Consider the following 72,089-nt stretch of genomic DNA (forward strand, 5'->3'; position numbering starts at 1 on the left):
AAACGTTACAATGTGATAACAGTTAAATGTATAGTTAAATAACTCTATTTTATATAGCAGTTTAAAATATACATGTTTTTTTTATCAGGGTTATTCAATAAAGTGAGAATTCAAAGTCAATTATATGTGAAATTCAAATTCAAGAATATTGAAATAGAAGCACAGCTGACTTCGCGAATGTGTTCAGTTGGGCTATTTTGACTTTAAGTTTAAAATTTTGAATTTACTTTCAATTGTCCCCTTGTTCAATAACACTGTAAGAGACGAAATTTGGAAAGTTGCAATTTCTCTTTAAGATTCTGAACGTTGCCTGGCACAGATCACATTTTATTGTTAACTGCTTAACATCCAGAACTTTGTAGCTGGTGACTTAACGTTTATTCACACGTTGAATCTGTCTGTTTGATTCTTGGCATTCCATTGTCTTCTACGGAGTCATGCAGATAAAACGCAGAACCTTTCTTGCTTTAATTCCCTTTTATTTTCATCCACAACTGACAGATTACACAGATTTATGGAAACGAGCGAGGAAATTGCCTTTTCTGCAGAGTCGAGTATTTGAAGTGAAAATTAAAAAGTTTCTAAGAAATCCTTTAACCGCTCTTTAAAAGAGGGATTTGTTTGAGAAAGGTATGGCCACCGCGTAGAAGTGATTCTCCTCTGCTCCAGCTGTGAAAGTGTTAACCCAGTGTGTTTCTTCACTCACAGACTAGTAATTGCTGGCGTGCCCCTGCATTATGAAGCCTGGCAGGCAGCAGGTGTATATAACAAGAGTCGTTTGCAAAGCTGAGGCCTCTTTATCATCTCCAACTCCTTGAGAAGGCGCCGACGGGTCTCTGAAACATGACTGCAGAGCCGGCGAAGTGATTTGTCCTCATTGGAGGCCTGAGCGAGAGGCACAGAGCTGCTTGCAAGAAGGGCCTCCATTCTTCACCGAAACACATTAGAGATGAGGCCGTGCACAGCTACTCATTTGTTCTATTAAGGCTGCTCGCCTCTGCGAGGAGAAGACACATAGGGTGACCTCGGAGATTAGAGGTGCCTTCATTGCTGCAGATTTAGGTTAAAATAATCATTCTTATAGAGAATTTCCATTTTCCAGTGGGTTATAAAACCAAACAAATCGCTTGTTTTCAAAACAAGATAATAGTATAGATATACATTAACTATCATTATTACAGAAAATCTCACATTGTGACATCTCGTATCTCTTCATACCTATTCATCGCCCAAGACTGTGAAACAAGATATGTTTATTGAGAGACAGTGATAGACAACTCTGAATAACTTTCCCCGGGGAGCTCAACCACAGATCCAATGTTGCATCCCAGAAGTGAAAATAAACTGTAATTTTGCATTTTAGCAAATCAGATACTGTAGCTTTAAGGGAGTGAAGGTTGCACTCATTCTTCTGTCCCAGAGACTGAGTTGTATAACAAACAGTGAATGTCAGAGACTGGGCCCCACTAAACAAAACCACCAATTTCTAGGAAACGCAACTGTCCTGAACCGTGAATTCTCAGAAGCTTAGTCAATATTGGCCCCGTCTGGTGGTCATCTTGAGAAAGTCTGCTGAGTACGGGCGAAACGCGTGGATGAGAGAGAAGCCTTCTCACTTACCGGTTCAGACAGATTTTCTTAGCGGTGTTGTGTTCCAGCATCCCTCCGTCCTGACTTTCAATATTGTCGGCTTAATACATGGAACGCCTTTGGACCAACGGAGTGGTAATATCTGCTTTGCACACTGCTGATCTGTCGTGTCCTGGACTTTGGTTGCTATTCGGATACCATAACCACTTTTCTTTACGTGTAAGAGTTTGTATTACGGGTTGGGGTTTCATTTTATGTTAATAAAGCTGTGTTACACTATATCTGTTTCTTTGTATCCTTTTAACCCCTTAAGGACCAAACTTCTGGAATAAAAGGGAATCATGACATGTCACACATGTCATGTGTCCTTAAGGGGTTAAGGTACATGAACATCCACCGCTGTGGAGGTGGAAACTGAACTCTGAAACTACATTATCAAGTATTCCCCCTTTGAACAATCTCTCGGGGATCATTATACAGCCCTGACACTTTTTCTACATTGAACAGTTTAAAGGGACACTATAGTCACCTGAACAACTTCAGCTTAATCAGGTGAGAACTATAGCTCCCTGCAGCCTCTCTCATGTAAACACTGTATTTTCTCAGAAAATACAGTGTTTACATTGAAAGCTAGGAACACCTCCAGTTGCAGTCACTCAGAGTTAATCCACTCATATCTGCTGTCAGCAGAGCACAGGGCAGCACTGTGCACAGCATCCTGTGATTCAGTGTCTCCTCCCTCTGCATGCAGACACTGAACTTTCCTCATAGAGATTCATTGATTCATTTCATCTCTGAGGAGATGCTGATTGGCCAGGGCTGTGTTTGAATCATGCTGGGTCTGCCCCTGATCTGCCTCTTTGTTAGTCTCCACTTCTAATGATGTCAGCAGACTGCTTGTTTTTTTAGTCTAACAGCATGCAGATTTACAGCTTCAGGCTTGAATACAGTAAGATTTTGCTATATTTATGGAGGCATGAGGGGCCCAGGGGGGCTAGATGGTGGTGTTAACACTATAGGGTCAGGAATACATGTTTGTGTTCCTGACCCTATAGTGATCCTTTAAGGCCTCAGTTTAATATTTTTGGATACATTTTTCAAATTATCACCGTCTGTTAGAAAAACTTTGTAACGATTTATCTACAAAAACCCTGTAGATTTTATTGGTAACTTCTGTAGATAAATAAATTGAAATGTGATCATTTAAAAAGCTTATCCACAAATGTATAAATTGAAACCCAAGTTGGAGAGATTTTCAAATCTGGCTACTTTGGTCATCACAACACACTATTTCAGTGGTGGGCACTCCAGATCTTGTGTCACTACATCTCCCATAATGCCATATTGCTCAACCATGATGATGACAATGCATCAGGGGAGATGTAGTCCAGTTTGACATGCTGAAGGTTGCCTACCCCTGCATTATTTAGTGTGTAGAAGAGCTGCGTTGGTGTTAGTTCTCAAACATGTTTATTCACCAACGTGAGAATTCAAAGGGAATTTCGAATTATAGGTCAAAATAGCTGAACTGGAAAAATTCTCTGAGTCAGCTACTCTGACCTTAAAGGGATATTCCACTGACCAAATAAAAAAAATAACCACTGTTTAGTAGATATGCCCCCAATTAAACCATGCATGCATGTATTTATGCATTTTGTTTCATTGATGGTATAAAAACATTTCTTTTCTGCCGCCTTTGCAAACCCTCCCCTTCTAACTCCTCCCAGATTCCCTGTGACTGTCCAATCACATACTTCCCAATGCAGCTCAAAGAGAAGTATTTGCAAGGCAGGTGATCTAGGCAATTGCTGCCTTTTGAGTTTAGTTCCACTGAGCTAACCAAACCAGGAAGTAACAGGACCAGTTGTCTGATTGACGGCAGGAGGTATAAAAAGGTTATTAAAATTTTTAAAACATTTTTTTTAAAAGACACACTTTTCACAGCAAATTAAAGTTCTTAGGGATCTGTAGTGTCCCTTTAATAATGGTAATACACTACCATGGTCAGTGTGTAAATGGTAATTTTCCAAGTATTCGTAAACACATTGCTCCTCTTCAGCGGGCTATTACAGAGGTAGGCTACCAAAACAAAGAGGATTTACATATTAGACATCTCTAGAGGTAAGAATGGCGATCTCTCTTGTTTTTGCATCATGTTATCCTTTTATATTCTTATCTTAAAGTATCTCACAAACAGAATCTTGTATTATTTATACAAGAGAATACGACCATCCCCAGTGTAATGGCAATACATTTATTTTCTAAATTAATTTAATTCAGCATCTGTTTCGAGTATGTGCTTGTCTGTCTGCGTGACGTTCAATTTGTTTTATATCTTCACAGATGCCACATCATTGAACAAAAGATGATAATGTACCTCCGGGGAGTCTCATTGGCCTTTCAAAGACAGACTATATTTAAATTATTGTCATTATTATAAGAGTAAAAGTTATTTAGATGCCATTGTTCCAAAATGTATTTCAACAAATTTCTCCCATAACATAGCTGCCCATTGAGCGATGACTCGTGTTCACAGTCTGGAAGTCGTGTAGGGGAATGCTGGGTTTGCAGATGATTGTATATATATCATTATATAAGAACTGAGACGATCGCCTCCATCTTTAACCCCTTAAGGACACATGACGGAAATATTCCGTCATGATTCCATTTTATTCCAGAAGGGGTTAAAGAGGTAATAAAGTCATTATACTTGATTTGGGGGCAGGGGTGGTGGGCTTAGAATTGTGTGAATGTAATATGGACTGACAGTGAGAAATAAATATACCCAATGGGATGAAATAACAGTAGGGCTGCGTCACATACAAGGGAGCGACTTATTAAATGAAACCGAAAAGATATAACTGGTATGTGAGCGCTCCAATTAATTATGCAGATTTACATAAAAATCAAGATGACAATATCAATAAACTTGAAAATGACCAATCTCGCCGAGATCACCACAATGACCACCATAAACCACAATTGAATGTACTGGGTGAGTCTTATCTGAATCAGAATACTCTACACATATATATAAGAATTATACTCTTATATATATGTGTAGAGTATTCTGATTCAGATAAGACTCACCCAGTACATTCAATTGTGGTTTATGGTGGTCATTGTGGTGATCTCGGCGAGATTGGTCATTTTCAAGTTTATTGATATTGTCATCTTGATTTTTATGTAAATCTGCATAATTAATTGGAGCGCTCACATACCAGTTATATCTTAGAATTGTGTGCCTGCATGATCCTGACATGTAGATCCAGCTCTGACTGCTTAGTGCCAAATTTTATTTTTGGAGGTAAGATAACGATCAGGCCTGCTTTTACGGTTTCTGCTGGGACCCAGAACTACAGTGGAATAGTATAAAAGGCAATGATATACCCAGTGATTCCGAGCTTCAGCATCACAACTCCTCCAGGCAAGGTCCACACAATAGCAATTTGCCAAGGTCAGCCTAGAAATACAAGCCCAATATCAGAGCCAGAGCTCACCAATACTCCTGTGGAGGAATGGAAGCGAATCCCTACAGCATGTTCCAGCATCTTACTGGACAGTCTGGAGGCTGAGAACAAGCTTCCTATTAATGACCATGATTTTGGATTCAGATGTTTAAGAAACAGTTGCTCACATTACTTTGGAGGCATATTGTCCCTTTAAAACGTTCAGTGTCATAACAAAGCTTTGCAACTGGTTGCCCTCATGTCCTGAAATAGTTAAAGATATTGTTTTTTAAATCTCTGGCAGTGAAAGGGTTGACATTCCCCTTTAAATGGCCAGGTTTAATGGCTCCCTAAATAAGATTGTAGTGATCTCTCCTGTCTAAAAGTGTTACCGGGACTGGTATTGTTACAGCCCTGTGCGTAATTAATATAATTAATATAAAAAACAGTTACTTTAAAGCCTGATTTGCATAGGCCCCAGGACGCAATGCAGCAGTTCTTGACGGGATGTGTTTTATAGGTGATAAAGATGTCGTTTTGGGTTTGATTCACTTTTTGCCTTGTCCTGATGATAAATTAGGACTAAGGAAAAATCTGAGAATAAGAACACAACTGAAAGAGAACTTTCCTCTATAAAACTAGTAATCCCCAAAACGTATAAACACAGCTCGGTCTTTTAACCCTGTAAGTGCCATCTAAACGTGCAATCATGCCTTTAACACAAACGCACAGACGTGGAGTGATCGCTAAACGGAGAATCGTGAAAGTTAACAATTGGCGTACCGTATTCACACGATTACTTACCTTAACCTTTAAAGAGACAGACATGCAAAAAGTCAAATTCCTGGAGTGCTATTTTTTAAAACACAACCGTGTAATTAAAATAATTTAAAGGGCCACTCCACTTCCCAATTAAAAATAATAATAATGATAACAATTACTGGTTAGTAGATATACCCCCACAACCTTTAAAGCCAAATCCTTTAACAACGGAATATTGTTTGTAAACCCCATCTGCCGCAACCCAATCCTTTAACTATTTGTGTGTCACACAAAGCGCTACGGAATCTGTTGGCGAAATAGTAATGGCAATAATAATAATAATTAACCCTTCAAAATCATTTTAACACATGGAATGTTTCTTTAACCATTGAGGTGTCTATTTTTCAACAGACATGCCCGAGAGTATATCATTGATGTTGGCTCCTTTCAAGGACTGCCGGAAGAAGATGGTTGCACCTGCTTCACCTTTATTTCCCCCCCCCGGCCACCGGACCCCCAGCGGGGACGTCACTGTGGTGTTTGTGAATTCTGAAAAGTCCCCACACTGTGATAGTGCCGCTTTAAAAGAGAAAATAAACTAACTACAAAACAGGATAACCTAAACCCAGGGTTATTGCTCCTCTACCGGACATTCAGAGGGTAATACATGTTCTCTGCACGCATGTGAGGTCTGTGCAGGATCTCAATTAAGTTAAATGCCCTTTTTTTTACGAGAGATAAACTTTATGGTAAGTCGTAAGGCATAGTAGGAAATAGTAATTACAATAATTTTATGACAAAGGCTTATCAACTACCTGTGATTAAACTGTAAATCCCCAGACCTCTTAAAATCGCAATCCTTTCAGCTGTATTAACAATAATGCCATGCTAAATTTACCCACACTCCTTTTTTATTCCTTTACCTCTTTTGCATATTCTTCCCATTTTTTTTTTTATCTCTGTCAGCCGAAAACTCATCATTCATCGTTTTTTATTACATTGTTATTGTTTATGTTCACGGTGATAACACACATTTGTGCTATGTTGTTGGGTATTTTAGAATGGTCGAGGTTTGGAAATTGTAGGAAATTGTAGGAAACAAAAAGAAAATGGGTTTGTGGGTTTGGGTATACCCATGCTAAACAAGAGGGGAACCAGTAAATGCCCCTATTTCTCTACCCCCTACACCCCTGGCATAAAAGTAATTTTTTTAAAAAATAAACTAAATCCATAATCACCCACTGCCCAAAATATACGCAGATTTGAGGAGCCATATATTACCTATGTTTGTAGTAAAAAGAGCAGTAAAATGAAACGTTCTGCTGTTCAAGCCCAGTTCAATTCACTCTAAGGTACCCCTTGCTGATGAATGTGGCCCCCTGCAGACAGCCCTATTGGAAGGGCTTTATTACATTACGAATGATTGACATTTTTATGTTAACACATAAGTCACAAGTCACAATAAAAAAACTACGAAAAAACGAAACCAATTACGCTATCCATGTTTCACTGGGTTTTCACTATTAACTAGCAGACATGTAGGACAGGCCAATTGAGTTTAGATTACCAAAGGTTATTCTTTACCAAAATTGTTGCACACGTTTCATTACTACAGGCCAAAATAGCCGAGAAACAAATATTCCCCAACTTTGAATCTTTCCTACCCGGTAAATAAAGGGTTAATCCCAGCGCCAATGTCCCTCGGCACTGGGTCGAAGCTCCGCCCCCTCCTCTGTCCCGTGAGAAGCAGGGTCTAATGCACATGCGCTTCAAATGCTGAAAAATCTGATGCTGCAGGTCCTCATGCAGAGCCGAAGGATGTCCAGAGTCAGATAACGGACCAAAAGTCTGTTTCGATTCAGGAAGCCCTCTAGTGACTGTCTAGTAGACTTAGTGCTGCAATGTAAACTAGGTGTAAAGGTGTAAACTGTGTCAATTAGCTGAAGTGGTCTGGGTGCCTACAGTTTAATATAGATTATAAAATGAGTTTATGGTAAGACATTTCTGCTTAGGGGTTGATAGAGAATATTCATCAACTGTATTAGTATTAAAGGACAACTGTCATCAACTGTTCACGTCTTTTGTAAAAGTTTATTATATTTAATCATACAATGATATTTGTAAGTGATGACTATTGACTTTTTTGTTGACAGTAGTCTGACCCATAACGGCAGATTTAAAAAAAAAAAAAAAAAAAAAAATCAATATACATATTTTAAAGAATTATAATTAAGTTTTGAGAAATGGAAAAAAAAAATGAGACAATAAACTATCAATAAATTTGTCCTTTAAAGAGACACTCCACTGCCCAAATACAAATTAAATACAGACCACTGTCTAGTAGATATACCCAAATGTAATTATGCATTATTTTCATTGGGGTAAATCTAGAAACAGCTTGTAAAAGCCGCAGATTTCTTGCCTGCAGCCTTTGCAAGCCCTCCCCTTCTAACCCCTCCCAGGCTTTCTGTAGCTGTCCAATCAGGTGCACTGAGCAATTGCTGCCTCCTGAGTTTAGCATAACTGAGATAAAAAAACCAGGAAGTAACAAGACCTGTTGTCCGATTGACAGTTGGGGGGGGGGGGGGGGTGGAGAGATGTTACAAAGTAAAAAAAAGGACACACTCTTCACACATAAAGCTTTCAAGCAATATGAACGGACTTAGTGGTCTGGAGTGTCACTTTAAGTGTACCTTACAATCAACAGGACCAGATAAACAATATGCAATATATTAAGCAGTGTACACTACACAGGATAAATACAATACAGTTTAAAGGGTTCCCAGCCTGTTAAAAAGTAAAGTATAGTAAGTACATACCAGCTCAGCCATAGTCACAGCTTGGCTTGTTTTATTTTGGTGATAAATCCTCTAATGTAAATGCCTTAAAATATTTCTGTTATGGTGGGTGACTGTTTCAGGAGAGGGACGTTCATTACGTTCACTGCAGACAGAGTAGAACAGACAGAATGACATAAGCCTGAGTCTGGCACGCTGTAACGCCATACGAGTACATTGAGGCAAGTGTGGCCCCCCGAGTGAGTTATTGAGGGTTTCCTGTACATGTACTGAACAAAGAGGATTGTAATGTGTGGAACTGTACACTGGGCAATAGTTTTGCCTCATTAGAAATCTCTGATCATTATGTTACTAAACAGTTTCACAGAAAATTGAGAGGGGAGGGCGGTGGGGGGCTCCCTTCCAATCAGAGAAAGAAGATTAAGAATTTTTCTAAAAGCTTTTAAAACCACATATGACTCTTCATGCTGGCTTCTACAGAGTGTGTGGTTTTCAAAAGCTACAGTATAACAACGTCTATAAATAACTTTTATGTTTGTTCAATAAAAGACATCATAACCTTCAAAGAATCCAGTTTTATCCGGAGCTAATCCTGGTACTGGGCCGCTTTCTCGCCAGTTAACGCTGTGTTTGCCATGTTTTCATTAAAGCGAGCAAACAAACGACAAGTGGATTAAAATTCAGCAAACAAAGGGAAATGCACGATTTGGCCATTTCCATCATTATCTGCTTACGACTATAAATTTATTCCATCCAGCGGAGTCTGTTTGTGACTTGTCTTCTTCGAGGCTGAATAGGCAGTACCTCACTCCAGCTGCTGTGAATAACAAAGTCCATGATTCTTGTCATCTCACAATGCTTATCATACAGCCCCATAATAAAGATTACGGGAAGCCACACCAAGAACCAATTACCTGGGAAGGTTGTTCACAAGAACTGGAGCGTCACTGGTTCGATATCTCTGGTTCCAAGGTTAGTAGAAAGAGAGTTCTCTAACTGTCTAACCACAACTAATGTATCTAATAGAAGGATAATGAAAGCTAGAGAGCTAGCGATGAACTACACAAACCATGACTTGTGGAACCTTCAACTCTAGTACTAACTATAAATGTACCATTTCATTCAGCCAATGGCCAAGCAACGAAGGACAATGTTCGCTCACTGTTACTCTTGCAGGTTTTGCAATGTAGGTGCTTTGGTGAAGAAAAAATATTGGAGGTAAACAATGTATAAAACAATGCTTTCCAAACTGTACATCCATCCATTGGTCCATCCATCCATCCAACCACCCATTAGCCCATTAATACAGGGCATAAACAGGGAAGCCCTGTCTCTATAGCTTGGAACCTGTAAGGAATGAGAATCGTTACACAAACAGTGGGAGAAAGAGTGGTTAAATGAGGAAGGAGATGTAAGAGGATAGTGGGGGTAGGGGTTAGCAGTGATTGGGGAAAAGCTCATTTGGTTTCTTCATAAATGATGGAAGTGTTAGGGAGTTTTCTGGGAGTAATGTGGAGTCCAGATGTGCCTCCTTGCTCACTATGTATAGAGCTATATCCGACAAACCTCACTTACAAGGCCCATGTGTCTCCAAAACGTATATCTGTGTTTGGTAATTCTCCTGTTCAGGGAAACCCAACTTCTGGATCATCATTGAGTTATACGAGCAATCATGGAACATGGATCTCTGTAATGATACAGATAGACCAAAAGATGTTTGATTCTCTCGTGAGTGGGTAGAAGTTAAAGAGGTATAAAAAATTACGAGCAAGAAAACCGCAGTTGATAAAATGTATTTATCTTAACAATTTTTATAGATATAGATAGAAGACACGCATGTATAATAGAGACAGGCAGCAGTGGTTATATTGATGGTGTCTGTTGGTGTCCGTCAGTGCTACTCGACACCTTTTTGTTCCCATCTGTATTTTTAATTTGTCCTCAAGCAGGATCTGATAATGAGGGGGAAAAGAAGCCCTGCCCACTACAACGCAAAACTGCCAAAACTGAAAAAAAAAACTAAACCAACAAACAAATCATAATGTATCACGTTTGAGAATTTTAGTACAATTGTCAATATAAAAATACACAGAAAAATAAACAGTAAATGAAGAATTATGAATATGACTGCAGAATTTTAAAAGCAAATGAGTTAATCAAGTAACTTGTCGTTAATACAAGCCAATATGAAACTCATTTGTTTTAATGAGTACAATGCCATAGGACAAGCTATTATGTTTTATCCAATTTTCAGTGAAGTATCTTGTATTATTAAATAGGCCATTTGCTTTCTGCTTCTTGTAAAAATAGAAGAACCCGCATATCCGTTACAATAGCCATACTATTTCTCAATATATCCCTTAATAATAAAATGACTTTTAAAAAAATTATAGGGGAAAAAGGGAGATATCTCCCCCGCGCCATGTTATGGTGATTCTGCAGGCTGGAAAGTGTTCAGGCGGGCATGTACAAGTGCAATAATTTATATGGCGCCAACATATTCCACAGCGTTGTACAATAAATAAACCAAGACAACAAATGAATTCTATCAAAACTGTGGCAAACCTAGCCACTGTGGAACTATAATATGGGAAGGTTGTCTGGAGGCTGTATTATGTGCCATGTATATTTGCTGTGTATGTGTTATGTTATGGTGATTCGCATGCTGGCAGCCGTAAGCTACCAGCATACAAGTACTTCGTTCGACGAACAGCGGTGACTTAAGCCGTTCGCCGAACGAATAAGGGCTCCCCTGATAGACCACACACTTAGGGTCGTGTGGCAATTGTTAACCGATTGCAACAATGTTGCAATCGGTAATTATAGACTATTCTGGGTGGCCGTCGTTCGACTACCGACCATGCGGCGGTCGGCCATCTTGGATTCGTCTATTTGGCAGCGGTGCTTGGTCGTCGAGTGCCTGGAACCAAAAACGGCTACTCGATGATGCGAACACCGCTGCACTTCCAAGCCATTCGGGAGCCCGGTCTTTCGGTAGAATCGTTCCCCTGGATATGTTCGACAGATTGAGGGGAACTTCTACGTAAAGTTATATTTGTGCGGCGTTCGGTCAATTCCGCCGGGATCTGAGCGGTATTCTCACGAAAGGTGCGCTCAGACCCCAGCTACCTGCCGAACGTTCGGTCATTTAAATCTACCGAATAAAATGTGAAAACCGTATTTTAATATAGATTGTCAGTTCTGCTGCACGAGGGGATAATCCACTTAATCGTCCATTTTAGTGGGAGTATCCTTCTCGTGCAGCACAGCCTGTTGGGAAAGTTACAATGTATGATGGGAGAAATCCCCTGGATTTACTGTCTGGAAACCCCTTGCATGGGGAACTGTATAAATATGCCAGCTGTGAATAAAACGAGTTAGTTGACTCCCAAACTGTGTTTCGTCCGGTTATTGGGAGGATTTGGGGATTTGTCTTACTTTTCAGCGCTGACTGTGGATGTACTCGTGGAACCAGCGGAGATTGTGGTCTTTAATACCTGCCCTCCGCTACAATTGGTGGCAAGCGACGGGATCCGACCTTACAGCCGAAAGAGCGCAATTCGTGCAAATCGTAAACTGCCGAAGGAGGAAAAGGGAATGGCAAGCAGAACCCAACGAAAGAACCGACTACCGAAGTGAATGGAGACGGATTATTCTAAATTAAAGAAACAGACACTAAAAGATCTACTGGAAGCCAGGGGTAAAGTAGCCAGCAGCAAACCTAAGGCTGTACTAATTGCCGAGCTAATGGAGGGAGACCAAGCCCGCAGCGCTACACCCCCAGTAGTCATGGAAGAAACGCTCTATGAGAGAGAAATGAGGACCAGGCTGGCATTTTTACCACAGCCTATATCAGCGGACATGATGAACCTAGTAATGGCGAATGTGCAGGAGTACGTGATGGCACACAGCCCACAGTATGCAACCCCTCGGACCGGGACCACGACCGAGTCATCACACAGCCAGGTACCACCCAAAGTTCCTTATCAAGCATTTAAAGTATTTTGCGAGGAGAAGGAGGAAATCGATGGGTTTTTACAAGATTTTGAGAGGCTGTGTGATTTACATGACTTGGCACGACCCACATGGGTCCCCCTGCTGGCAAGCAGACTAGCAGGGCGGGCAGCCGATGCATACCGCGCTGTACCCAGCGAGGACAGCAAGGACTATGAGAAAGTAAAACGAGCGATACTAGACCGGTATGCCATCACCCCAGAGGCCTACCGGCGAAAATTTAGAGACCTAAAGAAACCAGAGAAAGACTCACATGCCGAGTGGGCACACAAGTTAGACCAAGCATCCAAAGGGTGGATACAAGCGAGCCAAGCCACGACCATGGAAGGATTGCGGCAGTTACTACTGCTGGAGCAATTTTTTGATGGACTAGCTCCAATGACCCAAGAATGGGTAAGAGACAGGAAACCTCTCACCCTAACCGAGGCGGCACAATTGGCCGACCAGCATTTTGACGCAAGGAGACATCAGGTAACCCTCTCCAAGGGCTACCCGCGACCCACGGGGTCACCCAGCATTCCCATTACCCCAAGTCCCACTACAACCCCTTTTCGCACGGCCCCAGGGAACGTACCACCGGCTTCCCGGTACAACGGCCGTGCCAATATCCAGTGCCACTCTTGCAAACAGTGGGGGCATATAGCCCGGGAATGCACCCAAAACCGGGGCAGACCCACCTGGAACCCAGCCCGACCAAACCCAGCCCCAAGGGCTGCAGCCCACTATTATCAGCGGGAACCAGCGGCCCAAGAACTGTGGAGTGTACAACCGGAGGAACCACTAGGAGTATTACATGAGGTGATGTCGGTCAGAGCCACTGACAACAGACAACATCATCGGCAGCTGGTAACGCTGGAGGGGAAAGAGTTACAGGGGCTTCGCGATTCCGGAGCCACCCTCACTTTGATTGCACCCCACCTAGTTTCCGGGACCGCTCACACTGGGGGATCAGTGGCCGTGAGGGTAGCAGGGGGAGCAGTGTACCGTTTGCCCACTGCTAAAGTACATTTGAATTGGGGTGTGGGGGAGGGAGTTGTAGAAGTAGGTCTCATGCAAAACCTACCTGCGGATGTGGTACTGGGGAATGACCTGGGACAGATGACCTCTGCTTTTGTTCCCCAAGCTCCCTACCAAGAGGCACAACCAGTCACCACCCGGCAACAAGCCCGCACCACGGCTCCACCTACACACTCTGAGGCTCAGGTAAGAGACCAAGACCCCCACCTGATACGTATGTCCTGGGATACCCCAGCTAAGTTTGAAGCCGAGGTAAAAGCAGATCCCACATTACAGGTGTATAGAGACAGGGTACACAATGACCAAGCGGGGACAGAGGGGGAGCGGTATACGTGGGAAAAAGGGCTACTATATCGCATTGCAGAACGAGGAGTGGGGGGGTCCGCCACAGTGTCTACCAAACAGTTAGTGGTTCCCCAAAAGTACCGGCCCGAGCTACTTAAGATTGCGCACGATATTCCCTTATCCGGACATCTAGGGATGACTCGCACCCGATATAGATTGACACATGCATTTTTCTGGCCAGGGATTTCTAAAGATGTGAGACACTACTGCACGTCCTGTGATATATGTCAGCGAGTAGGCAAAAGAGGTGACCGCCACAAAGCGAAATTATGTCCCCTCCCGATCATTTCCGAACCGTTCAGTAGAGTGGCCGTAGACATAGTGGGGCCACTATCCAAACCCAGTCCCTCCGGTAAAAAGTATATCTTGACGGTAGTGGACTATGCCACCCGATACCCCGAGGCCGTAGCTATCTCAAATATCCATGCCGAGACAGTAGCCGAGGCATTGATGAAAATATTCTCCCGGGTAGGGTTTCCCCAAGAAATAATATCTGATAGGGGCACCCAATTCACCGCCGAGGTCACTCAGCAACTATGGAAAATATGTGGCATTAAGCCCATAATAAATTCCGCATACCATCCCCAGTCCAATGGTTTATGCGAAAGATTTAATGGTACGTTAAAGCAAATGCTCCGTACGTTTGGGGAGGCACACCGAGACTGGGAACGTTTTCTACCCCATTTACTTTTCGCCTATAGAGAGGTACCCCAAGAGTCCACCGGATTTTCCCCGTTTGAATTGTTGTTCGGGAGGAGGGTGCGGGGACCATTAGATCTCATTAGAGAGCATTGGGAGGGAGAGAGTAGCCCAGATGGAACCCCTATCGTATCCTACGTGCTGGAATTCAGGGACCGTCTGGAGGCGCTGACTCAGGAGGTACGCACCAACCTTCAGGCGGCCCAGCAACGCCAGCGCCGTTAGTACGATAAGGGAGCCAGGGACCGCAGCTTTCAGGTGGGACAGAAGGTTTTGATTTTAAAACCTGTCCGCACAGACAAGCTGCAGGCCATCTGGCAAGGCCCATACCAGGTGGTGGAACAGAAGTGTGACACCACCTACGTGATTGGCCCCTGCTCAGGGGTAGGGAAGAGACGCATGCTCCATGTGAACATGCTCAAACCCTACCATGAGAGGATAGAGGACGTGGCGGCGATATGCGCCTCAGCCTCGGAGGATCAGGAGAATTTACCCCTACCCGACCTATTGGAACCGGAGGAGCAGACCGAGCCCTCCAAGGGGGTTCAGCTGGGGGAGCGGCTAAGCCCACAGGAGCGTGCCCAGGTACAAGAGTTGATCGTAGCAAAAGGGGCTACCTTCTCCAATTTACCAGGGTACACTCCGCTGGCCACCCACCGAGTTGAAACCCCAGGACAGCTACCCATGCGGCAGACTCCGTACCGCGTTCCTGAAGCCGTCAGGGCTCACATGGAAAAGGAAATAGCGGAAATGTTACAGCTAGGGGTGATCGAGCATTCAGATAGCCCCTGGGCATCGCCGGTAGTGTTGGTACCCAAAAAGGACGGCACGACACGTTTCTGTGTCGACTACCGGAGGCTAAATGACAAAACGGTGTCTGATGCCTACCCGATGCCCCGGATAGACGAGCTGCTGGATAAGATGGCACGGGGTCAGTATCTCACTACCATAGATCTATGCAAAGGATACTGGCAGATTCCACTAGCCGAGGATGCCATCCCTAAGTCGGCGTTTGTCACCCCGTTTGGCTTGTACCAATTTAGGGTCATGCCATTCGGGATGAAAAACGCTCCGGCAACCTTCCAGCGGATGGTAGATCGGCTACTGGATGGATTCCAGGAATACGCCTGTGCCTATTTAGACGATATAGCTATATTCAGTCAGACCTGGGCCGAACATCTACAACACATAGGGGCCATACTCGATCGCATTGGAGAGGCAGGATTGACGCTGAAACCCAGTAAATGCCATATAGGGATGGCAGAGGTGCAGTACTTGGGCCACAGGGTGGGAAGCGGGCGACAGAAACCCGAACCCGCTAAAGTAGAAGCGGTAGCTAAATGGCCAACCCCTAGAACGAAAACCCAGGTGTTAGCATTTCTAGGTACCGCCGGGTACTATAGGAAGTTTGTACCCAATTATAGCGCCCTGGCCAAACCCCTGACTGACTTGACCCGTAAAAATCTTCCTCGACAGGTTATCTGGGCCCCAGAGTGTGACCAGGCCTTCCAACAACTAAAAACGGCACTAATCAATGCTCCAGTACTGAATGCTCCTGATCCAACTAAACGATTTCTTGTCCACACAGACGCTTCAATGTTTGGATTGGGGGCAGTGCTGAGCCAAGTTGGAACTGATGGCGGCGAACACCCCGTAGCATACTTGAGCCGAAAGCTATTACCACGCGAAGTAAGCTACGCCGCCATTGAGAAGGAGTGCCTGGCCGTGGTGTGGGCCCTTAAGAAATTACAGCCCTATTTGTACGGACAACCTTTCTCCCTACTCACAGATCACAACCCGTTGGTGTGGCTTAACCGTGTAGCAGGAGACAACGGCCGGCTGCTGCGCTGGAGTTTGGCGCTGCAGCCCTTTGACTTTACGATACACTATCGCCCAGGGAAGCAAAACGGTAACGCCGACGGGTTATCTAGACAAACTGAACTTGAAAAGTGATCTGTGAGTATTTTCCCGGACCTCCCCAAGTCGATCCGTTGGGATCAGACTGTGTATGCCGGCTTGATTTTGGGGGAGCATTGTGGCAAACCTAGCCACTGTGGAACTATAATATGGGAAGGTTGTCTGGAGGCTGTATTATGTGCCATGTATATTTGCTGTGTATGTGTTATGTTATGGTGATTCGCATGCTGGCAGCCGTAAGCTACCAGCATACAAGTACTTCGTTCGACGAACAGCGGTGACTTAAGCCGTTCGCCGAACGAATAAGGGCTCCCCTGATAGACCACACACTTAGGGTCGTGTGGCAATTGTTAACCGATTGCAACAATGTTGCAATCGGTAATTATAGACTATTCTGGGTGGCCGTCGTTCGACTACCGACCATGCGGCGGTCGGCCATCTTGGATTCGTCTATTTGGCAGCGGTGCTTGGTCGTCGAGTGCCTGGAACCAAAAACGGCTACTCGATGATGCGAACACCGCTGCACTTCCAAGCCATTCGGGAGCCCGGTCTTTCGGTAGAATCGTTCCCCTGGATATGTTCGACAGATTGAGGGGAACTTCTACGTAAAGTTATATTTGTGCGGCGTTCGGTCAATTCCGCCGGGATCTGAGCGGTATTCTCACGAAAGGTGCGCTCAGACCCCAGCTACCTGCCGAACGTTCGGTCATTTAAATCTACCGAATAAAATGTGAAAACCGTATTTTAATATAGATTGTCAGTTCTGCTGCACGAGGGGATAATCCACTTAATCGTCCATTTTAGTGGGAGTATCCTTCTCGTGCAGCACAGCCTGTTGGGAAAGTTACAATGTATGATGGGAGAAATCCCCTGGATTTACTGTCTGGAAACCCCTTGCATGGGGAACTGTATAAATATGCCAGCTGTGAATAAAACGAGTTAGTTGACTCCAAAACTGTGTTTCGTCCGGTTATTGGGAGGATTTGGGGATTTGTCTTACTTTTCAGCGCTGACTGTGGATGTACTCGTGGAACCAGCGGAGATTGTGGTCTTTAATACCTGCCCTCCGCTACAAAAACATTTTTGACATATTAGAACATTAGGTGAAGAGGGCCCTGCCCAAACAAGCTTGCAATCTAAAAGCATACTTAGTGGTTTATACCAATAAAAAAGCGAAATCGAAGACGGATAAAACACTCTAGTGGGAGTACCCACGTCCAGTTAGAGACAGAAGTGCACAGCCAGACACTCAACCACACTCCCTGGAACAGATTGTGGGGGTTGTAAATTATTAAAACCCAGATTCATCACATTAAGAGGATAGATGCGTTGAGATGAGCGTTGAGTGTCACGGGAGCAGGCTGTAAGCTTTAAATAACACGCTATTGTCTAACATCTTAACAAAAGGTGCTCTTCTTCCTCTTAATTTTTCCTTGATTTTTAGTGGCGAGGAGAAACCATGGGTTTTTGTGAAGTTTCCAATCTGAGTTGCAAAGAATGAAGCAAATCTTCTCAAAGACTCAGAACAGAAGAACAATAGTTGAGGATCTGGCTTTTAAAAAGCACAATTTCTTAAAAGCTTTATTACACTAATAGCTGTAACACAATTGTCTCAACGTCGATTGTGATAAAAGAAAACTCAACTGGAACGAGGAATAAGGAGGGGGGGGGGGGAAACATGTCATTATTTTGTTTAACGCCGTTTGCGTCTGTCCCACTAGGGGGAAAAAAATGGAGACATTAACATAGGGGTGAGGAATGGAAGACAGATAATCGAGCTGTTGTATTGTTCAGTTTCGGTGTTGAAGGCAGAGAGCTGATTGTGAAGGGTGTCAGGATTGTGTGGAGGTATTTTACATGAATTGTGTACTATTGATGAGGCCTTTCACTTCCCTAGCTTTGCACCACACAGCACTTTGGAAAATTTGTACTTGTTATGTTACATGTTTGAACAGGTACCTTGCCATCAAAGGGGAACTGAGATTTATCAGTATTTTTAACATTCTGTTTATTTAACGGGTTACTCCACGCACCATAACCACTTTAATGATTTAAATTTTTAAAAATATTTTTTGATGTTTGGGGGGCTGGATCACCAAAGAAAGGGTTCCTACAACAAAAAACTGTGTTTTATGAACACACTATTTGTTTTTTTTTTGGGGGGGGGGGGGGGGGGGTAACCCTATTACCCCTATATTTGACAAATACGTATACTGCGAGGCATGAAAAAGAAAATTAAATGTAGAAACTTCACTGTTACGGTGGCCTCCAAGCTGGCTGGAAGTTGGACCGTAGAAAGGATGCTCCTAGCGCTCACCAAAGGACCATCAGCACTGTAGACACCACAAGCACTGCAAACTCCACGAACCGCCACTGCTGGGCCGGTATCTCGCCGTCTGCTATCCACCCTGGACCTATGACCAGGCTCCAGGTTCCAGTGGGCAAACCTCTTCCTTCTGTAGAGCGAAGCAGGATCAGGAACAAGAGCTCTTACAAGAGCTCAGTAGCTAAGGGAGTATGCAGAGCATAGCAATCCCTGTAGTGATTATAGCTGCCCCCTACAAACATAAGTCGAGGCTGCGAGTTAGAAGGTCAAGTAGTTCTCTTTAATTGGCACCAAAGGGCCTTCTTTTATGCAGGTTTTACAGATACAGTACTGCCCACAGGGTTTTGCAGAACAACCAATAACACACGTAATATACAATAAAACACTCCCATTCATTCCCACAAAATCCTCCCCTCTGCCTGTGATATAATTACTGTACACAATGGGTTAATGTAATTATCACAGGCAGGAAAAATATACTTTTTATACATACACTGTAACTTTAAAACTACACATCCAATCTCCATAAAACCTACATATTATTAATCAGCATACTCACAATACAAACATACCCAAAAATCAGACAAATCCCCCCCATTATTTCAAAAGTTAGTCGGAAGTCCTTTCTGACCAACCGCAAGCACATTTTCATGCCCAAAACAGTTCCATAGATTTGGGCGGTGCGGTCGGTCTATTTCAGGCAGAGTGGAGGAGAAGGTAAGGGTCAGCGGTGTTCGTTGAAATGTGTAGCCGATTTCAGTTTCATGGATTTGGCTACACACACCGCTGACCGCGTTCAGCAGAACAAAGATGGCCGCCGCCACGTGTTCGTTTGCACGAACTGTGGCCACCCAGCGGTCGGCAATTTACATACAGCAGGCTCCCAGCCTGGGAGGTAAATTGCCTGCACACTTCCACTTCTGGGTGGTCCGCCTGTATGGTACTTGGTTCAGTAAGCCCCATTTACTGAACCAAGTGTAAAGAAGCCATGAATAAAGTAAATTAACCAAGTCTGGGGACACTGGGGACACTGGGGACACAGGCTTAAAGGGGCAGTGTCCCAAACAAGTCTGGGGACACCGTCTTAAAGGGGCATTGTCTCAATTTTCCCTATGTCCCAAAAATGTGCTTAAAGGGCCAGCACCAGTCCCATAAAAGTCCATAAGCCCCAATATGCTCACAGACTGTTCTTAAAGGGCCATCCACACCAGGGCCAATAGGCTTAATAGTTGAAATTCACTTTGAGTTCATTCAAATAAACTTCACAGACAGACCGATCGCAGTTGCATTTTTGTATCTACCTACCTACCTCTCTATCTATCTTCCTATCTATCTATCTATCTACCTACCTCTCTATCTATCTTCCTGTCTAGCTATCTATCTATCTACCTACATCTCTGTCTATCTTCCTACCTATCTTCCTACCTATCTATCTATCTATCTATCTATCTGTCTGTCTGTCTGTCTGTCTCTCTCTCTCTCTCTACCTACATACTTGTCTGTCTGTCTGTCTATCTGTGTGTGTCTCTCTCTCTCTCTGTATACAGTATATATATACCTTTTTGAGTGATTAAAGGGTTTTTTAAGGTAATAGGTACGCTTTAATTCAGTATTGGTCAGTCTTACAGGACAGAGCCATTTTATTACACATTTATAAGCACATTACTGTACAATGCTTGCTGGAGGCATGTTGGAAAACATTGTGTCTGCAGAGATCAAAATATATTTCTTGAAGTATTTGATGCAGAGACGATCCAAGGTCACGCAAGAACTATGTAGTTATAACCTACCACTTTAATAGTTCCTGCCGGCCAATCTCAGGGTTGGCACCTTTTTTCAAGGAGCAAAGTACCTCCGTGATCCTGTTTGTCACAAGAAGCAGAAAAGCATTTTCCTCATGGTGATTGCCAGCGACAGGAAAAAAAAAAGTAAGCGTGTATTTCATCCGTAAGCGGTGCGTTGAAAAGTGCAATGTGGAAAATGTAGACATAGAAATCCATTTTAATACTTCTAAGAAATTGCATTGCATTTAAACATCTGCAGAGCTTGTAATTAGAAAGAACGGAGGGCGATTTAAAGCATCTGTTTAATACATGGCACTGGTTGCCAAAGAATGTACTAATGTGGGCTAAGTAAAGGGATCAAAGAAAAAATATTGCAGCATTAGAAATGTGTGTGTGTTTTTTTTTCATTTTAAATCAAATAACCTGGTTTACTTTTTCCTCTCCCTCTCTCTTCTTAATAGTAAATAATCTTTGGAAATCATCTGTCTGGCAGAGGGGTGAAATTTGTCATGCAAAGCGCAGGGCAGACGGGGGACAACGCATCAAAATGGAAATGAGACCAGGTAATATTTCCTAATGCAGAGCAGGTCGGTGACATATGAGCTAGGGGATTCCAAATGACAGTGCTGTTTGCAAAGCAAAATCGTTCAGCATAGAAGGGATAGGCCTGTTAAAGCGCCTGGAGGAGGTGGGGTGGCCAGAGCAGAATGAGAATGGGAATGCAGAATGGGAGATGATCTAGAATTCCGAGGGTTCTTTACAAAAATGGAATTTTGAGCAGAAGCAAATTTCAACCTTGTGCATGTAGACAGTTGAGGTATGTCCCGGCCTCTCTCCAGATGAAGGATTCAGGGTAAATAAGAAGCTTCGAGTTACGGCTTCTAAGGGAGCAATTTCCTGAAGCCATCATTAAGTCAATCACCATTGGTTACACTTTGATGGTACATTTTGCATTAAAAGCCTAAATGGACATTATATTTTTATTGTCCCCATAGGAACCACTCAAAATAAACAGAAAAAGCTGCAAAATGTCATCTTTAAAAGGAATGCACAACACTATTCCCCACGCATGATACTTCGTCTCTCTCCTCCTTGATGCAATGTGCTCTCATTTCTCATATAAATGGCTGTCATCGGCCAGACAAAACTGATGTAAAGCAATACAATGAATATACTCTGAAAGACAAATTAAAATTCACTCTTTTTGCCATAATTTTACTATTATGCTGCCAGTCTGCACGCATGATATATAATACTCTGGGCGATTATAAAAGTGTATGGAGCATATGTTTGTGTGAATGAAATCAGCTTTGATGGAGTCTGATTGCAGAATGTAGACTAAATACAGGACAGCAAGCCAAGCAGAGGATTTGTGAAAAATGTGACGGATTTATTTAGATGAATGGGTGAAACGCTTACAGGGCCACACATCAAGCTTCACATTTCCTAACGCATATGATGGCAAGTCAGAGGCAAAAGTTAGAAGGAAGCATATGTTATGTTCCGAAATTTACCCAACTGCCCCTGAACTGATCCAGAAGAGTCCAGCTGAACCACCTGCATGGTCCTAGAAGGGCTTTGAACTGCTTAAGATTCACTCATGAACTAACAAGCCGGGTCAATTATCAAGCAGAACACTAACCGTTGCTGCCCACCTGTTCCCTCACTAGGAGGACTGTATCTGGTGGGACACCAATTTACGGGGGAAAGGGGGAGGTTCCCCTTCTAACTCAAGGAAAGGCCTGCTCAATGGTCTTCTCTGTACTCTCTCTGTGTGCCAGGAGATGCCCTGTCCACAATATTACAAATTCCCTAATTAATATAACATGCTATGTGATGACCAGTCCCGGGCAAATATATTCACAAGCATTAACCATTATACTGAGATATGCATTGTCACTGAGCATAATAGGCATCAGTCCCTAAAGCACATAGCTCTGGGTGATGCCTAGCCCCCATGGTACTAATGAAATATCCCTGACTTTCCCATGATGCCATATATAAATAACGAGGGGGGTGCTCTGTACTGATTGCCTGCTCCCTTGCGTCCCCTGCAGAGATGATGAGAGCAGGGTTTGTGACATCACCCCAGCCCTGGGGTCACTAAAGATCTGCAGGGAGCTGGACAATCAGTGCAGACTGATCCAGCAGCTCCAATTGGACCCCAGGGATCTGGCACCATTCCAGCACTCCCTGTCCAGGTAATAAAGGGAGGCTGAGCAGACCCCATAATACATAAATATAAATAAAGTGTTTGAATATGAATATGTCTGAATATGTCTGAATGGATTACAAATTTAAAAAGATACATTTTCAACCAGTACGTGGTGGCATTCAGGCGTGCCGTAAGCCATCTCGAAGTGTGCCACCGAGAGACTCAATGCAATCCTTAATAAAGTGTCAGCAATGAAAATTGGCAAATAATTAAATCAAAGTCAATTTAGCTGAAACTATGTATATCTCTACGAAGTCTTCGAGTAAACGTGACAGTTATAAACTACTGATGAAGATAGAAAAAAGAAGTGTGCCTTGGGATTTGTTCTTCTACTGATGTGTGATTGGTCCAAAACAGCTTGGGAGCCGTTGATCTATACGTTAAACAGTTATTACATACACGGTATGAATACAGATAAATAGACAGATATTTTCAGACAATTCAAACTGGTGGAAGATTGGATGATTTCTGGAAAGATATTCTCTGTAGGAGATGGCTGTTTACCTACTTCCCGTTGATGTTTGGACAAGTCATTATAAATTAGGTAAAAAAAGATGGGAATGACTAGGTTACAGGGTCAACTAGTCCAGATATTTTAACCAATAACGACTGATGTGCACAGCAATTAGACTGAAGGATAGCGCAGCGTATAGCACTCCATACCCATAGTATCACGTGAACAATGTCCAACTGTAGGGAATAACCCTGTTATTTGGGACATTTTGGGACTGAGGTCCTGTACGTTCAGAGTGAGCGCTCTGGCCTACATATTCCAGCTGGTGAGATTCCTTCTATTTTATGTGGGGGTGGGTTCCTGCAAATTTTCATTCTGTATCAATTTCCTGGTGCTGACAACCAGGGACCAGACCTACAAGGTGCGAGTCATCCCAGAGGTCACAACTACTGCAAAGTACTGTGATCAGCAGCTGAAAATGGTGAAAACATCTCACAGAACAGACTCAGGGCATCCTTTAGTTAAGGCTAGATATTTACTGTGTACAGATTACATTTTATTGATTCTCATTCACATATTAAGCTGTATAGATATCAGCAATCAAACCACTTGACCGAAAAAAAATTGAAGAGGTCCAGTAGACATCTTGCTCAAACTAGCCTTGACGGGGGTTGAACCCTTGTACCCAACTTTCCAGTAGAGTGCGTAGACTCACTGTGCCACTGTGGAACCTGTCATGGTGTAATGACCCAGCTGTGTTTATTTGCAGTGTGCTAATACTTTCCTTGCCTGGGTTGCCTTCATGTATAGCACCTGTAGGAGTCACACCTGCTGCTTTTCAGATAACCTGTGCTAATCTACTCCTGAGAATTAGAGCCAATAGTGAGCAAGGCCTACCTGTTTAAATGTGGCCTCTGATTCCATGGGGTCTTGGCATTCTACCTTTCTGACTCTATCCAAACATCTGGCTCCTACAATCACTGCACAGTCAAACTTGACTTGATCGCGTTTCTTCCTCGCGATTTCCAATTTGAGCGAACGTCTTGACCATGTCTACACGCTTATGCAATTAGTTGCTTGCACACGATTGGCTGATTCGATATCTGCCTTAATAAACAGGTGTGCATGTGTACATAATAAATGGGCTATTAATTCTACGCTATGCGTCATACTAATTATTCATACTATTGTGTAACATTTCTATTATGTATCGTAAAATCTAGCCTGGGGTGTCCCTGTAATTTGAATTCAAAGAATGTATTCTTCCAGCTGGTTTTTATTTAAGCAAGCCAACAGTTATACATATAACACAGAACACCAAATACACTAATAGACCCAGTTACTGAATTACGAACCCTAGGGAATCCTAACCTCGTCCTGCTCCCTTCCAAATCCTGCTATCCTCACTTACTTCCACTATACCTTAACTAAATGTATCTGTATAATATAAATAACAGGTCACTTTATCAGAGGGCTCTCGGCTGATTTCCCCTGTGTACTCCTTTAAATAATGTCAGCGGTAAAACGTGTTCTGCAGCCAGGCGGCTGAGATGGCAGATTTATTCGCACCCCTCCCAACAGGGGGAGAAGGAATGGATGGAGTGAGAGTACTAAGGCAGAAATCAAGGGAGCCGAAGTAGATACAGGCAGCAGCAGGAGTAAGAAGACATGAGAGGAAAGGAGAGGCATTAAAAGAGGTCACTCAGGGTGAGAAAGTGAGAGAGAGGCAGACAGCGACGACGAGACAGCAAACTTTGGCATTAGAGAAACATTCATCAGCCTAAAGGGGAAATTAGATAATTTAATAAAACCCTGAAATCACCTAGAACGTGTGTTAATGTTTTTATGCAATGCTTAGTTTGTTTATTTTGTTGTTATTATTTTGTTGTTTTTGTTATTATATAAAAGATACAATCCATTATAACACAGCGCAGTTCAAGCCGGGCACAGCCAGGGCAAATGTAGCAATTAAGCAAATAAATAATATTCTATCTCTGCTTTTTTTTCTGTGCTGACTGACAGATACAAAGGGTGGAGCTTATAACAATGATTGACAGGGAGCCAAGATGGAGGTGCCAATTTGCAGGACAGAAAGTTATTTAATTCTGCATTTAATATTATTTTTCGGGGGGCGGAGCTTGCCAGCGAGATGGAGCGGACGCCATCTCTCTCAGCTCCTGACAGCTCATATTAAATCTGCGGATTATCTCCTGATTCAGGAACCATCCATGCAGAGCAGACCCTACTTGCTGCAGAACATGCTCCTGTACTCACCAATGCCCTTCTTTCAGCCATCGAAGGTTGCAAAGGTGGAACGCAGGTCGGGAGCCTACCGAGCACCGGCCTATACTAGCTGGGAGTCGCTAATCGGAGGATCACCTCCTACCAGCAACACAGACACAACAGCACAACTTCAGCCAGCACTCACAGCCACCACATCTAACATGAGGCGCCAATCGAGAGATATCAACTTCATGCTCCAGATGCAGACTCAGCCCAAAATGGAGATTCGGAGAGAACATGGATGCACTAGCCCCTTCGGACCCACCAGATCGTGGTGGGACTGGTTTTCCTCCCAGGAGCAGGGCTTAACAACCACCACATACATACACTCACTGGCTGAAAACCTTGCAACTAAGCAAGACATTCAGGCTTTCCTGCAAGACATTAAAAAGCTGCTTACAACAGACATAGCAGAAATCAAAACGAACGTTCAGCAGGCCACAGATCGAGTGAAGGCCACAGATGAGGAATATGTGATGGTTTCCAATATGAAGAACTCACTCCATAAGCTCCAATCCACTCATCGGGTATTTACCTCACAACTGTCGGCCCTAGAAGACTGTCATAGACGCAATCATATTAAAATCAGAAGCATCCCAGCTGATATCACAACAGAGGAAATACTCCACTACTTAAGATGCCTTATCGCTACCATACTACCACCTTAGGTAGCTAGAAGATTTGTTCTGGATGGGGCATACAGACTCCTTGGTGCAACCAAATCGCCCAACGTTACACCATGGGATGTAATTCTCCGATGTACATCCTCCCAAGATAAAGGGCAGGCACTTGACTTCACTGACAGGCAAAACGCCATTCCCATTCGAGAACTCACACTTATCTTTTTACCAAGACCTGACAAGGGATACCCTGCAATGGCGTAAGTCTCTCAGCACCATCACGCTCCAGCTGCGCTCTGCGTGCCTTGCCTACCGATGGGGGACACCAAGACCTGGATACACATAATGGGAAATTACTGAAGCAGCACCAAGTTTCCTGAAGGTCTGGGGACTTTCCATACCTACACCCTCTTCAACCCACCAGGCGCCACTGGGTGTCTGGGAACCTGCCAACGTGGTGCCCTTTGTACCGCTAACTGGAGAAGAAACCTCATAAGATTATTCTTGACACACTCGCACCTCATGTAATACGACGGAATGATGAATAAACGCACCAGCTAATTAAACCATAGCTACCTATTCAGGACTCCCAACCTGATCGTTCTACCCATGCATATCAAGCTTGTCTACTTTATACGTGTCAGCCTGTGCATGTTTAATCTGATTCCTCTATTTCTTGTTGAATACTTTTCTTTAAAAAAAAAAAGAAAATTGGTGCAACTTATCCTGATGTGTTATGTTACAATCCCTCGTTTCTCCACTCTTATCCCGTCAATACCGTATCTATATATTATATATATTATTTATTCATTTATATATATATTATTTTTCACACCTTACAATCACATATATGTTAAAAAAAGAGGGGAGAGTAAATATAATATAAAAAAATTGTGGGACGTGACAATTGTCTTTTAAGAAAGACTGGGACATAACTGGATACAAAGTGAGGAAGCCAGCAGCCTGAATGATCTGTGTTAAAAATAAATATGAATTTTACTGTTAAAAAGATAAATTCACCTCCAGTGTACCATATTATTACGTTTGCCCAACGTAGGTGAGGAAGCAGTGGAAATTTGGTACAAAATTACTATCCAATAAGAAGCGATAACACCCCCCCACTATACATGATGGTAAAGAGTAACTAACATACAATAATCTTCAGTGTTATATGAGCCATCTATTCAGTCAGCAGAGAGGCAGACAGATGTATATTAAACCCCTGCATCCATCTCTGGTGGCAATCTGTTTTATTTGCCTGGGCCAGGGCACCCAGGAGCATTTAGTGTACAGGAAGGAGCACTATGTAAAATATGTTTATACTGATAGATTTGCTAACCCTGTGACTTGCACATCATAAATGAATATTGACAGCACTACCAAGCGGGAATTACTCATGTGAGCTTTGACAAGGTCATTTAACCTCTTCAATACCAAACTCATTTCATTATAAAAAAAACAAAAAAAACATCACATATATTTGATTTATGATTTGCAGAGCTAGCGTGTACATGTGGGATCCAATGGCAGCGTTGTGTAAGGATTGTTTAGGGATACCTAAAAAAATAATAATAATGTGAATTCAGACAGTTACATTTTTTTTCTCAATTATCTAATCATCTGCAGATATGTTGGGAAGATTAAAAATAAATAGGGAAAGTTTAAGGTGTTTTCAACAGGGTCTGATTTTTTTGCATAGAAGCAGAAACATGTGACATACATCAAGTGACAAAAAAAAAAAAAAGATAATTAAAAAAAGTCAAAAGATTATTTTCAGAAATCTGGTGGCATTTCTGTGAATGCCGCTTCCTAAAAACAGCAACAAAATATACAAATATTGTCTGCATGCTCAAACCTGCAGCCTTTATTTAAATACAATGTATTTCCTCTGTATTCCCAAAGCTCTGACTCCCACCCCCTCCTTGGTTGCTAGAATACAGCCATTACATGGACACTCCACTGTCCAAATACAAAATGAATAAAAGTCACTGTTGAGTAGATATACCCAAAATGAAACCTTACATGCGTTCAATTATGCACTTTTTCACCGGGGAGGAGATCTAAAATAGCTTGCAAAACCTGCAGATCTTGTGTCTGCAGCATTTGTAAGCCCTCCCCTTCTAACCCCGCCCAGACATTCTGTTGCTGTCCAATCACAGGCTTCCCAATGCAGCTCAGTGAGAAGTCTTTTGAAGGCAGGTGCCCTGGGCAATTGCTTCCTCTTGGGTTTAGCTCTACTCAGCTAACCAAACCAGGAAGTAACAGGACCTGTTGTCTGGTTGAAAGCTAGAAGGTTAAACAAAGTTTATTTTATAAATGTTTTTTACTGAAATCAGCACTATTGGTAAAATTAAGAGGGCACGCTCTTCACACATAAAGCGTTTCAGCAAGCTAAAGTGCTATAGGGATCTGGAGAGTCCCTTACAGTTTGACCTGTCCAGGTATTTGTAGAGAGTGGAAGAATACAGTGGGTGTAATTTATAGTCCCCTAACAGAGATGCAAACAGACAGAACTGAGTCCTAACAGAGGTCCTCTCTGTAGAATGGAAACATTGTTTTGCATTACAAACTAAAGCTGTGTATAAACGCTGCTGGGAACGAACCGGTTAATAAAAGCATAGATCAAAACATATTTGGAAAGCTTTATGGCAGCTAGTGTAGGATATTTAAAATGCAGATCTACAATAAAAAATGAACGAGCTAAACCACACAGTGCCAGCTATATATATTTAAAGTGTAGGGATGTATATTTAATTGGGGGTGGGGGTGGGTTCCCTGAGTGTTTCAATACGTATAGACAAATATAGGCCAATTCTATTATTGACTGTATTACTAATGCTAGCAAAACAAACTGTCCAATTTAACAGAAAAAATGCAATATCTGGCGAATGACTGCTTTCAGCTTTATAATTGCTTTATAATTGCATAACTGAAAATGAGTATATAATCAATACATCCACAAAGGAAAATACTGACAATTACATTAACCCCTTCACTAACAAGTCGTTTGCAATTTAAAGAAAAGTCACAGGTTCTGGATTCTTGTTAGTTCTGAATTGAACGAATTCTGGGTTATTATGTATATCATGTATACACAAAATAAAACAACTAATTACAGAAAAATAAATTAATAATTCAGAAAATAATCCCTTAAATACATTTTTGTTTTTAAATTTGTAACATTTTGAAATTTTTCCGAGCTCTCAATCTGTGCCGCGGGTCTCTCCATTTCATGCATTGGGTACATGTGCAGTAATCGTCTGGGATTTGCTATCATTTCCTCAATCTGTTACCTACTACCTTACTGCCCTCACATTGGAAGGTGTGCGATCGAGATGGGGCAGATCAGCCCACTGCAGGGGCCTCTCAGTCTGAGCCATTAAAGTGCTCTTTACATGATCTTAGTGCCCACTGCACAGCTCGACCATGTCAAATGATGCACTCACACTGTGCTGTCTGTGGACAGGTCACTTGTCACCGAGGATGCAGGACACCAGCAAACTAAAGCAGGACGGCTGGGAGCCATGAGAATACTCCTGACATCACTCTGCTCTCTATTTGCCCCATTACCTGAAATATATTGCCCCAAATGTTACCGCAATGTCACAATATTACCCATATTGCCCAAAACCTGCACAATGCTGCATATGCTGGGTTACCTAGAAATGCCACCCTGCTCATATTTTGCTGTAACATTGCCCCCTGCTCACTTGGTCAAGAAGCCCTGCAAGTAGTATTTCTCGTGGCTGCCGGCGCCCTGGATACAGGTGTTAAATCTCAGTATCCAGCAGCTAGTGATGTCGAATTCATGGAACTCAGACATGCAACGCCGCTCCACTGCAAGCTGCAATGGTTTACTACGATTATATTTTAAAAATAAAAATGAAATTCATTTGTGAATATGCCATTTGCAAGTGTGACAGGAAAATTTATTTTTAAAAATGTCATACGTATGATCATGGCAATGATGTGCTTAAAAATATCCTTAACTATACAATACAAAAATAAACTATACAATACAAAAGTAAACTATACCGTACAAAAGAAAAAAATGATTAATATAACCCTGACACCGGTTTTACAGCTGGATGTAATTTGTTAAATTTAGCAAATTAAATGGTATTTATTTGCTAAGTTGTGAATTTTTCAGAAGTGACAAGAAATTGCAATTTTCAGGCCAGAGTAACCGAACTGGGAAAAAAGTTTGAGAAATTTTTCATCTCGTCTTTTATGACATAAAGGTATCAATTCCCTTGTTAAATCTTAATAACTCCAGGTTTGTGGGTAACTCCCAGCACCATTCTTACTGCCAGTCATTCTTATTGTCCTTACTGTGACATGGTATAATGAGAAAAATGACTGGGACATAGCAATACCAGGGTACTCTTTATTTGAAAAGACAGGGAAGGCAAGAAAGGGGGAGGGGTGGCCCTGGATGTGAAGGATAGCATAAAATCTAGCCTAATAAAAGTTAGTGATGTGAACATAGAGTCCGTTTGGGTTACGTTAGAATTTAGTAATCACACAGTAATTCGTGTATGTGTGATTTATAGGCCCCCAGGACAAATTGAAGAGTTAGATAATCTACTAGTTGAGAAAATAGCTAAAATGACAATGAAGGGGGAAGTTATCATCATGGGTGACTTTAATCTTCCTGATGTGAATTGGAAAACAAAAATAGCTGCTTGTGCCAGGAGCACACATATTCTAAACTTGGGTGAAACACAATCCTTCGACATACTGTAGTTGGTGCATTCAGAGTCTGATAGGAAATAGGTGAGAACGCTGTCCCAGGTGCTGAAATAATTCTCTCTTCGTACACGGAAAGCATGGGTGTTTAACAAGCACAAAGCAGCTTGTAACGAAGACAGAATATGATTGAAAATGTAATATTAATAGTAATAATAATAGTAATTACATTTAAATATCCAGAAAGGATACATTTAGCATTCTGCCAGCTTTACATACTGAACATATCGCTTCCACAGTTAGACTCTTCTATATATTTGCTAATCTGGCTAAAGAGGCCGCTATTTCAAATCTTTAAAGGAAGACACCAAACACCATAACCACTACCGCTTGTTGTACCGGTTAGGGTGCTTTTAGTAACATGGCACCCCTATGTTTTTGAACAGTTTATGTTTTCTGTCATTTTAGATTCTCAGAATAGTGCAATTGTGTCTTTATTCAATGATATGATATGATACAATATAATATTTTATATATCCAGGACCAACTCACACTTACATTCAGTACTGATATATGGGATGTCCCGTACCTAGTCTGTGCAGCTGGACGTTATGACCTCTATCAATTCCTAGCCTTACAATGAGTGCAGATGGATGTGATGCCCTATATCTCACAGCCTCGTGGTCATAGAAGATGGATGGGATGCCCTATATCTCACAGCCTCACGGTCAGTGAAGATGGATGAAAGGTCCTCAACCAGATCTAAGTGTGGTAGAAGGGATGTTGATAACAACTCTCAGCCTTACAGTTAGTGCAGGTGGTGGGACATGCTCTGCCAACTTTAGCCCATACAGTCCATAAAGCTGAAAGGGATAAACATAACAACTCACCTCCCCACAAGTGGGGCAGATAAATGGAATGGCCTGTATCAACTCCAAGTCTTACAGTAAGTGCAAATGGATGGGGTTTTCTATATCAACTCCCGTCCTTGCAGTCAGTGTAGATGGATGGAATATCCTATATCAACTCCCCTCCTTACAGTCAGTGTAGATGGATGGAATGTCCTGTATCAACTCCTGTCCTTACAGTCAGCGTAGATGGATGGAATGTCCTGTATCAACTCCTGTCCTTACAGTCAGTGTAGATGGGTGGAATCTCCCGTATCTTCTCCCATCCTTACAGTCAGTGTAGATGGATGGAATGTCCTGTATCATTTCCCGTCCTTACAGTCAGTGTAGATGGATGGAATGTCCTGTATCATTTCCCCTCCTTACAGTCAGTGTAGATGGATGGAATGTCCTGTATCAACTCCTGTCCTTACAGTCAGTGTAGATGGGTCGAATCGCCCGTATCTTCTCCCATCCTTACAGTCAGTGTAGATGGATGAAGTGTCCTGTATCATTTCCCTTCCTTACAGTCAGTGTAGATGGATGGAATGTCCTGTATCAAATCACAGTCTTACAGTCAGTGTAGATGGATGAAATGTCCTATATTAGTGTTCCCCAACACAGTCCTCGTGTACCACCAACAGTCCAGGTTTTGTCAGTTAGTCCAATGGGAAAAAAAATGTTAGTGAGGACTGGGTTGGGGAACACTGTCCTATATCATCTCCTGTCCTTACAGTCAGTGTAGAAGGATGGAATGTCCTGTGTCAACCAACAGCTTTACAATCAGTTTTGATAGATATAAAGTTCTCACAGTACAACTCATAGACTAATAGTCAGGACAGTTTGATAGAATGCCCTGTATGACTCACAGACTAATAAACAGGGCAGACCCTTACAGTCCATAAAGATGGATGGAATCTCCCGGTTTTACAATCCGTGCAGTTTGCACATAGATGACATATCCTTTAATGGCATTGTTATAATCTGTGAATACGTCCATATATAGACCCTTCATTTTTATTTTGTGCCTCCACAGAGGTTACTGGGACGTTGATAATACGAATGGTGGATTTGCATTTAAGAAGTGGGTGGAGGAACCTGACTTGTACAATAATCCAAAAACGTCTGCTCTTCCCACGCACTCAGAGTGAGGTCAGAACTGTCAGGAGCGATTCAAAGAGATTATTAAAATGGAATGACCAAATCAATAAACATGGCAGATAGCGTACACCTAGAGCTTGATGTGTCAGAGCAGACAAGAGACAGGCATTAAGGGTGAGAGCAAGAATGTTCGAATCTTTCTAAGGGTTGATAGAAGGAAACAGTCACACATAGTAGGGGTGTCAGATGGTCGTGCTTTAGTTTTATAGCTATCTCAATCAGGAGTCAATGAGAATGGAATCCCCACTGTAAAAAAACACACAAAATGACAACTATATGTTTATTTTATGCAAAAATACTTTACATTGTTCTTGAAGACTCTGCAGTTTTTTAACCGCGAACATTGTGAGAAGAAGTACAGGTCATTTGTTTGATTTCTGTCTTCTGTAATTCTTGAACCACACGTTATTTATATAAATCATACAAAATCCAGCGCACTCACTTATTAAACATCAACAGCAAAGCTCACAAAATGTAATAATTGTATTTATTATATAGAATGGTATAAATAATGGGGGTTTAGTTACAGTATATGATCATACAAGGCATAAGCCTGTCACAACGTCAGTGTACCCCATTCATGGCAGGTCCTATTCTAGCAATCTAATGACGACTCCTATAAGATAAACCCACTTACTCGGGAAATCCTTGTTTCTGGGGATATCTGAAGTGTAGAGATGTCCCGAATAGTTCGCTGGCGAATCATATGCGATGTTCGGTCCGCCCCCTATTCGTCATCATTGAGTAAACTTTTACCCTGTACCTCACAGTCAGCAGACACATTCCAGCCAATCAGCAGCAGACCCTCCCACCCAGACCCTCCCACCTCCTGGACAGCATCCATTTTAGATTCATTCGGAAGCTGCATTCTTTTTTTTTTTTTTTTTTTTTTTTTTTAGACAGAAGTGTGTTATATTTGAGCATGCTAGGCTGAATGTGCGTATATCATGGCTAGTTGCACTGAGGGTATGAGTATATAGCAGTACATTGTTGTGAAAGATGGCTGTCATGTTTAGGGTGTAGCTTGCACGTTATCAACTGTCATTTTTTTGGTGTGTCTGCCTCTGACAACAGCGATGCCATTTGCAACCTGTGCCAAAAGAAACTGAGTCGTGGGAAGTCCAACACCCACCTAGGTACAACTGCTTTGCGAAGGCACATGATCGCACATCACAAACACCTATGGGATCAACAAATGAGTACAAGCAGCACACAAACTCAAAGCCGCCATCCTCCTCCTGGTCCAGCATCTTCAGCCACGTCAACCACTGCTGTCCTCCTTGCCCCCTCTCAACCATCCGCCACTCCGTCTCTCGCTTTGAGCAGTTCCTGCTCATCTGCCCACAGTCAGGTGTCTGTCAAGGACATGTTTGAGCGTAAGAAGCCAATGTCACAAAGTCACCCCCTTGCCCGGCATCTGACAGCTGGCTTGTCTGAACTCTTAGCCCGCCAGCTTTTACCATACAAGCTGGTGGAGTCTGAAGCGTTCCATCCGCACCAAAAACACACCACTCCTATCTGGTGGCACATTAGATTACACGCGCAGAGCCCCAAATTTGAAGTAGGAGGACCAACCAAGCATCTTTTTCCATCTCCCGGTTCCTAAAATCGATGCCATATACACGTCCCCTTATAGGGGACGTAACAGGGATTAAACTGATAAGAATAGTACTACTTAACACACCACTCCTATCTGGTGGCACATTAGATTACACGCGCAGTGCCCCAAATTTACAGACGTGTTGTTGATGGAGGACATGCAGAAGTCCTACGCATCGCCACAGCCCTTCGGGGTCCACCCTCAGAGAACGACTCGACCGACAGGTAGCAGACTACCTCGCCTTAACTGCAAATATCGACACTCTGAGGAGCGATGAATCCCTTGACTACTGGGTGTGCAGGCTTGACCTGTGGCCTGAGCTATCCCAATTTGCGATAGAACTTCTGGCCTGCCCCGCTTCAAGTGTCCTGTCAGAAAGGACCTTCAGTGCAGCAGGAGGTATTGTCACTGAGAAGAGAAGTCGCCTAGGTCAAAAAAGTCTAGATTACCTCACCTTTATTAAGATGAATGAGGGATGGATCCCGAAGGGACTGACAGTGGGTGATACATTCGACTAAAAAAGGCCTGGTGAGGGGGACGTAACAGGGATTAAACTGATAAGAATAGTACTACTTAACACACCACTACTATCTGGTGGCACATTAAATTGCACGCGCAGTGCCCCAAATTTGAAGTAGGAGGACCGACCAAGCATCTTTTTCCATCTCCCGGTTCCTAAAATCGATGTCATATACACGTCCCCTGATAGGGGACGTAACAGGGATTAAACTGATAAGAATAGTACAACTTAACACACCACTCCTATCTGGTGGCACATTAGATTACACGCGCAGTGCCCCAAATTTGAAGTAGGAGGACCAACCAAGCATCTTTTTCCATCTCCCGGTTCCTAAAATCGATGCCATATACACTTCCCCTAATAGGGGACGTAACAGGGATTAAACTGATAAGAATAGTACTACTTAACACACCACTCCTATCTGGTGGCACATTAGATTACACGCGCAGTGCCCCAAATTTGAAGTAGGAGGACCAACCAAGCATCTTTTTCCATCTCCCGGTTCCTAAAATCAATGCCATATACACGTCCCCTGATAGGGGACGTAACAGGGATTAAACTGATAAGAATAGTACTACTTAACACACCACTCCTATCTGGTGGCACATTAGATTGCACGTGCAGTGCCCCAAATTTGAAGTAGGAGGACCGACCAAGCATCTTTTTCCATCTCCCGGTTCCTAAAATCGATGCCATATACACGTCCCCTGATAGGGGACGTAACAGAGATTAAACTGATAGGAATAGTACTCCTTAATACACCTTATAATACCGCAGAGAGAGGAAACGCAGAGAGAGGAGTCTGAAGAAGAGGAGTCAGAGGAGTAAGGTGGCTTTGAGGAGGTGGAAGACCAAACACAGCAGGCATCCCAGGGGGCTTGTTGTCACCTTTTGGGGACCTTGGTGTTGTACGTGGCTAGATGGAGGAAGAGACCTTCAATGACATCAGTGAGGACAAGGAACGGGACATGGCTAGCTTGGTATCCAACCTTGTGCAAATGGTTAGTTTGCGGTTGTGCAAATGGACTGTTTGCGGTTGTTTGCGGTGCGTTAAACGGGCAGTTTGGTCTGTCACTGTGAAGCGGGCGTAACCCTTACACTACCTGATCGATACAACATCATACCTGATGTTTTAAAGCACGTTATTCCAAACAATTTAGGAATGTTTGGAGATGTATGCCCTTTATGGATTAAAACCAGACTCTGCATCAACTATGTAATTTTCCATGGGAGTTTTGCCATGGATCCCCCTCCGGCATGCCACAGTCCAGGTGTTAGTCCCCTTGAAACAACTTTTCCATCACTATTGTGGCCAGAAAGAGTCCCTGTGGGTTTTAAAATTCGCCCGTTCGCGAATATTTGCGGAAATTTGCGTTCGCCATTCGCGAACGGAAAATTTTATGTTCGCGACATCTCTACTGAAGTGCAAAGGTTAAATAGGATAAAAAATAACTATTACATTTTGCGTGCTCTGAAATTGGTGTTTGTGAGTGAGTGCGAAGAAATTGTATGTTGTATTATTTGGCCCCAGTAGCCCTCTTATAATGTTTGAATGTTCAGGTGGGTGGTTTGATATTTATATATAAACACACCAAATTATAGTATAAAAAAGATCTCCAATGATGCAAGACGAGTAACAGTAAGTAAACAAGTTTGCATTTATTTAAAGGAACAATCCACTGCCCATATTAGAAAAAAATAAGAAAGCCCTGTTTAGTAGACACAACCCAAATGAATACCTACATGGAAACAGGAAGAAACTCTCCTGGCTGTTTGATTGACAGCCAGGGGGGCAGGGGTTCCATTAATTATTTATAAAAGTGCCAATTTGTAATAGAAATTGGCACTTTTATAAACTGCCATTATTGTGGGTGTGGAGCGGTTCTTTAACCCCTTAAGGACCAAACTTCTGGAATAAAAGGGAATCATGACATGTCACACATGTCATGTGTCTTAAGGGGTTAAAGAAGAGGACATTAATAAAAGGTATTGCTTATTTTATATAATATCCTATTCAAATAGCAATGTAGGTTCTAATTAAACATAAAGAGCATTTACTATGCTAGTTCTTCCCATTCATGAGAGGAAATAAAACCTAAAACTATACACGCAGGAATATTTATCAAAGTGTCTTGAACAATTAGTTTTTATAGTTTTTGGATATTTGGTCTGTTCATATTAATTAAATTGTTCTAAAAATGGTCTATAATGTGTCACATTTTCTCCACCAAAATTCCGACAATTTTTTAACCAAAATATTGAATAACCAAAATATCGATATCAAACTGACAAACGTTGGGAGTCTGAAGTGAAACAGAACACGTTTCTGGCAGGAAATGAAGTAATGAAAAGATAAAAAATTTGCTGCAATACCGAAAAATGGCGTACATTCGAAATGATGGTTAGGGCACAAAAGAAACAGAAACCAGAGAACAATAAACAAATTTAAAAAACACATGCCACCTCCCACACACACACAAAACCATGGCAAAAAAACACGCATGAAACGGTCTGCAACAATGTGACAAGTTTTCTCCAACATGTCGTGTTCCAGAGTTCCAGACCAATGCTTTAGACTTTTACATAATTCTATCAGACAATAGAGAAAGCATTTGTGCAATGCAGGGGGCTGCTGGTCTTGTATTGCGTGGCATGCTGGTACAATTAAAGGTCTGGAGTGCAGTCATTTTTATGCTCCCACTCAATTTAAAAGATACATTTATAGCGGAGACAGGGAAACTTTGCAAAGTCCTCGCTGGAGCTGTAATCACGTCTTTGCATCTGAAATGAATGGAAGAGGACATTTGGGGATTTAACTGTTGCAATTCTTCAATCCAGCGGAGCAAACATTTTTCAGCCCAATTGTGAGATTAAGGGGTCAAATAAAAACATGTGAGAGTAATTATTTTTAAATCAAAGTCTCCTGGGTTTGACGTCTGGATTTACAGGTCGGTGATCAAATTCTTGGTTTGTGCCTCTGGAATGGCAAGTAATCTCACAGTTCCTGAGCGCTGCGTTTTAACTGTTTCAATGTCGTGCCAGATGTATCGTGCAATAAAATGTCTGTTTAAAGAAGGTATTCAGGCATACAAGGCGTTTGAAGGGTGGATTGCCTCGATAAATACTTCTTAATGTCCATCATTAAAGGTGTTTTACCATTTGCTCATGTAAAACCAAACTTTCCCAACACCATCCCAATTACAATTCAATGTATCTATCTCAGAGTTCATCAGTTTTGACACATTTTGAAATGTTTGTATTTTTAGGAGTAAAGGGACACTACAACAACTACAGCTTATTGAATTTGTTTGAGTAGAATCATTACCTTCAGGCTTTTTGCTTTAAACACCGTCTTTTCAGAGAAAATGCAGTGTTTACATTACAGCCTAGTGATAACTTCACTGGCCACTCCTCAGGTGGCTGTTAGAGATCCTTCCTGGGTCATGGCTGCCTAAAATGCATCCAAACATTCAGTATCTCCTCCCTCTGCATGCAGACACTGAACTTTCCTCATAGAGATTCATTGATTCAATGTATCTCTATGAGGAGATGCTGATTGGCCAGGGCTGTGTTTGAATCATGCTGGCTCTGCCCCTGATCTGCCTCTTTGTCAGTCTCAGCCAATCCTATGGGGAAGCATTGTGATTGGATCAGGCTACCACTTCGAATGATGTCAGGACACTGCTTGTTTTTCTGAGTCTAACAGCATGCAGAGTTACAGCTTCAAGCTTGAATACAGTAAGATTTTGCTATATTTATGGAGGCATGAGGGGCCCAGGGGGGGGCTAGATGGTGGTTTTAACACTATAGGGTCAGGAATACATGTTTTGTGTTCCTGACCCTCTAGTGCTTCTTTAATGCATCCCACTGGTACAATCAATGTGTGAAATATGCACTTATTGTTTATTGTTACATTAAAGGGACACTTTATAAGTACCATAACCACTTATTGTAGCTGTTACAGTGCAAAGAATCTTTCGGAGCCATTTTGTCAAACCAGCTTCAAGTGATTTTTCTTTAAGTGAAATCCTCATCCTGGTTTGTTTTTTTTCTCAACACATATGGGCAGTTACAAAGATTTGTTATTATTATTATTTGTAATGCAACAACATATTCCGCAGCGCTGTACAATAAGTGTACTAACATACAGTAGTTCCAACAAAAAATGTTGCACACGCTGGAACAGATAGCACCTTTGGGAAATGCTCAGACGAGGCTGCATTCCAAGGAGAGTGGGTATAATTACATGGGAGATGAGGGTAAGGTATTTATCTACAGACTAAACATGTTTAAAATGTATCCCTGGCGCAACTGATGTTCGAATTCCATTTAGAATCTTAACTTGGTTACTGCGTTTGCATTAATAGTTGCCCATCCTGATTTTTGCTTCCCTTGATTGGCTGATTTTTCTCAGGCCTTGAACTCGGAATGTCTGGCATAGCCTGTATCTACTTTGCATCTTGGTGCTCAACCTATGAAAATAAATGGTTTCTATGTTGCTATATAACATCGATTATTAACATGCAGGGCTGGATTAACATAGGGGCTGATGGAGCTGCAGCTCCAGGCCCAGGCCCATGGAATAGGCCCATTTAAAAAAAAAAAAAAATAATAATTTTTTTTTTTTTTTTTTTTTTACACATTACTCTTAGGTTTGCCACCTCACTGGTATTTTACTGGCACAGCCGGTATTTGAGGCTGCCTGGCCGTGCCAATATTGCAGTAATACCTACAATACAAATGCAGGTATTTTTCTCAGAATAAATGGAGATTACTCTGCAATACCAGCACCGGCCAGTAGGGGGCCACTGGGTGTGGAGAGAGGCAGGGATAGGAAGTTACAGCATGTCCCTGCCTCTCTCTACTACTTACTGATCTGTGGGGGAGCAGCTACACAGCACAGAGTCCAGACAGCAGCTCTACAGCTCAGGTAAGTGAGGGATGGGGGGAAACGCAGCAGGGACACATGGGGACACTGAGACACATGGGGACACTGAGACACTAGGGGACTTATGGGGACACTGAGACACTAGGGGACACAGACACTAGGACACACTGAGACACTAGGACACATGGGGACACAGACACTGGGAGACCTGGAAACACTGAGACACTTGGGGACACTGGAAAACATGGGGACACAGACACATGGGGACGCTGTGAGACATAGGGACATTGGGAGGCACTGAGACATTGGGACACGGAGACACTATGTCCCCATTTCTCCCAGTGTCCCCATGTCCCCATCCAGTGTCGCTAGTGTCTTGGTGTCCCCATGTCTCCCAGTGTCCCCAAGTGTCTGTCTCCCAGCCAGTGTCCCCTAGTCTCCCAGTGTTTGTGTTCCCATGTCTGTGTCCCTAGTGTCTTAGTGTCCCCAAATGTGTCTGTGTTCTTAGTGCCTCAGTGTGCCTAGTGTCCCCATGTCTCCCAGTGTCCCTATATGTCCCAGTGTCCCCATGTCTATGTCCACAACTGTCCCCATGTCTCCCAGTATCCCCAAGTGTCTGTCTCCCAGCCAGTGTCCCCAGTGTCCCCTAATCTCCCAGTGTCCCCTAGTCTCCCAGTGTCTATGTTCCCATGTCTCTGTGTCCCTAGTGTCTCAGTGTCCCTAGTGTCTCAGTGTCCCTAGTGTCTCAGTGTCCCTAGTGTCTCAGTGTCCCCATTTCTCCCAGTTTCCCTAAATGTCTCAGTGTCCCCATGTCTTTGTGTCCCCGGGTCTTTCAGTGTCCCCATGTCTCTTAGTGTCCCTGGGTCTCTCAGTGTCCCTATGTCTCACTGTGTCCCCATGTCTCACTGTGTCCCCAGTATCCTAGTGACATGGGGACACACTGAGACATGGGGACACTGGGAGACTAGGGGTCTGGGTGACATGGGGACACTGACACTGTGATACATAGGGACACTGAGACACTTGGTGACTTGCGAGACTGAGACACTGGGAGCAATCCATCTATACAGCAGAATCAAACTGTGAGTAGTCCAACATAGCCCTGGCCAATCAGCATCTCCTCATAGAGATGCATTGAATCAATGCATCTCTATGAGGGAAGTTCAGTGTCTGCATGCAGAGGGTGGAGACACTGAATGGCAGTGCTGTACACTAGGCAGTACTGCCACAGGAAGCACCTCTAGCAGCCATCTAAGGAGTGGCCAGTGGAGTTATTTTCTCTGAAAAGACAGTGTTTATTGCAAAGGGCCTGAATGGAATGATTCTACTTACCAGAACAAATACAATAAGTGGTAGTTGTTCTGGTGACTATAGTGTCCCTTTAAGTTTGGAAGCTTAAGAGGGATGTATGGGAAAAAAACTTGTGTGGACTGGCTGACAATAAAATTAGTTTAGGTAATGCAGACGTTGGTCTCTCTAACACTGTGGCATGTCCCCTTTCTTTTACTTTTACTACAAACACCTTTTCTCTGTCCCAGACTATATACCAGGAACTTCTGCCTGTTAGTAAGAAGGTAAGGAGACAAGTGGACCAGCGAGTGCTAGGGGACAGTTCTTAGAAAGCATGGAGTGAGCGCATCATTAGACACATTTATGTCAAGCTCAGGGTGCTGCCTGCATAGTATGCCCTTAGTTGGACAGCCTGCATTATTGGCGGGCAGCCTGACATGCATTCATGCCAGACTGTCCTTCAAATTCTTTGGACAGACATGCCCCCTTTTTGGGCATGTTCTCCCCTTTTGACAGTTCTGGTTATGTGATTCGCACCAGTGGCCCACCCTTTTACCCAGCCCATTGACTTCCTGCTTCACTGGACACTGCTGTTAGGGGGTATGGATTTACTTGAAAGATGAAAGCATAAATTAGAGAGAGATTAGCATAGAGTATGTGTTTTCTTATAGCTGAACCCTATGCGTTTCCCTCCAGCACCATCTCCATCAGATACATGACGCTTGGGAGGTATGACTGTTTTAGTGTTTTTGGTCGATAAGATTCCGTAATTAGGCCCATCATAATTGTCAGCACCAGGCCCACTGTGCTCTTAATCCGGCCCTGTTAACATGTTACTGGCTTCCTTCATGGATCCAGCCTTAACACTGCTGACATGCACGTGTATGTATGTACACACGCTAAGAAAAACGTTAACGCGCACATTGCAGCGAAACAATAGTGCCGTGGTTGTAGTATAATTTAATGCAACTAAGTGTCTAATGGTGTAAATATTCCAAGCAAACAATATCTGATTAAATGAAGCACTTTCTTTGGAGAAAGACTAGTTAGGTATTCCATCTTGTAAATTAAACCTGCCATTTTAATTAAAATACCCTTATCAGAGACTGACATACTTTACCAGGGTTCTGCTATAAATGGCCTCACACTCCCCCATCTATACAACATCAGTCTTGGAATTTTCACCGAACTTTCTTAGAGGTCTGCTAAATTAAAATAACTGTGTATCCAATTAAATATTGCCACATGGTAATTGTATTCTCAGTCTCGTCACCTTAGCCAGGGTATGTCTAAAAGGCAGGGGATTGAACATTGTGGCAATCACGGAGCTCGCCAAACTCACCCACTTTCCCTGCCAACTCCGGGAGATATTTTTAACCAGTATAATAATTGAACAAAACAGAAACAAACAGACTTTGTTAAATGTACAATAGTTTTCAAACTCATTTTCTATTACATTAAGGTACACATAGATATAAAAAAAAAATCCTAAAAAATAAAGTGCGATGATGTCAAGTAACTCAGGGTGGGTAGAGGTGACTTTGCAACATAAATAGATTAAGGGGGCACTGTGCTGAATAAGATAAAGGATGAGTGTAGGGGCACAGTTGGCACTGGCTAGAATAAAATAGAATAGGAAGTATTAAGAAGGAAGATGGGGGCTGCAAGAAGGATGGGTAGCTCTGAGAAGAAGGTGCACATGGGAGATCATGGTGGGGAATAAGATGGAGAAGGTCAGAGATGTTTCAGGAAATACGATTCGGAGGGTGAGGGGTAATGTGCAGAGTATGACTGCAGCTTTGGATTGTAGTGTCTGGAGAAAGATTAGGAGTGTGGGTGGCACTGTGTGGAGTAAGATTGGGGGGTGGTGGCACTGAGGGGAATACCAATATAAGGGGGCATGGTAGTGGCAATGTGGAGAATAGAACTAGGTGGGTTCAAAGGCACAGCTTGAAGAACATTTTGGGAATGACTAAAGCTGCAGGGTATAAGATCGAGAATGGGTCAGAGGCAAGGTGGGCACTTCACTCAGCCTCCATTGTATGATTCTAGACTGAATTCAAGGTGCTTCAGCCTGAGTCTGGCTACAATCACTGCCTGATTCTAGACTGTATACCAAGTAGCTCAGCTTGATATTTTTCACAATTGTTTCTTGATTCTAGATTCTGTTCCATGGGATTCTGCTTTACCCTAGTCACAGTTATTGCCGGATTCTAGACTTTATTCTAGGTGACTCCGTTTGATCCTTTTTACAATTGTTGCTTTATTCCACGTGGCTGTCATGACTTGTTCTTGATTATTCCTTACTGTCAGTTCCTTTCTGTGTGCTATCTAGTTCCAGTCAGTTTGTTCCTCTCACAGTGAATGAAAATGACTGTTACGAGCGCAGTAACACACCGTACGTACGTTACATAGGTTCTAACCCTCCATCTAAGATTTTGCTACCTTCAAACCCTACAGGCTAAGCCTTCATTAACACAAAACTAGACATTTGGCATGGTTTCCCACTGAATAATATACTTTAAAATTTCTACTTTATATTTTTAATTTCTCCTCCACAATAAAAGGCAGATAACAGGCAAATGTTCAGCCGTGGTAAATATAAAGTCTCAGGCCAGGCCCTTGTGGGACACAAAGTTGCCCTTGGAACATGGAGTCTTAAAAATATGCTTCAAAAACTGTGGCAATACACAGAACAGGTGTGGACGGATAGTAATAATAATAATAATAATAATAATAAATATTGCCATATAAATATTCATATTAATAATAATTCATATTTTAATATGAATACAATTAGATTTTTTTTTCTCATAATTTTCACACAATATTATGTTTAATATTTTGTTCCACAATTATCCCTACAACATGCATCTTTTAAAATAAAATACTTCTACTTTGACCAGAAGGTTAAACGGAACACTGGGATTAGAGCATACTCACTGCTTTATGTAAGAGTTATAACTGCTTCGAATCACGTCACCCAGACGGAAACACATGGGGATGCTGGCCCCCTGTGTGGTCATTTCACATCTAACCAAAGTGATCTAATCGCTGAGTTTTAACTGAGTTTTATATATGGGAAATAATCTCCCAGACTGCATAACTCACATTATACCATACAATAATTTGATAAAGCCGGCAGTAAGTTGTTGTTTTTTTACACGTTGGTGCATTTTAACCAGCTAAATATAATTTGGGATGGAAAATAGCATTGTAATTGAAGACGCTGGAACAAGGTACGGTAGACAATCAATAATAATCCATTTAATATATGGCTGTTGAGTTGGACAGAGTCCCGTTGGAAGTGTAATGTATTCCCTGTTTATATGATACATAGCTAGTTACATTGACAAAGAAATAGACTAAAAATAAGACTTTGCGTACCGGCAGCCTATCAGTGATGCACACATACACATGTGTAGTGTGCTACTAAATACAGTATAAGCCAATCTGACATTAAATATGAACGCAATACGAGATATCCCTCATATATTTTTCAAACTGTAGTGATTAGATTAAGTTGAAATCTTCACGTCTTACCCAGATCACTCTGAAAAAACATAGCAAAACATAGTCCTGAAACATCTATAATGCCGAAGGCAAGTCATCGCAGTTCCAGAGTCTGCTTTATCCAGGATTCCCTTCCCTCATCCTCGAGAGTATGCAAATTAAATCTCTTGTCACACATCGTACAAAACCCACAACAATTTTCCTTCCTGCACATATACAGTACTTTAAATAATATTTCCAATTAATCCAACGACTTGAGTTAATCAAAGCAATGTGTCCAACCCTCATCTGGACTTGGCATAAAAATGCTCTCTCTCACTACAATGAGTGTTAAATCTCAACGTCTCTTCTGTACATTTATTCTTCACTTGTACCATTCCGACCTCCACATGGCCAAATCTCAAACGTGTTCCATCCTGCCACCATCAATGCTTAATTTCCACACTTATCTCTTCACTTAGCAGTAGCCTCTTACTCCATTTCTGCTTTCTGTACCGAGAGCTTTAACAATGCCAAGCCTAACAATTTAGTATCATTTATCAACACTTCTTTTCATGTGCTGTAGGGACATGCCATAGGTTTCTATTGTGACTGCTACACTTTTAGAACATGGCACCAAATGTATTCTTTACAGATAACCATAATCACATCACAGGACAGGCGTTCCGGTGACGTGGCTTTCTATGAAAATAGATTGAAAGGAGATAATATGAACTTTGCCTCCATTCCTTTTACCAACCACCTCTACATTTTCATATTCACTTGTATTGCTTTTACATCCCCTACCTCCCTTTCTATTACGTATATTAGCCAAAATCGAAGTCCATTAAAATCAGGTGGGACTGACGGCTCACTATGTGAAAGGATGCTCACTTTTCAAAGACAGTTCTGTTTGAGCAAACATTAGGATATCATGCATGCGTCTTATAATAATACTGAAGCAGGTTTTTTTTTACTACTGGCTCAACAGATAATGGATTCCTGGAGGAGGAAACGTTGAAATGTTTTCTTTTTTTTCGTTCAACCTGAAATGCACTTTTTTAAAAAATGACAAGGTAGTACATTATCAAACATTCCATGTATACAATGTGCCAGGTAAATTGGTAATAAACTGATACATTCCATTTCATTCTCTTCTATACATTGCCATCGAGCTAGAAATTGTAGTCAGACTCACACACAATGCATGCTGGGACTGAGCAACCTGTATTGAGGGACTGATATGGGCATGTATGGATCAACAGACTCAGAAAGTCACATGACCTCCTTGTGTGACATAGTCATAGACATTGTGCTCTGACACACAATGTCTATGACTATTGCAAAGTGTAGCGTGAGGAGACCTATGCTCGACAGAATGCCAGTCATTTCCTTTGTGTCTTGGTTGAGCCTGACTAATAACCTGATTGTAGTGAAATGGAATTTTAGATCATTTCATACTTTGATTTGTTTTTGCCAACGTGAGCAGGAATTCTAACTAGTAGTCAGGAGGACTAACTTCAAAAAATCAGCATCAACCCTCGCCAATGATCTAGCGCAGTGCTTCCCAACCAACAGTTCAGGTTTTATCAGTATCTTCACTACATATCTACCAAGTGTCCCTACTTAGCAGGGACACTAATACTTCAAAGATGGTCGAAGATTTGGTACCCTTTGACCTCTGACTCTAATTTGGGTTCAAATCCCACTTTTCTCTCCTAATGTCTTTCTTTTCTAGGAGCTCCATATTGTTGGTGTGTCTGAGTGTATAACAGAGCTCCACAGCTATAATACTTCCAGTAATGTGTCTGAGTGTATAACAGAGCTCCACAGCAATAATACTCCCGGTAATGTGTCTGAGTGTATAACAGAGCTCCACGGTAATAATACTCCCAGTAATGTGTCTGAGTGTATATCAGAGCTCCACAGCAATAATACTCCCAGTAATGTGTCTGAGTGTATAACAGAGCTCCACAGCAATAATATTCCCAGTAATGTGTCTGAGTGTATAACAGAGCCCCACAGCAATAACACTCCCAGTAATGTGTATGAGTGTATAACAGAGCTCCACAGCAATAATACCCCCAGTAATGTGTCTGAGTGAATAACAGAGCTCCACAGCAATAATACTCCCAGTAATGTGTCTGAGTGTATAACAGAGCTCCACAGCAATAATATCCCCAGTAATGTGTCTGAGTGTATAACAGAGCTCCACAGCGATAATACTCCCAGTAATGTGTCTGAGTGTATAACAGAGCTCCACAGCAATAATACTCCCAGTAATGTGTCTGAGTGTATAACAGAACTCCACAGCAATAATACTCCCAGTAATGTGTCTGAGTGTATAACAGAGCTCCACAGCAATAATACTCCCAGTAATGTGTCTGAGTGTATAACAGAGCTCCACAGCAATAATATCCCCAGTAATGTGTGAGTGTATAACAGAGCTCCACAGCAATAATACTCCCAGTAATGTGTTGCTCTACAGCAATAATACTCCCAGTAATGTGTCTGAGTCTATATCAGAGCTCCACAGCAATAATACTCCCAGTAATGTGTCTGTAAACTACAATAAATGTGTTTAAATGTAAATAAGATACATTGTTCTTGTTAGAAATTACATTTCAGTTGTATAAATTATTAGTAAGTCACCTAAAATATCTCAGAACAGCCCCACCCCTTGCCACACCCCAACCAACACTGATCTAAAAGACAAATGGAAGTAGATTCCTGACCACATACCTTAACATCTTGTGGAAATGTTACAAACGCTTTAAAGAAAAATAAGGGGGAGTTTAAGCAGCATAGTTAAACAAACTCCTTTTTAAAGAGAACCTCTCCCTCAAAATGCAAGAATTTAGTCCATGTACGAGGTCTGTCCTAAAAAAGTCCAGCCACTGTTATATAACAAGAACGGTTTGTGCAACATTGATGTAAACTGGCAGCCAACGAGAGTGGACTGGACTGTGCATGTGTGAACAACGACGACTTCACTGTACTAGTCAGTGGAGGTGCTAGATGCCGTTGAGTGAGCACGTGTACTGGGTGACCATCGCATTCAAAATGACTGAGTGAGTAGAGCAATGAATCTGCATCGAATTTGAACATTCCTCCGCGGAAACTATTTGGATGATTCAGAAGGCTTTCAGGGACGATGCAATGAGTGCAGCGCAAATAAAAGTGTGGCACAAACGCTTCAAAGATGGTGGAGAAGAGTTGGAACCCTTTGACTTCTGGCTTTTCCCAAAACTAAAATCACCTTTGAAATGGAAGAGATTTCAGACCGTCGATGAGATTCAGGTAAATACAATGAGGCAGCTGATGGCAGTGGCGTACACACAACCCATGGGGCCCCGGTGCGAAAACTGATCCGTGGGCCCCCCCCGCGCTTACTCTGCGCGGGCTGGGGCCGCAACACATGGCGGCGGGCACCTGGTCGCAGGGCTGCGACCCGTGCGACCGCGGTATGTACGCCAGTGCATGCATAAACACATACACTTAAAGGACCACTACAGACACCCAGATCAAATCAGCTCAATGAAGTGGTCTGGGTGCCAGGTCTCTCTAGTTTTAACCCTGCAGCTGAAAACATAGCAGTTTCAGAGAAACTGCTATGTTTCACTGAGGGTTAATCCAGCCTCTAGTGGCTGTCTCATTGACAGCCGCTAGAGGATTTTCTGCGATTCTCACTGTGAAAATCACAGTGAGAAGACGCTGAACGTCCATAGGAAAGCATTGAGTAATGCTTTCCTATGGGCGGTTTGAATGCGCGCGTGGCTCTTGCCACGCATGTGCATTCGGAGCTGAGAGGCGGATCGGGACGGAGAGATCCCCAGCGCCAAGGGAGCCCGGCGCTGGAGAAAGGTAAGTGCTTTAGACACACACACACACTCTCATGAACAGACGCACACATTTACTGACAGACACACAGTCAGTGACAGACGCACACAAACATACTCAGTAACAGACACACACACTAACACACACACACTCTAACACTAACACACACACACACTCACTAACACACTCACTAACACTCACACTCTCACTAACAAACACACTCACTAACACACTCACTAACACACTCACTAACACACCCACTAACACTAACACACTCACTAACACACTCACTAACACTAACACACTCACTAACACTAACACACTCACTAACACAATCACTATCACTAACACAATCACTATCACTAACACAATCACTCACACTAACACACTCACTAACACTAACACACTCACTAACAATAACACACTCACTAACACTAACACACTCACACTAACTAACACTAACACACTCACTAACACTAACACACTCACTAACACACTCACACTAACACACTCACTAACACTAACACACCCACACTAACACAATCACTAACACTAACACACTCACACTAACACACTCACTAACACACTCACACTAACACACTCACACTAACACACTCACTAACACACTCACACTAACACACTCACTAACACACTCAGTAACACTAACACACTCAGTAACACTAACACACTCAGTAACACTAACACACTCACTAACACACTCACTAACACTAACACACTCACTAACACTATCACTAACACAATCACTCACACTAACACACTCACTAACACTAACACACTCACTAACAATAACACACTCACTAACACTAACACACTCACACTCACTAACACTAACACACTCACTAACACTAACACACTCACTAACACACTTACACTAACACACTCACTAACACTAACACACCCACACTAACACAATCACTAACACTAACACACTCACACTAACACACTCACACTAACACACTCACTAACACACTCACTAACACACTCAGTAACACTAACACACTCAGTAACACTAACACAATCACTCACACTAACACAATCACTCACACTAACACAATCACTCACACTAACACACTCACTAACACTAACACACTCACTAACACACTCACTAACACACACACTAACACACTAACTAACACACTAACACGTTTTTTTTTTTTTTAAATTTAATCCCCCCAGCCTCCTTACCTGTGGTAGAGCTGGGGGGATTCCCTGGGGTCCAGTGGTGTTGCTGGCCCTGCTGTCACCCGGCTGGCGGGCGCGCGAGGGAGCACTGTCCCCTGAGTGCTCCCTCTTCAGCTCCCTCGCGCGCCGCGTACTGATGCCGGAGCCGGAAGATGACGTCATCTTCCGGCTCCGGTTTCAGTGCGGTGCGCGAGGGAGCTGAAGAGGGAGCACTCAGGGGACAGTGCTCCCTCGCGCGCCCGCCAGCCGGGTGACAGCAGGGCCAGCCTCGGGGGGCCCGGAGGTGGCCGGCTCCTGGGCCCCCCAGCAGAAGAGGCTGGCCCTGTGGGTACATACCTGGGTCGCAGGGCGGCCGGGCCCCCTGGTGGGCCGGGCCCGGTCGCAGCCGCGACCCCTGCGACCCTGGTATGTACGCCACTGGCTGATGGCTATTCCAACAAAGAATGTTGCAGAGTGTTTTGAACAGTGGAAGAGACACTGGCCGAACTGTGTGAGGTCCCAAAGTGCCTACTTCGAAAGAGGCATCATTGTCCTGTGTGTCCATGTGCAGTGTTTCTTGTATCTTCTCCATTCTTCATATTACATGTCTGGATACTTTCCGGACAGACCTCGTACACTATGCTGGAGAAATTAGCAGCGTATATATAGATTAATCTATACATTTACTAGCACCATGGACAGCATATCATATCCATGAAGTGGTATTTTTGTTTTTAAAAGAGGCAGCAAGTCAACAAGGCACTTTAAGGCCTACAATCTAGGAATGAAATGTCATTTGTCAAGCAGTTGCCTGCAAATTCCGTCAAACATAGGCACGCAGTGACTGGAGATTTTTCCCAATCGGGTATTTTGTCTTCAATATTGATCCCGAATCTGAATAAAAATATATAGTATTAAAATAGCAATTTTTGCATTTCCACAAATGCACTTAGACGTATCATATGGATTTGGGCACAGATTTAAATGCAGAGGAAGGCAACGTGCAACTTTTTAATTGTTGATTAACTACAATTCCTACAATCCTTCACCTGCCAGAGTGGATTAGCTTCAGTTAGAGAACGTCAACTGTCCACTGGGAGTATATGGCCCCTATTCTGTGCTCCTCTCCTCTTTAACCTCTGCCATACTAACAGGTAATCCTAAAACCGAGGACGGGATCCTCAACAAAAACAACTCACAGCTACTGAATAATGGGAAGCTCGATAGGCTGGAGAGAGATAATGAGCCTCTAAACTGCAGCTGTGGAGTGTATAATGAAGCGTCAAATAACAGTGACTTAAATAAAAGAGAGAGAAAAATGAGCTTCATTTCATTATTTATCAGCAGCTAATTCAACCCCAACTGAGAGCAGAGACATGATCACAGATCACAGTTTGTAATCCAGAACTACACCCACATAGAGCAACAGAACGTGACTCCATTCCCAGCTGGAGCCCTGGGAAACACATGCCACCCAATAAGGGGTCTGTTACTGTAACACACAATACTCACTACACTAAGCATGGGGTGCTCATATTTGTAAACCGCAGATAGGACTACTTCTGTAACACACAATACTCACTACACTAAGCATGGAGTGTGGCCCTCCTCCCACTGGGCTGAAGGGGTTAAAACCCCTTCACGACTTACTTTTCTCCAGCGCCGGGCTCCCTTAGCGCTGGGAATCTCTCCGCCCGATCCGCCTCTCAGCTCTGAATGCGCATGCTCAGGAAGAGCCGCGCGCGCGCATTCAAACCGCCCATAGGAAAGCATTACTCAATGCTTTCCTATGGACGTCCAGCGTCCTCTCACTGTGATTTTCACAGTGAGAATCGCGGAAGCGCCTCTAGCAGCTGTCAGTGAGACAGCTACTAGAGGCTGGATTAACCCTCAGTGAAACATAGCAGTTTCTCTGAAACTGCTATGTTTTCAGCTGCAGGGTTAAAACTAGAGGGACCTGGCACCCAGACCAGTTCATTGAGCTGAAGTGGTCTGGGTGCCTATAGTGGTCCTTTAAGTGTATGTGTATCTGCATGCACTGGTGTACATACCGCGGTCGCAGGCCTGCAACCAGGTGCCCACCGCCATGTGTTGCAGCCCTGGCCCGCACAGTGTAAGATCAGTTTTCGCACCGGGGCCCCATGGATCATGCGTACGCCACTGTACGAAAGCATTCTTTTGGGTGATCACAGACCTTCACATATCACCCTGGATAGTCGGTCCCATTCACACACTTACCAGACACGAAAGGTTTCATTCATACACCAACCAGGCATGCATATTTCCATTCACACACCAACCAGGCATGGTCGGTTCCATTCACACACTAACCAGACATGAACAGTTCCTTTCACACACCAACCAGGCTTGGACAATTCCATTCACACACCAACCACACATGGATGCTTCATTTACACACAAACCAGGCATGGACAGTTCCATTCACACACCAGCTAGGCATGAACGGTTCCATTCACAACTAACCAGGCATGGACGGTTTCATTCACACACCAAGCAGGCATGGACAGTTTCATACACACACCAACTAGACATGGATTGTTCCATTCACACACCAACCAGGCATGGAAGGTTTCATTTACACACCAACTAGGCATGGATGGCTCCATTCACACACAAACCAGGCATGGGTGGCTCCATTCACACACACAAACAACCCTTCACACAACCATATACAACTCAGGGGCATGCTCTGGTCTTTCACTTTTCTAAATGTGATCCATTATTCTATTTCCCACCCCCTCACTATCTGCAGTGAACCTGGTTTGGTAGCTGTATTCCTAAAAACTATCATCAACTGGCTGAGAATTGTAGAAGTTACAGTCAATAGTATCTTAAGGCCAGTAGATCCTAACCTTAAGCTCCCCTTAACGCTCAGTCCTCCTGAACTGTAACGATACTTGCCTGGTCCTCAAGCCAATGTTGGAATATTCGAATAGGCTGTGCACGCCACGTGAAATAACCCGACCTATATTGTACATCAAACCATGCCACTTTGAGCACCAGTAACAGATTTATTCAGTCCAATCTGCTACTGCTATCCTTGACTCCGTTGGTTGAGGTTATTACTCATGACATAAACACGTTACTGTAATTCTAAAACCCTCTAACCCTAATCTACCCACAACCCCCTCTAACATGAAACACCTACTCTAAGCCTCCTGTAACCCTAAATAAACTCAGTGATGCTGTTTGAAAGCGTTCCATTTTTGATGTTTCGTTACTGCCTCTGAGCCCCTTTGAATGCAGTGTGTGTTTATAAGGCACAGTGTATATCACTGCCAGTCTGGCACCATTACTATTAACATGGAAGAAATGACAGTGTCCCTTTAAGCACTGTACTCATACAGGGGTCTTTAAGCCTTACTAACCAGTGTTCATTATCTAAGACTTCTCAATAAAACATCCAAAATAAACTCTACCGGGTCCATTAAATACATGTATACAGTGTGCGTATGTACACAGACCTCGTCTCTCTGATCCTGCCAGGCACAGTGATAACATGTGCAGCGTTCCATTAATATTTAGGTCTAATTAAAGATTGCTATCTCAATGAATCAGTGTAAGGGCTCTCTGATGGGCTAGGAGGGGGCATTGTGAAAAGATTTAGTGTGTGGATAGAGTGAGAGGAGACCCCAGCTGTTTGCCATCTCTGTGGGATGTATCATGTCCAATTAATACTTCACATGTCTCATCTGGTCTGGCCCACAGCAGAACAAGCAAAACTCAGAGCACTTTACCCGTGTCCTCGTTCTTGGGGGATAGTAGGAACACTGTGGTAAATGCTAGGATTGTTAATGACCAGCCAAGTAATTCATTCTTAGCCATCGTTAGCAGCTTGGGTAGGACAGAATGGTGGTATGTTGATTTAATCCTGGAGAAATCATTCGAAAGGCTCAGAACTACGCCACCCTCCCCGTTCAGTACTTTCTAACTCCATTACCCCAGGTCTGTCTTATAGCAGACAGAATGGCCTGAATATGTATTTTAAGCCTTGTTAGATCAATCAAGGTTTGTTACAAAGATTCTTTATTTTTAATAATTTAATAGGAAACAACAAAATAATTAATTTTCTGGAAAAACTATACCTGCTGAGCAGTGAAATCCGCTGCATGAGAGTGGCTTACAGTTACACAGAGAGTTAACAGCAACTTCACAAAGTATATTATTAACATATACACACAGATTAGCAGAAGTCTCAGCTCATTCTTAACCCTTCCTGTAAATCACAATGTAACACTAATCCCCTTTTATTAGGATAGAATCATATGGTTAGAAAAAAAATGTAAAAGAGCATATCTAAGCATGAAAACTAATCTAGATATTACAATAATAATAATCTAGACCAGGGATAGGCACCCTTTTAGCAGTACTGTGCCAAATGGAGATTTTGAAGTCCCTTGGCATGCCAATACTATTTTCTTTAAATTGAAATGTGTATGTTGTGTATTCTGCTTGTGTTATTTGTGGGTGCTGCAGTTACTTTATAGTGTTGCATTTGTGCCTGCGCGGGTTTTTATATTGTATATAATACGTTCATGAGTAGTTTGTGGCATTGTGTATGGTTGTATATGATACCTATGAATGTGGGCTGCTTGTGGAATTGTGTGTGGATGATATGTGTATATGTGTGTTTTTGCGTGTACGTGGATGGTCCGTAGTGTTGTGTTTGTGGGGACTGTATTTGTGTGTGGACGGTTTCTATTTGAATAATTAGGAGGCTTTTTCTGCAGCTCTGTGTTTATCTAGCAGTGTGGGTGACTTCCCTGGGAGCCAGTAGGGAACAGGCTGGCCTGGTAGCTGAAATAGGGTTGCTCTACTCCAGTGCAGGGTTTTGTTCACCAGTGCTGCAATGCATAAATTGAGGGTTGGCCTTTACCACCTGCAATAACCACTCGGTTTGCACTAAGGTCTCCTGATACGCCGTGCCTGTTTGGCTCTTGTAGCCTTGAGTGGCGTACAAAGGCACCCCGAGTGCCATGCATGGCACACATGCCATAAGTTGCTGACCCCTGATCTAGACGTTAGCCGTGTCTGTAAAATGCTTGTGTGTTCTTGCATTGACCTTGTTGACCAGCTCAGGCATAATTCTAGTGCATACCTGGGAACTCACCTGGGTTACTGCTGGTGTATAGCTGCCAGAAATCCCTTCAGAGCACAGCTTGAAAAACCCAGGTTGAAAAGGCGAGTTTTGGGGGTAACTGGTGGGGAAGATTTTTATGGTTTGAGTTTTTAGATTTTGTGTAGCAGTAAATAAAGTTATGGTTTGGTGGCTTGGGGCTAAGAGGGACCGAACTGATTGATTTAAGCATCAACAGCTGATTTGGAAAAAAAAAATCTCAGATATAGTCAAAGCTTGGCAACTAGAGAGTAAATCTAACAATTTGATTTTCTAGTGAATGAACCCTAATCTTTATCTGATATGTTTCAAAAAGAAGCTTAAAGAAAGGACTCTCTCCTTAGCTATGAAACAAAATAAGACATCTCACCTTTAAAGAGAACATGTTCGACAAACACTAATAACAGCAGGCCTAGAGTGGGCAGTAATGAACTATTAATAAGGAACAATATAACATTTGATTTTAATAACATGCAATGCATTTTACTCTCCTCTGACTTAATTCACAATAATTTCGGAGTGATGGGTTTTCTTTTAAATTAAAAAATGTGTCATTACAGCTTACAAATAGCCCCTGTATCCTCATCTGTGTACCCCATACTGATATCTTGGATCAGTTTAACTGGATTTGGATGTGTAAGGGTTCAGAAGGTCTTTGGTATGGTCTATTGGCTGTGAGTGATGGGAAATGACAATCAGGGCTTCTCGAAGACAGCTATCCCTTATCTCCAAATCTAGGTCTCCTCCATTAACTATACACGAGATCTGGAACATATGATAATTCCACTATACACCCAGAATTCAATGTGACAGTATGACAATTAGCACGAGTTATGGTGGATTCCCAAGCTATGGGGGTTGATATCACCTTGGTGAGCTATTACAGGCCACATTTTACAAGTCCATTCCTAAGACCCACAATTGGCTTAGAGAATAAACCCTGAATTCTTGGACTTACCTATGTGTTCACTAAAGTGAAATGAAAACCCAAATAATAAAATGAGGCTTATAAACTTAAACATCGTCACATTAGAATCTTTCCAAATCAGCCATATTATCCTACATTTAGCAAACGGGTGTCAATTTGCTACAGTGTGATGTTTAGTACATACGTCTCCAAATCAGATTTTATAGTCATTCTGGGAACAAGGCGCTAATTTCAATTTTACTTTTAAGCTAAATGCATGGTTTTAAAATATGAATTTGTGGTGGAAATATCACATTCCTCACATTGCTGGGATTTAAATAGGTTTTCTAATCTGCTTTACGCTGTGCAGTTGATGCATACCAATAATTTTTGAGACTGGATATTGTGTGCCTGTGTGCATGTCTTTCACATTCATTTTTTTAATTCATTTTTTTGGGCCTAAATTTGGCAAGTAGTCAGTTATTAGCTAACGTTTTAGCTATACGTCTCCAAACACATATGTGTGTATCCAGACACATGAACACACGTGTGCTTCTGTGTTAATGTGTTTATTGATATACACGCATCTAAGTGGTCCATCCTTCGCCCAATATCTGTTATCTGTTGCTCTAGATCAGAAATCAATGTCCGCTCAGCTTTACGACCCGCCCCACACAGTCATTGATCTGTTTGCTGCAGAGCAGCCACTACATTGATCTCAAACAGCGGAAGACACGTCCTGCTAATCAGCACAAGTATTTAGCTGTGATGGTATTCAGAGCAGGGAGGAAGAGGAGGGAGGTGAAGGCTGAAAGACAGAGAGAACGGTGCTTTATAGCTCAGTATACAGGAAGAGGACTTACAGAACAACAAAGTAACAATGGCATTTTAAGATGGCGAGGAGTGACAAATTGATAAAAAAATGACTTAAAGTGCATTTTTAGCAATCTGTAAGAGTATCAAATGAAGTATCACAATTCATGGTTTGATAATTATCTACACGGTTACTGAAGAGCCGTTAACAGAGAGAACTCAATCGCAATGACACCTTTCCAATGTTTTACGACAGCACTTTTGTTATTATCGGTTCTACAGGTTTAAAAGGACCTTATACCTTGTGTTAAGTAGTAAAGCTGAAGTGATCGCAGTCAATCAGGAGAAGATTTACTGGCACATTAACAGAGCTATTCTACCTTATCAAAAAGGGTTTTTCCAAACGAACTTGAAAACCCATTGACAACACCCTTTTTTTTTTTTTTTTTTAAATTAAACCAGTTTTGAAATGCCAATCACTAGTTTCCATGTTATCTGTGTCTGCAGAGGGGCCAGACTTTACATGGTTGGAGAGCCCGAGAGGCGTAGTGCCAAAATACTCTTTATACCATAAACTCTACGTTGAGCTGTAGGAGTAATGTCATTTGAAAGTGACCCTTTAAACATATTGGCCTCATGATTTGTGAAGGTATCTGCCATTTTGTGCATGCGCTGTACTGACTGAACACGGCTGCTGACAGGAACTCAAACCATATCTGTCCAAGAACGAGCATTTTCATAGTCAATGAAAAAACACACTTTCATAAAAATACATGGCCCTATGACGCACCCTTGCACATATAGGGTTGGGTGGGGCCGTATGAAGCATTCATATGGTGCAGGAGGTACATCAGTTAATCAATGCAGATTATTTAAAATTCATCCTTGATCAGTGAATTTACTTCCTTCTTTCTACACATAAATACTAGATATTGCAGAGTAGTGTGTTTCGTGAATAGGATCAAGAAATTCATGTTGTTTTTGGCAACCCTATGAATGACCCACGTATTTAAAGGGACACTTTAAGCACTACATCTTAGAGAACCATTAAAGACACCCAAATCCCCCGTATCATTTCATCTCGATTTAGGGGCCGCACAATGTTTAGTAGATATGGCAATGCTTACAATGCCGGACTAAACTTTGTAGGATGGCAGCTATTTCATTCCAGATACTCCTGTATGAGGACAGGTAGGACGAAACGAAGAGTTGACGTGATGTCTCGAGAGGTTGATCGGGTGACTGCAGAGACTAGATCTCAGAGCTAGTATAAATACGAGTTAAACTCTTTTTTCCATTTCCTCTTTATATTTTGGGGGGGGGCAGGACCTCATAATGCTATAGTGTTACTTTAATGTAGTGGTTTTAGTGCACTGATATATCCTTTTTCTCTGACAATGAAATCATTTCAATTTTACTACAATGGCAGTGTTTACACATGTCAGGCTAGCAGCAACTATATGAATTAACTTGGGAACATCACAAGAATCGTTTGAGTATTTTGAGTGTCCTGGAAAGTAATATTAAAATGTATGTTTTGTTTCAGTACGACTGTAGTGGGGTGCCTGGGTATGTTGGTGACTGTGCATATGGGGGATTGTGAAGGAGGTAAATGCGGGAGAAAGTGGCAGGGTGAGTGTGACATTGTGAATGTGGCAGGGTGTCTGTTGATGGGAGAATGTGAGGGTGGTGAACATGTGGGTGGAGGAAAGGGGGGGGGGGGAGTTTTCTGTGTCCAGGGTGGGGGGGGGGGGGAGGGGAGAGAAAGCTGAAATTAATTATATTCATTATCCAATATTGAATACTTACTTATCATAGCTGATGAATTATTGATGGAGCAGAAGTTGTAAATGCACCATATTAGATTTACATTGATGTCACAAAGAAGGTCTTATGATGTCTTTGAAGAGCTGGTTCTACCAAGAGACCTGCAAGTTTTTTTATAAATATATTCCGGCCATGTTGGCCAAATGGCCACAGTTATTGTAGACTACAACCTCATAATACTTTCCCATCTGTAACCCTGAGAGGGTCTTCCTTTGCCCCCTTGCTTATAAAGCAGGGGAGCCTATGGCAGAGGAGAATCAGGGGAACCTGGGGCAGAAGAGAATCAGGGGAGCCTGAGGTAGAGGAGAATCAGGGGAGCCTGGGGAAGAGGAGAAGCAGGGGAGCCTGGGGCAGAGGAGAAGCAGGGGGGCCTGGGGCAGAGGAGAATCAGGGGAGCCTGGGGCAGAGGAGAATCAGTGGAGCCTGGTGCAGAAGAGAATCAGGGGAGCCTGGGGCAGAGGAGAATCAGGGGAGCCTGGGGCAGAGGAGAAGCAGGGGAGCCTAGGGTAGAGGAGAAGCAGGGGAGCCTGGGGCAGAGGAGAATCAGGGAAGCCTAGGGCAAAGGAAAAGCAGGGTAGCCTGGGGCAGAGGAGAAGCAGGGTAGCCTGGGGCAGAGGAGAAGCAGGGGAGCCTGGGGCAGAGTAGAATCAGGGGAGCCTGGGGCAGAGAAGAATCAGGGGAGCCTGGGGCAGAGGAGAAGCAGGGGAGCCTGGGGCAGAGTAGAATCAGGGTAGCCTGGGGCAGAGGAGAATCAGGGGAGCCTGGGGCAGAGGAGAATCAGGGGAGCCTGGGGCAGAGGAGAAGCAGGGGAGCCTGGGGCAGAGGAGAAGCAGGGTAGCCTGGGGCAGAGGAGAAGCAGGGGAGCCTGGGGCAGAGTAGAATCAGGGGAGCCTGGGGCAGAGGAGAATCAGGGGAGCCTGGGGCAGAGGAGAAGCAGGGGAGCCTGGGGTAGAGGAGAAGCAGGGGAGCCTGGGGCAGAGTAGAATCAGGGGAGCCTGGGGCAGAGGAGAATCAGGGGAGCCTGGGGCAGAGGAGAAGCAGGGGAGCCTGGGGCAGAGGAGAAGCAGGGGAGCCTGGGGCAGAGGAGAAGCAGGGGAGCATGGGGCAGAGGAGAATCAGGGGAGTTTGGGGCAGAGAAAAACATATACATTTGAGATAACAGTTAACTATATTAATTACAAACATTTTGCTAATATGAGGGGTACAGTTTATGGAAAGGGGCTGCCAAGGGGTACTCGAGTGAAAATAATGTTGGGAAGCACTGTTCTATCAGAAAGTCTCAATAAAGAAGACTTACAAAAATAGTGAAAAGTTCTAAAAAAATAGAAAAAGATTTAAAAATGAAAGAATTGTCATAGAACGCAAGAGACTCTGCAGGAATACTTGTTTCCACTTTTAGACCTTCACTATTCTTCCTATTGGCAGATCTTTAATGAATCACCCCTATAGTGCATTAGGGCTGTCCTAGAAAATGATTACTCCAGCTACTGAAACCTAACTGACCTATTTACATTAATCGATTGTTCAAATAAGTCAACGTAGCCTTGCAACTCTTGCTGCAAAAGCAAAGCAATGTGGCCTCCATTCAGCATTTACACAATATCTATATATATATCGCTTTTGGAAATCGCAGACGCTGAACGCAGACTTCGCTCATTCTGCGCAGTAAAACTGCAGTGACGTCGATATTAACGCAGGTAAACTTCGAGCTATAAGCACAGAATATTTTACCTGTCTTCCTCAACCTGCTACCATTCTCACACATTAATCTTTCCAAAACGACCAAAAGGGTGAGATAAATGAACCCCATGAGAGCTAGATCTCATGTCTTGATCACCCTTCAGGCGTGCAAAAGGGTTAATGCCTTCTGCCGATCACCTCTTCCTTACAGATCAGTGTCAATAGTTTTTATGTGCCTCTACATCTTCTGTTTTCTGCAATTACTGCCTCTCTTATACACCATTCACCTCTACTGTCCTCTTTCGTCTGAAATCATTCTCCCTTACGGCTCCATGTCAGTAGAACTTCCCTCCCTACTCATTTCAAGAACATTCTTTCATCCTATTGAGATAAAATGAGAAATCTCACCTCTTAAAGCGAAATGAACCCACAAGGAAATGAGGGGCAGGATTGCAGAAGAAAGAAATTAAACATTAATAAGGAATAATTAATCATACGCTTAGAATAATGTATAGGTTATTTTTCTTCCTCTACAAATTTCGTTTTCCATCATTTTAGGGCAAGGGGTCGTCTTTAAATTGGAAAGCAGGCCTCTTCGGCAGCATTTGAGTGATTCAAGGGTAAGAAAAAGATTACATTGCAATTTGTCACAACACCGTGAGGTTCTTAAAGGTTTAATTGGGAATACAGATCACTAAACACTTATTTTGGGAGAATTATAGATCACACACCTTTCCTACTGTAAAAGTATGGGGGGTGTTTTATAAGAGCAGTTCTGATGCAGAGTTCTAAAAGTGGAGCAATCACCGGTAACACCAGCGGAATGTTCACCATGGCTGCTCCAATGTTTATTGCTTTCTGTAAGCACTGGTTTATCTGCGTGCGAGCCTATCATTTCTGGTGGTGAGACAGCCTGTTGGTTAGTGCTCCAGCTGTTCTATGTTCTGTGTCAAAACATTTTTGGAGAAATCTGACCCAAATTGAGGGCACCCTCATACAGTGGCATAGCATGGTTGCAGCAGTTGCACTTGGCACAAAATTATTTGGGGCAAAAAATGTAAAATAATTTGTTTTTGTGCCTTTAAGAATTTTACGGAACTGCCGCTGGTGCAGCGTTGTGGCTGCCCAAGGGCCCGCACACTGAGGAGGCCCATCAGGTGGTCCATGCACTTAGGCCTAATGGGCGTGTGCTGTCAGGGGCCCTGTCGTGAACTGCGGCTTTTTATCAGTTTAACTGGGCCTCTGTAATAATGGCAGCTCTGGGAGGACGTGAGAGCAGGTTACTTCCGCCCAGCTAACACACAGAGTCATGTGGGAGGAAGGAGGCACAGGAGAAGGCTGGGAAGAGCAGGGCGTGAACTGCAAGAGCCAGAGTCTGTCTCCCAACAGCCCCGGCCAGCAGATACCACACTCCTGCACCCAAAAAGTAAGAAACAGGAAGGTGGCTAAACAAATGATCAGCATATGTGTGCCAGTGTGTCTGTGCGTGCATTTGTGTCTCAGTGTGTCTGTGCATGTATTTGTGTCTGTGCATGTCAGTGTGTCTGTGTGTGTATTTGTGTCTCAGTGTGTCTGTGCGTGTATTTGTGTCTCTGTGTGTCAGTGTGTCTGTGCATGTATTTGTGTCTGTGCATGTCAGTGTGTCTGTGTGTGTATTTGTGTCTGTGTGTGTCAGTGTGTCTGTGTGTGTATTTGTGTGTAAGTGTGTCTGTTTGTGTATATGCTTGTCGGTGTATGTATATCTGTTAGTCTGTATCTGTGTGCCAGTGTTTGTATTTTTGTGTGTATCTGTGTTTGCAAGAAAACAAGAGCGTAATGCACACACTAAAAAAGGCGGAATACTTCCTGCAGGGTGCTCCAGAAAGGGAGGGCCAATCCCTGAAGACATCACATTGAAGAAAAGATAAATAACCAGGCACACCTGAGGATTCTTCTAAAAGGCAGTCTTTTTATTTGGAACAAAAAAGTGGAGACAACGTTTTGTCTCTCTGAGACTTGATAAAGGCTTAGACAGGAGCCGAAATGTTGTCTACACTTGTTTGTTTGTTCCAAATAAAAAGACTGCCTTTTAGAAGAAACCCCAGGTGTGCCTGGATATTTATCTTTTCTTCCATGTGTGTATCTGTGTATCTGTATGTCAGTGTGTTTCTGTATGTCAGTGTGTTTCTGTATGTCAGTGTGTATCTGTGTGTGTGTGTGTGTGTCCATTTTGTCAGTGTGTGTATCTCAGTGTCTGTGTGTGTATATCTTTTGTCTGTGTGCCAGTATGTATGTGTGTGTGTATATATTGTGTCTGTGTGTATATATCTGTATATCAGTGTGTGCCCATGTATCTGTGTGTTTGTGTGTGTGTGTGTGTGTATCCATTGTGTTAGTGTGTATCTGAGTGTCAGTGTGTGTATATCTGTATGTTAGTGTGAGTCTGTGAATCGGTGTGTGTGTGTGTGTATCAGTATGTCAGTGTGTGTCTGTGTATCTGTATGTGTGTGTGTGTTCATTGATTCAGTGTGTGTATCTGAATGTCTGTGTCTGTCAGTATGTATGTGTGTCTGTGTGTGTGTCTGGGTTAGGGGGCAAAATACTTGCCACTGTGGCCTCTTTCTTTTATTATAGTAGAATGACAAATGGTTTAATTTTGCTTTCCTTCTTATTTGAAATAAATCTTTCATTCTTTTATCTAAGAAACTAGCTTCAATTGTTACTGTCTCCATAGGCTCATTATTTACATATTAAATGAAACGCTCACTTACCTTTTCCTGCTTAGCTCTCCTCCTCAAGGAATGTCAGTGAGGAGGCATGGTCTCCTCTGCAATAGTCCAATCCAATGAACGTCACAGAGGAGCATTGGGGATTACATTTTGTTTTTTACTGTGGTGTGAATTAGCTCGAAATTCGATGTAATATAATTCCATTGTCACAAATAATATCATTCTGGCTGTTATCAAAGAGAGAAATCAAATAATCTAATGACATCTCCTCTGTGGATCAATATACCACAGATCTCGTACATCGAGTCAAACTCAAAACCACGTCTGTAGCTTCTGAAAGTCATGTTACAATGTTTCTTTAGACAATTCTTTAGACACCCGGCAGATAGTGTTATCTATGCTGAATAATAAGCTAAAGATTCATTTTACGGAAAGGACACTTCTGTCCTTTGACTCTCCCACCATCTGTGCTTAATTCGAACATCTTCCAATTTAGATTTTAATACTAAATTAAAAACTCAAACATGTTTAATTGCCTTTATTAAGATATAAAACGAAACACTCTCTGTATCCTAAGATCAAAAAGAGCCTAAATAGTCCTGGATCCTAGGCATATTTATTTTCAAATTCCTTCTAAGTCACAGGTTGGCTCCAAAATGTCTTTTGATTAATCTCAACCGCGATTAAGTTAAAATTGCCTGTGACAAAGCTTTAGTCTGCGTTATCGTTTTTCCTGCGATCAAGCCCACTGGTTGGCCCATGTCCTATATGTTTTCAGTCGAAAGAACTAACCTGTTGTGCTGCAATACTTTTTAGGCTGGATATTTAAGCCTAAATTGTGCAGTTCTGTTGTTAATTCTCCAAATTCTACCATTTAGTGAATAATCCCATTTGGTCGACTCTATCACCTGTTAAATTTTATTTATTTTGACCAAAGAGAACAAAGTTTCACCGGTGTATAGCTAAGTGCTAATATGCATGTAGCGGAGACCTAGTCCTAACAGGGACTTCCCACCGCTGGTTCACCAAGAGTAGAATCACAAACAAGATACTGCCAAGTAACAGCCCACCTTCTCCCCAGCAACTGGACGACACACAGTTCTGGGAGTGCAACTGACTTTATTTTGCCACACACAGCTTTTATGTATTGCCCCTAGCATGGGGTTTCCAAGTCAAAAAAACAAAGGTTTCTTTCCCAAGAGCCTTTGTGTTTGAGAGATAATTGAACTCAAATTAGGATAACTCAGTTCCCCTGTGTTCAGTAGATGGATTTACCGGACACCAACCTCCCACTGGCTCATTGAACTTCAAAGAAACCACAAACTCAAGTGCTCTCTCTGTGTGGCTCCCGTTTGTATAACCGAACAACGCGTGTGCTGGTAAACGGCAGCCATCTTGTCCGCAAGCAGCAGTACCTGGTCGTCGAGTGTCTGGAACTCTAGAGCAGACACTCAACCCTGTGAAAATTAGTAATTTGGTACGAACGCCTGCTTCTTTCCACGACAAGCCAGGAGAGCACTGTGCGGTATGATTGTTTGCACAAATAAGGCCAGGGGAACCGTTCAAGAAAGTGACGGACCGCTACCAATGATTGTCTGGAACTGATTTCGGCAGACGCCACGTGTGCCATCGGTCAAAACTTGACCCCAGTGGTGATTCGGCTGTGTTCGTAGGATCTAAACACTATTTGGATATGTTGGGTGCTCAGATCCAGACTATCCGGGGATATAATATTTGTGGGGGTTCCTATATGTGTTATATGTATTTTGGGGTATTTTATGTTTTATATTTTGTACCTCTAGTGCCTGGGAGATAATTAGTTTAACCCCTTAAGGACACATGACATGTGGGACATGTCATGATTCCCTTTTATTCCAGAAGTTTGGTCCTTAAGGGGTTAAGCAAAGTACACTAAATTATCTCTCAGACACAGAGTCTCCTGGGCATGTTGTGGAAGTGTTTTGGGCTTGTTTTACTATGTATTGGCTTGAGACCCCAATTCTGTGTATATAAGAAGGCCATCTGGCCAGAATAAAACATTCCTGTTGTACCCTTCATCAAGTCTCGACTGATATTTGGGTATGCGGACGAAGAAACAATTGATTTGTTTTAACGACCTGCTTGGATTTCGGGAGCGTACAAACTAGCGTACTATGCGAACAGGCTATACTCACTAAGCCTCTAAAATTTTGGGAGTGTGCAAACGAACATACTTCACGAAGTACATGTGGTTCATTGCAAACTCAATTAATTCTCAAATACAAAAAATTACATATAATTTTAACATATTAAAAAATACATCAAAACAGTACAGAAACCCCACACAAATCATACTCCCGAATAGCCCCGATCTGAGCACACAACATATCCAAAATGCTCTCATATCGGGTTGGTAAAACAAAAGTTACGGTCAAACGAGGTGATAGCCCAAAACCATTCCAGAGAGTTGGGCAGGATGGCCGGTCGGCTTTCGGGGGTTCCTGTGCGAACACAGATGAATGCTCCCCCTGGCAGCTATGGAGCAAGTGTTCCCCCTGTTCGGTAGATCATATCTCCTGAACGTCGTTCGTCTAGATGGTCGGGAAGTTGAATTGGCATCGGTATAATCTTTGCCCAGGATTGTGGAGACGCGAGGCCAAAAACAGTTCCAGGCATTCGACGACCAAGTACCGCTGCCTGCATTCAGGAGACAAAATGGCCATGCACTGGACCACGTGCGTTCGGTTATACGAATGGCGCCCACCCAGGGTAAGCACTCAAGCAAAGGTGTCAAGTCGTTAATTTGTGGTTAACACCCAGGGGAGGTCGGTGTTCACTGGGGCATAACAAGGGACCACACACCAGTCATTCGAGAGATGAACAAGGAGGTGCGGACAACCAAACATAGGGGAATGGAGTCTGCTACAATGCACTCTAACATCTAATGTTAAATAAGCTTAAAAGAAAACCAACACATATATTAATTGAAATAATGAAAAAACAGGGACAGTTTTCCTTTAAGATTGCAAAGATCACGAAAACCCAGAAAAATATCTCAAACATAAAAAAAAAAACATTTTGGAACTTCAGTGTTAAGAACTACGGAAACTCTATGTCAGAATAGAAAGTTAATTGTTTTTTTTATCAAACATGTTTTAATTGAGTATTAGAAACTACTGACTGACTCAGCCTTGTACATTCAATTCCTCTCTACCTCTTATCTAAACGTCTACATATTTTCTTTATTGCAGACATTTCACTCTCCACGTTAATCTGGTACAGCTCCGAATGTCCTGCCTCTATGCTCCACGATCAGGGCTCCGCTCCTTAACCACATGATTTCAATCCCCTCGGGAAGTGCTTCTGCCTGCTTGAAAATACACTTCCATGCTGGTAATTATTTGAAACCCTAATTTAGCAATAGTTTTATCTGGTAGTTAATTACCCACAATACTCGAAGAACGCCAGGACATCGCAAGTCAATTCTGTCAAGGACAGCTGGGTTTTGGGGGTGTTAGGATTAAAAAAAGTCACTTTGATGGGGAAAAAAGTAACTTCAAAAATAATTATACTTGTTCATCGTCTCAGAGATTTAGTCATTAAACTAGAAATTGTGTATAATATAGAAGAGAATTGGATGTAGACTAAAATAGCTATGCTAGAAACATAGCCGATGTGGAGAATTTTTATATTGCTAAAATTAGCCTTAAACTTGCAATTACACTGTCCATTCTACATAGTTCACCATTTAGTGAATAAACCCTTCTTAAAGGGAGACTCCAAACACATAAAGCACTTTACCTTGCTTTACCTTTCATTTGACAAAAAGTGCAGATTTCAATATAAATAGGCACTTTGATAAATGCACCTTGTTACACCCCACTGACTGTTAATCATTGAAATCAGTCCTGTTACTTCATGGTTGTTTAATTCAGAGGAGCTTAAAGGGATTCTCCAATGCCAGGAAAACATATTAGTTTTCCTGGCACTGCAGGACCCTATAGTGCCCCTCTTCCTCCCACTCCCCATCCAAAGTTGCTGAAGGGGTTAAAACCCCTACTCTGCCTATTCTCCGCAATGGCCGTGCTCGCGCATTAGACCTCCCCATAGGAAAGCATTATTCAATGCTTTCCTATGGGGATTTCGGCGACGCTAGAGGTCCTCACATAGCGTGAGGACGTCCAGCGTGGTTTAACACACTTTTCATGTTCTAAGAACACGGAAGTCCCTCTAGTGGCTGTCTGATAGACAGCCGCTAGAGGAGGACTTAACCCTGCAAGGTAAATATTGCAGTTTATGAAAACTGCAATAATTACACTTGCAGGGTTAAGGTTGGTGGGAGTTGGCACCCAGACCACTCCAATGGGCAGAAGTGGTCTGGGTGCCTGGAGTGTCCCTTTGACTCAAGAGGCAGCAATTGCAAAGAGCACCTGCCTTGCAAAGGCTGAATGTCAGAAGGGAAGGGCTTGCAAAGGCTGCAGACAAGAAATCTGCAGCTTTTGCAAGCTGTGTTAAGATATTCCCCTAAAACACAGGCAAGTAAAAATGATAAAGTATGCCTCCAACAGTGCCAGGCTAAAGGCAGTATAGTGATTTTTGGTTTACAAATGCCTGCCTTACCAATGGATATTTTAAATAAGCCGCTGTAAAATGGCACAAAAACTGTAAACAAATTCTGCTATTTATTTTTCACACTGATTTACTCCAAACTGGATGAGAACATTCAGAGTTTTTTTTTACAATTAACACCCGAACTCTGTTTTTTAAATATTAAAATTGCAAGGAAATGTCCCAAGGAAACTGTTGGAATTTGTTCCTAATTTTGAAAACAATCCAAGGTTTATTCTATACCAAGGGAATACCCTTGCAATCCCTGGGCGACATAAATCACAGAATAGAATATTTATTAAACCTGCAGACTGAATGGTGCTGTTGGCATTTGCATTGAGTTTGAGACTGTCTGTGAGAAGGGATATAGAAATGGAGAATCATTCTTTGTATCACTGTTTGGTTCCTACTGAAGATGAAATGGTTCTATAAGTCAAGGCTTCAGTCCATGGGCTCCTGCAGTAGGTCAAGCTATTCACTCCACAGTTGGCCATTGTCGACTACAATAAGCCCATGCGACTCACTGTCTCACTGACTGCGCTCTAGCTCTCTCTTTCTCTGTCTCACTGAGACATCCCCCCACCAGCTGGTCTCTGTTACTCTAATAATGTACCTTCTTGAGCAGTTTCTCTTTTTATTATTAAAGGTTATTGCTTTCTCATATATTAGTGTCTGTATTCCTCTCTCCCCAACCTATCTCTATCCTTCCCTTCCTCTGTCCCATCATAGTGCTCTCCCCCAATACATCAGGCCATCTGCCTGTCTCGAGCTCCGGGATATATTCCTAATGGAATTTTTATAGAGAGTTGTAAAGTGGGACAGCAGCCACAGAACACTCTTATCGCTCGCTGAGAAAGGGTTACTATATTTTCTCTTTCTATTCTAACAGCCATAGTCACAGAGTGAGGCCATAAAAGTGTGCCATATACATTATTGCCTATAAATTCTGCCCTGCCTTCCCCCGTATAACATATCGTCTGGGAGATAGATTTATAATCTTTCAACGTCAAGAGATTCTGGCCATAACCCACAACCTACGCAATGCATTCAGGTCCCTTATAAAATGCATTCAAAATATTATTATACTATGGGTCAAACATAGGATGTAAATAGACAGACAGAGAGACAGACAGATTAATAATATGTCAGTACGTCTTCATGGCAACACGGGTTCAAAAGGTACTGCAGTAACCTGGTCTCTGAGAACCACTTACCTCTCAGACTGAGCTATGTAGTGTTATCTCGCAATCTACAGTCAAGCCCCGGATTGAGTGATAATTAGCTCATCCAACCTCGTATCCAAACACTAGATTCTTAGTGTAGGGACAAGACAACTAACTTACTGAACAATACACAGTGTGTTCATGCAGTACAATGTGTCATATAAAGATCGGTCCAACTAAATCTGGGTGAGGACCTGATGGAGGACAACAGTGACATCGAAGTACCAACCCCTGGTGCCAGGATAGCTGACATGTTACCGGACCTCCTGTGCTTTGTAGCCGGGTGCTAACTGTGACCCATTAAAGCCCTTGAGAGGTATACCGGTGTATGCCAGAAGACCTGTAGGGAACGGTGCACTCACGGTCAGCCACAATAACCGGAATTTCGGGACACAAGTTGATTGAACAGTAAAATAAGTAAAAATAATTAACTCGGTTCTTTAATTCCATTTACAAACTACCTTTGGAAAATACACGCTCCCCACAAAGTGTTAACCCTTTGATGTTCACAAATCACTCACTTCTAAATGGAATTAACCTTTTACATGCCAGTAAGGAATAGCCTTTACAATTCCCATCTCCATGAGTTAATCCACTATGTGCACATTAACACTCCTGAAGTTAAATTAATTAACCCTTCATGGATCTTCTACTTGTTAACCCCAGTGGAGCTAAAGAGAGATTTTCCATCACGGGGGGGGCAGGGGGGGTTTAAAGTCTCTGGGTATGAGACCAGCCAGCAAGCCTTTCTGCAGGATTCTGTTACAAATACTTTATATATTGGAATTGCTAAATACAGGCAAAATGCATGGTTTAACTAAACCTGTGTTGAGCTCTTGTGATCATTCTAACTCAGACAGAGCTCTGCTCTGGATAATAATTCAGTACAGGTATTATGACCGACAGCACAAGGAAAATAATTTGATGCCATGGAGGTGGAGTGGCTCAAAGAAGGGAAACTTGAGCAGTTTTAACTCCAATGAAACAAATCTTGCATTGTCTATGCTCCTATTTCAATATTCCCTCTAAGAACTTTTTGTGATCAGCTTCACAATTAAACAGTTAAGGGAATAATGCTTATTTAATATATGTATTTAATATATATTTTATGCATGTGTTCTTCCTTTATGGGTGGGAGGGATGTAATAGTGATCCTTTAATTAACTGTTTTACTGCTGGACTGCTCACTGTTTTATACATTGACACCCTAAGTTTGAGCACCCTACCCAGATAGAAGATTTAAAAAAAACAACGATCTGTCTCTCCATTAATCACAAGGACTTGCCTCCAAAGCTTTGTTTACATTGTGGGGTTTTCCGCTTTTTTTAAAACTACAGTTCCCATAATTCTCTTTCAGCCAACATGAGATGGACCGTCAATGTCTGATACCCAGGTAAACCCAATCACATGATTGCATAGTGTCAGCACAAAGCATGTCCTCTTGACCCATTTGACCTTGGGGTTGCCAAGTATATGATCTAACACCAAGCACGTACAGTAACGTATTGCTATTCACTCCGTACAAGCAATATTGAATCTAAGTCCTTGTGTATTCTAGTCATGCACTTGCTAAATTATGGGATTCAATGCATCCTGGTCAGCAACGCCTGCGTATACATGATTTATAAACATGTACTTTATGTGGTTATTAAATTAGGCTATGCATAGGCATGGTGGCTGTGGTTGCATTGCCGCCTTATTACGATTAGAATAATGATAAGCGTTGCGTGTTGGTTTACAATCTACAAACTAACTAATCACTGCTTCTAACACGGATATATTATGGGTCTAAAATCTTCTTCCTGTTCATTAAGAGATCTGCAGAAAATGATAACATATATATATATTATTTTTTTTATTGTGTTAGTGGTACTTGTGTGGTATTAATACTCTTGAATTCCAAGAAAGAACATTGCATCTTCCCAGGTCAATGGCCGTAGGAACACCATAAAAAAAGGGGATAGACTTTTTACTGATAATTGAGTGATAATTACTGCTACTAATTATCGGTTTTGTCATGCCCAGGGCAGCAAAAAAACAGGATACACCACTGTATAACGGCCTGTACCACTTTGAATTTCGATCTAAGCAAAGATCTCCGAGCAGGTGGTCTGGGTGGATATTTTATTTACACAGTATGGTTTTATTTTGCTGCAGATTTTTGTGATTCAGGTTATTTTTTTATTTTAGTTTGTAAAGTTGAAATATACTGGATTTTTGGCGGCCAGCTTTATTGCCAAAGAAGCAAGATTGGAGATCTTCGATAAGACATCAACAGGTAAGTATATAAAAAAAAAATAACATTTTGTTTTATATTTTAAGAATATTTGTTGCACACCTTCATACTAATACCTCTAAATTTGGGGAGATATTACTAAGCCAGGCACAGAGGGGTCTTTAATGAGACTGAAGTTGCACATTGTATAACTATTTTTATGTCCTGGACAGACAGACTTTGTGTCTGAAGTCTATGAGTTTGAATCAGAAGAGAGTTTAAGAGGCCCTGCTTGTCCTCCTGCCATTCTGTGTTACACAAGGAGAGGCACTCGTGAGTCAGTTCCACTTCTGAGCATCTGGTCTATTATCTGGATTTTTCACATAATGGGTTGCTATACCGGGATGCTAAATATAACAACCATTATTGTGCGGGTTCTGTAGGCCGGTATGAATCTTCCATCAGGGCCATTTTTCCATTTTGTCCACCTCCACATAACTGCACCATGAACCTGATCTGCATATCCTTAAATACTCAGACTGCTAGTGAGGTATGCATGTGTCTTGAGACCCACAATGACCTGATGTCAGGTGCAGGGATAGACAGGGGAGTTACTAGGGGGACTTTGGAGGTTGAAGCCCTTTAGCTCCAGATCTCTACAGGAGATGGAGGAGAAGCAGTATAATTATTTCTATATTAGGCTGCTAATTCTCAAAGCAGCTGTCCGATGTATAAAAAGATCACTAGTATCGGGTATTAAAGAAGAGAGGATGCCCACCACTCCAGGTGACATTAAGGAGGTATCTTTTTGAGCTACCAATACCCCTAGTGACAAACATATTTTATCCATAGCCTCACATTAGGCACCAAATATAATGTTTGTCCAGCGGTAGTAGAGCAGGTATTTAATGCTGCTCTGTCCACAGGACAGTTGTAGAGTTATACTCCTGCCGCTGACAAATAGACGGTGCCAATCCTATTACTCTTAGCCAGCTTAGAGTAGCAAGGCAAAAGTCTACTTCCTATAAAATGTCTATAAATTATGACTCAGCCAGCATCAGCATTGGCTGAATATTAACAAGTTTTCTGTCAAATCCATATTTAAATGTCTGCAAATATATTTTGCGACTGGTGCGGGACTCTGTTGAGAGTAGTTGTCAGGGGCTGGTT

Source organism: Pelobates fuscus, chromosome 8 (assembly GCF_036172605.1).
Source record: "Pelobates fuscus isolate aPelFus1 chromosome 8, aPelFus1.pri, whole genome shotgun sequence".
NCBI classification, from domain to species: domain Eukaryota; kingdom Metazoa; phylum Chordata; class Amphibia; order Anura; family Pelobatidae; genus Pelobates; species Pelobates fuscus.